The 72,089-nt window shown below is 45.9% G+C and overlaps 3 protein-coding genes across 5 annotated transcripts; 1 reads left to right on the forward strand and 2 right to left on the reverse strand.

Moving 5' to 3' along the window:
- The first annotated feature begins 14,946 nt into the window (after positions 1–14,946).
- Positions 14,947–44,745, forward strand: KATNAL2 (katanin catalytic subunit A1 like 2). Its single transcript, XM_072133045.1, has 16 exons — positions 14,947–15,103; positions 27,257–27,327; positions 28,457–28,623; positions 29,636–29,681; positions 31,562–31,685; positions 31,951–32,049; positions 33,141–33,239; positions 33,767–33,844; positions 35,129–35,227; positions 38,503–38,566; positions 39,057–39,175; positions 39,303–39,394; positions 40,626–40,736; positions 42,892–43,054; positions 43,463–43,565; positions 44,478–44,745. Exons 1-16 carry the CDS (start codon positions 15,053–15,055, stop codon positions 44,615–44,617), a joined length of 1,626 nt encoding a protein of 541 aa, XP_071989146.1. The 5' UTR covers positions 14,947–15,052; the 3' UTR covers positions 44,618–44,745.
- A 1,298-nt stretch (positions 44,746–46,043) lies between these two features.
- On the reverse strand, positions 46,044–59,653 carry HDHD2 (haloacid dehalogenase like hydrolase domain containing 2). Its single transcript, XM_072133049.1, has 7 exons — positions 59,548–59,653; positions 55,013–55,114; positions 54,645–54,853; positions 53,312–53,396; positions 49,233–49,449; positions 47,436–47,499; positions 46,044–46,285 (listed from the first exon to the last, which is right to left on the reverse strand). Exons 2-7 carry the CDS (start codon positions 55,111–55,113, stop codon positions 46,182–46,184), a joined length of 780 nt encoding a protein of 259 aa, XP_071989150.1. The 5' UTR covers position 55,114; positions 59,548–59,653; the 3' UTR covers positions 46,044–46,181.
- Positions 59,654–62,610: 2,957 nt separating this feature from the next.
- Positions 62,611–66,298, reverse strand: IER3IP1 (immediate early response 3 interacting protein 1). 3 transcript variants are annotated; one of them, XR_011852822.1, is made up of 4 exons: positions 66,138–66,298; positions 65,579–65,680; positions 64,318–64,430; positions 62,611–64,257 (listed from the first exon to the last, which is right to left on the reverse strand). XR_011852822.1 is itself a non-coding variant. In XM_072133053.1 (3 exons), exons 1-3 carry the CDS (start codon positions 66,226–66,228, stop codon positions 64,375–64,377), a joined length of 249 nt encoding a protein of 82 aa, XP_071989154.1. In that variant the 5' UTR covers positions 66,229–66,298; the 3' UTR covers positions 62,611–64,374. The 3 variants fall into 3 exon arrangements, 1 of the variants encoding a protein (XP_071989154.1); XR_011852821.1 differs by having other exon boundaries at positions 64,288–64,430; XM_072133053.1 differs by having other exon boundaries at positions 62,611–64,430.
- Positions 66,299–72,089: the final 5,791 nt, after the last annotated feature.

Here is a 72,089-nt window from a genome sequence, read left to right on the forward strand (position 1 = left end):
TGGGGCGGGTCCCCACGAACCTGGGCATCCAGTTAGCATCTCGGGGACTTACAAGTTCTTCCCTTGGAGGTCGTCCCTTAGCTCCAAGGGTTTGTCGTTTAACTGACGACAATCATTCTCTTCATGCCCATATTTATGGCAGTAGCTGCACCGCTGGCGGGGTTTCTTCTGACTCCAGGTGCTTAACGACTTCGCTTCTTTTGGGCGCTGTTTAGTCGGAGATTCACGAGGAGTAGCTGACCGTACCGGGTTCTCTGGAGGTTTCCTCCTCATAGCAGAGACAGTTACTTCCAACTGGGTCAACCGATCAAGGATTTGATGCAGGGTGTCCGCCAGGTTAGGGACCGGTCCTGTTATGCCAGTAACTTCCATAGCCGCAGGATTAGGTGATGCTGCCTGCATAGGATGGCAAGCGAGAGCAGATTCTTCCATTTCCACGGATTCAGGCTCTTTCTGCGGCCCAGTAGGTGGTCGGTCTCCTAATATGTCAATGGCAATTTCCTTAAACTCCAGGAAAGAGGCCTGGGCATGTTGAGAAGAGATGATCTTTAGTTGACTCCTTTGATTTCTATCAACAAGTCCATTAATAAATTGTTCCCTTAAGGTTTGATCAGAGGTTTCAGCGTCTTTGGGCTCAAGGCAGGTGATGGCCTTCCATGTCTCCTGTAGGGAGAGGGCAAAGTCTCGGAGGGACTCTTGGGGCTTCTGTCTTTTCCCGAAGAATTTCTGCTTCAACTCGGAGACAGTACACTTGTCAAAGGTATTGCGTAGCCTATCAAGAATCTGGACCACATTCTGACACTGTTCTCGGGGCCAAGACTTGACTTCCCGGAGAGCGGGTCCTTTCAACTGCCCGATGAGGATGCCCACTTTCTGTTCCTCTGTAAACGGGAGCAAGGCGAAGGTGGCTAACAGCTTGTCCCTGAATTCAGGGAGAGTATGTGATTCTCCCTCGTAGTAGGGTAACCAGGGGGCCCCCAGATAGTAGGGCATAGTCAGAGACATCATGGTGGGAGTCCCAGGGGCACTAGCTGTAGCAGGGCTGAAGGGACTCTCTGGAGGACTTAACATGCTCCGGTACCCTGAGGAGGGACCAGGGGACGGGACTTGCGCCAGTCCCGTATCTTCGTCCTGGGCGGACATGACTGGCCTAGCTGAGGGAAGTCTGTAGGGTTACACAATGTCCGTTGCTATGGGCGATGGCTAGAATGGGACGTGGGCACTTTAAGACACAGTCACTATTCCCTGGGAGGTGAGCCAATAACCTAGCGTCGGAAACAATCTCTACCCCCCTTTAACTTCCCCAGCGGTACTCACTCAGGATCAGCCGCGGTGACAGGACAGCTCCGGTGCACGAAGGTTTCCGTTCCTGATGTCCGGCAGGCAGCAGGGGCTCGGTGATGCTCAGCGGTGTTCTCCTCCAGTCGCAGGACACGTGCGCCGGAACTCCGGATGAGGCGCACACTGCTGGCAGGCTTCAGGCGCGGCCTGCGCCGAAATCCAAGATGGCCGATTAACCCTCTTCGTTGCCGGCCGCACTCGCACCAGCTCCTCCTCCACGGTAGTTCGCGCCACTCGCGCAGGGGGCGAAGCCTAGTGACGCCTCTGGAGTTCCCGCCAGTGAGGATTTGGCGGGCTGGAAATACTTGCTGCGCCACACGCCTCTGAGGTAAATGCTTCAGGCGCAGCAACGCCGGATGTAGCAGAGCTGAAACAGTTCTTGCAGGAATTAACCTCTTGAGTGCTGGAGCGGCGCTCGACAGCACGTGGCAGCAGTATAAAGTTCAATGTAGAAACACACAAATACTTGGGCCTAAACCCGGAGGGCAGCAGGGTTAGGCAGCACAGTCTTTTTCTTAATAAAGTACAGTCTTTAGTGCCAGGATAAGGCACAGAAGTATATATCCTGTGATTCGTGACGCCACTTGCAACATCCCCCACCGGGGCCTAGCCCTTGAGGTGAGGCCTGGAGACAGCCGGGGCCCGCGGTACCGGAGTGGCTGGCGGTTGCGGCCTAAGCACGCTATTGTCACGGTGCTTGGTACGGGGGAACCGGAGGGCTGTCCTACAGCCTGGCAGGTCTCCAGCAGGGTGGTGTTGGCAAGAAATGATGAGGGAGCGGCTGCTATAGCGGATCTCCCTGGGGCAACCCCTTAATGTCCCGAGTGTGAGTCTCTGGGTGATGGACAGGGTGCCGGTGATGAAGGCGGCCGTATTAGCAGGGACCAGACGGAGACAGAAGTTGAAGAAAACAACTTACAGTTCTTTATTTGAACCGCAGGAACCGCAGCAAACGTGCCTTTAACAGGTAGATGGAGTGCTGAGATGTGAGTTGGAGGGAGCCTCAGGAGATAGTTCGCCAGCCTGGATGTAGAGGGCAGGCTGGGAGGCAGCTGTGTCCTGGTAGGAAGCTTCAGCTTGTCCTGTAGGGCTTCAGGTATCACCTTTAAAGGTAAGATGATACCCCTTTTCCTCACTACACTAACTCTAGTCTGATGCTCCACTCTTCAGAGGCAGGGGCTAGGCTCTTCCTGCTCTGGTATGGGCCAGACAGAGATTGCTCACTCACTCACTGATCTCTAGGATTCTCCTACACTGGAATCTCCCTAGAAAGACCTCTAGAACATTCCTGGCCAGAGGTTTTATTACCTTCCTTTGGTCAGGTGGTGGCTGCTCCTCCAATCACATCTCAGCTTACAGAGCACAGGATGTAACACATATCATTGGATAACAGCATCTGGCATTATACAAAATACTTAACTCCTGCCTTGCCAGGCAGGATTCACCACTGCAATATCCCTATGTCCTATCAGAACCATGTTGTGTAATGGGATTACATGCAGGTGGGACGTATTCGCAAACCCTACCTCGCCATTGCATCGGCGAGGGTGTTGCACAAGCACTGTCACTTCCTGTATCCTCCTCCTCATAGATTGTAAGCTCTTGTGACCATTGTACATGCACTGTCACCTCCTGTATCCTCCTCATAGATTGTAAGCTCTTGTGACCATTGTACATGCACTGTCACTTCCTATGTCCTCCTCCTCATAGATTGTAAGCTCCTGTGACCATTGTACAAGCACTGTCACCTCCTGTGTCCTCCTCCTCATAGATTGTAAGCTCCTGTGACCATTGTACAAGCACTGTCACCTCCTGTGTCCTCCTCCTCATAGATTGTAAGCTCCTGTGACCATTGTACAAGCACTGTCACCTCCTGTGTCCTCCTCCTCATAGATTGTAAGCTCTTGTGTCCATAGTACAAGCACTGTCACCTCCTGTATCCTCCTCCTCATAGATTGTAAGCTCTTGTGAACATTGTACAAGCACTGTCACCTCCTCCTCATAGATTGTAAGCTCTTGTGACCATAGTACAAGCACTGTCACCTCCTGTATCCTCCTCCTCATAGATTGTAAGCTCTTGTGACCATTGTACAAGCACTGTCACCTCCTGTGTCCCCCTCCTCATAGATTGTAAGCTCTTGTGACCATAGTACAAGCACTGTGTTAGGATCAGTGGATCCTCTGGACCACCGCGGGAGATGTAACTAGCCAACACCCGGAACCGGAGCCTAGCGGCACCTGGTTTTCACCAGAGCCCGCCGCAAAGCGGGTTGGACTTGCTGCGGCAGGATACCACTAGGTCGTTCCCAGGTGTGACTAGCCCACGGTGGCAGCCGAGGTCGAGGTACCTTAACGGATGACAAACTCGTAGTCGGGTCCAGGCACAGGGTCAGGGCAGGCGGCAGAGATGCAACGTCAGGTTCAAGTCCGGGGTCAGCAACAGGAGGTCCAGGCAGGAGGGAACGGGAACACAGGCACACAGCAACAGGGAGGAACACAGGTAACACGGCAACACAGAACTCAGGAACGGGAACACACAGGAATACACTGGAACGCAGGAATACAGGAATACGCAGGAACACAGCAATACTCGCTAGGAAGCTTTCTCTAAGGCTAAGAGGCACAAAGATCCGGCAGGGAATGATGGGAGACAAAGGGTTATATACAAAACAGGAAATTACCAATACTAATCACCTGTGCGCTGGCCCTTTAAATCTTGAGGCAGTGCCGCGCGCGCGCCCTAGGGAGCGGGGCCGCGCGCGAGACCCAGTCCGGACGGGAGCGGGAGCCAGGAGAGGTGAGTGCACCGGAGCAGCAGTGGGGCAGCGGAGGGAGGCACGGGTGCACCCGCGATCCGCGATATGGATCGCGGGGGTGCCCGCAACGGAGGCACGGGTGCACCCGCGATCCGCGGTATGGATCGCGGGGGTGCCCGTGACAGTACCCCCCCCCTTCGGCCTCCCCCTCTTCTTTTTGGTCCCAAGAAACCTCTGGAGAAGAGTCCGATCAAAAATATTCTCTTCAGGCTCCCAGGATCTCTCCTCAGGCCCGAACCCCTTCCAATCTACAAGGAAGAACCGCTTACCCCTAACGAACTTCATGTCCAGAACCTCCTTGACTTCATATACATCTGGAGAATCAGCCTCAGGAGCCGGAGGAGGGGATTGCTGGGAGAAGCGGTTCAAGACGACTGGCTTCAGGAGGGATACATGAAAGGAGTTCGGGATGCGCATAGATGGAGGAAGGCGGAGCTTGTATGCCACTTGATTAATGCGCTTGATTACCTCAAAGGGGCCAAGGAACCGGGGCCCAAGTTTATAGCTGGGTATCTTAAGCCGGACGTATCTGGAGGATAGCCATACTTTGTCACCAGGAGAGAAGACAGGAGGAGCTCGACGTCTTTTATCAGCCTGGGTCTTGGTACGGTCTGAAGCTTGTAGAAGGGACTGGCGGGTCTGGTCCCAAACAGCCTTGAGATCCTGCACCAGATCCTCCACCGCAGGGACAACAGAGGGAGTAGACAGCGGGAGAGGTGGGCGAGGAATACGTCCATAGACCACGAAGAACGGAGCCGAACCAGTAGATCCCGAGTCCAGAGAATTGTAAGAGAACTCAGCCCAAGGTAGAAGGTCAGTCCAATTGTCTTGACGGGCTGAGACGAAGTGGCGCAAGTAGCAGCCCAAAGTCTGGTTCACCCTCTCTACTTGACCATTCGACTGAGGGTGGTAAGCAGAAGAAAAGTCAAGGATGACCTGCAGTTGGTTACATAAAGAACGCCAGAATTTAGAGACAAACTGGACTCCTCGATCGGACACAATGTGAAGCGGAAGGCCATGCAGACGGAAGATATGTTTGAAGAACAAACTGGCAAGCTGTGGAGAAGACGGAAGACCTGGAAGGGGAACAAAATGGGACATTTTGGAAAACCGGTCCGTCACCACCCAGATGACAGTATTGCCCGAGGAGACAGGCAAATCAGTAACAAAGTCCATTGCCACGTGAGACCACGGGCGACTGGGTATCGGCAACGGGAGTAACAGTCCAGCCGGTTTGAGACGAGAGGCTTTATTGCGGGCACAGGAGGAGCAGGATCCCACAAACTCCCGAACATCTTTGACCAGGTCTGGCCACCAGTAATAGCGGGAGATGAGGGCCAAGGAGCGCTGCACCCCAGGGTGCCCAGCCAGACGAGAAGAATGTCCCCAAGACAGAATCCTCTTCCTGAGAGCAGGTCTAACATACGTCTTGCCAGGAGGCAGCTGCCGAAGGTCCACCGGAGCTGCAACAACAAGTTGATCAGGAGAAATTATGTGCCGAGGAACTGGTTCATCTCCAACAACATCTGACGAACGGGACAGAGCATCAGCCTTGATATTCTTGTCTGCCGGACGAAAATGAATCAGCAAGTCAAAGCGGGAGAAGAACAAAGACCACCGGGCTTGCCTGGGATTCAGGCGCTGGGCTGTCTGGAGGTACAGAAGATTCTTGTGGTCAGTGTACACACAAACAGGATGGAGAGCTCCCTCCAGAAGATATCGCCATTCTTCAAGAGCAAGTTTGATGGCTAATAGTTCTCTGTCTCCAATGGAATAATTTCTCTCAGCAGGAGAAAAAGTCTTGGAAAAGAAACCGCAAGTCAAAGTTCGGCCCTTGGGCCCTTTCTGAGTGAGCACCGCTCCAGCTCCTATGGAGGATGCGTCCACCTCCAGAAGAAAGGGTTTGTCCGTATCTGGCCTAGAGAGTACGGGAGCCGAGGAGAAAGCAGACTTTAACTTGGAGAAGGCCATTTCAGCAGCTGGAGACCAGGCACGTGGATTGGCACCCTTCTTGGTGAGCGCCACGATGGGGGACACCAGAGTGGAGAAATGGGGAATAAACTGACGGTAATAGTTCGCAAACCCCAGGAACCTCTGTATGGCTCGGAGACCCTCTGGACGTGGCCACTGAAGAACTGCAGACAGCTTCGCGGGGTCCATCTGAAGGCCTCTGTTGGAAATTATGTAACCAAGGAAGGGAAGGCAGTGCTGGTGAAACAGGCATTTTTCTAACTTGGCATAGAGGTGATTGGCACGAAGTCGACCTAGAACTTGTCGTACGTGTGCCTGGTGGGACTCAAGGTCTGGAGAGTACACCAAGATGTCGTCGAGGTAGACCACGACACAAGTATAAAGAAGGTCCCGAAAAATGTCGTTCACAAACTCCTGAAAAACAGCAGGGGCATTACACAGTCCAAAGGGCATCACTAGGTACTCAAAGTGCCCGTCACGGGTGTTAAACGCCGTCTTCCACTCATCACCTTTGCGGATCCGGATGAGATTGTAAGCCCCACGGAGGTCCAGCTTGGAGAACACCTTGGAACCACGTAGGCGATCAAAGAGTTCTGTAATCAACGGCAGAGGGTAACGGTTTTTTACCGTGATCTTATTCAGCCCACGATAGTCTATACAGGGACGTAGGGAGCCGTCCTTCTTGGTAACGAAGAAAAACCCTGCGCCAGCCGGAGAGGAGGACTTGCGTATAAAACCCCTCTGCAGATTCTCCTTGATGTAGTCGGACATGGCTAGAGACTCAGGTACTGAAAGAGGGTAGACACGACCTCTGGGAGGAGTGGCGCCAGGAAGAAGATCCACAGGGCAATCATAGGGACGATGTGGTGGTAGAATCTCCGCCTGCTTCTTGGAGAAAACGTCCGAAAAGTCCCGATAACAAGCTGGCAGACCCTCCAGAGACTTGGGAGCCAGAGTCGAAGTCCTCACAGGTAGCGGACGGGGAACCTGCATACAACGTGAAGCACAGTTCGGACCCCAACGGAGGATATGCCCGGAGGACCAGTCCAGTACAGGGGCATGAAGCTGCAACCAGGGGAGACCCAGCAGTAGAGCAGATGTGCTTTGGGGCAGCACAAAAAACGAAAGTCTCTCTTGATGTAGGGCACCAACTTGCAGAAGCAGGGGCTCCGTGCGAAACCAGATGGGTACGGAGAGAATCTGACCATTGACCGAGGCAATAGACAATGGCTTCTCAAGACGAACCACCGGGAAGTGATGCCGAGAGACCAAGGCTGCATCCACGAAGTTCGCTGTAGAGCCCGAGTCCAGGAAGGCAGTAACCTGGATCTGGGTACCGGTGCCAACGCTGAGGAGCACGGGAAGAGTCAGACGTGGAGAAGCTGTATTTACACCTAGGGACGCTTCTCCCAAGAAGCCTAGGTGCTGGCGTTTCCCGGACGTTGAGGACGGACAGGACAGGAACCGATGAAATGCTCAGGGCTGGCACAGTACAGACATAGGTTCTCCTGTCGGCGTCTTGAACGCTCACGTAGAGTGAGCCGGGTTCGGTCAACCTGCATGGGTTCCTCAGCAGAAGATTCAGGCGGACCCTGGAGCGGTCTTTGGAAGACTGGCGCCAGGCGAGGAATGCGTCTAACACGGCCTTGGGGATACTCGGAGCGTAGTTCCTCAGCTCGCTCCTTAAACCGAACATCAATTCGAGTGGCCAAGGTGATGAGGTCACTCAGAGTAGATGGAAGATCCCGAGCTGCCAGTGCGTCCTTGACCTGCGCAGAGAGCCCTTTCTTAAATGTAGCGATGAGGGCTGCATCGTTCCACGCAAGTTCAGAAGCCAGGGTGCGGAATTGAACTGCATACTCTCCCACCGATGAGTTGCCCTGACGCAAGTTCAACAATGCAGACTCCGCAGAGGAGGCTCGTGCTGGTTCCTCGAAGACAGACCGGAACTCTGACAGAAACGCAGTGAGGTTAGACACAACCGGGTCATCTCTGTCCCAAAGCGGAGTAGCCCAGGCCAGGGCTTTCCCGGAAAGAAGGCTGAGGACAAATGCCACCTTGGACCGCTCTGTGGCAAATTGCGACGGCATCAGTTCTATGTGCAAGGAGCACTGGGTTATGAAGCCCCTGCACATCTTTGGATCTCCATCATACTTGCCGGGCAAAGAGAGGCGTAGCCTGGGTTCAGCAGCAGGAAGATAAGCCGGAGCAGCAGGGGTCGCAGCGGCCGCTTCAGGAGACTGTTGCTGATGTTGGGTAGCAAGTAGTTGTTGGAGCATGGCGGTGACTTGCTCTAGCTGATTCCGCTGTGCTGCAATCTGCCGGGACTGGTGGATCACGATGGTGGCGAGATCAGGCTGACTGGGAGAAGGAGCCTCGGCGGGATCCATGGCCGGATCTTACTGTTAGGATCAGTGGATCCTCTGGACCACCGCGGGAGATGTAACTAGCCAACACCCGGAACCGGAGCCTAGCGGCACCTGGTTTTCACCAGAGCCCGCCGCAAAGCGGGTTGGACTTGCTGCGGCAGGATACCACTAGGTCGTTCCCAGGTGTGACTAGCCCACGGTGGCAGCCGAGGTCGAGGTACCTTAACGGATGACAAACTCGTAGTCGGGTCCAGGCACAGGGTCAGGGCAGGCGGCAGAGATGCAACGTCAGGTTCAAGTCCGGGGTCAGCAACAGGAGGTCCAGGCAGGAGGGAACGGGAACACAGGCACACAGCAACAGGGAGGAACACAGGTAACACGGCAACACAGAACTCAGGAACGGGAACACACAGGAATACACTGGAACGCAGGAATACAGGAATACGCAGGAACACAGCAATACTCGCTAGGAAGCTTTCTCTAAGGCTAAGAGGCACAAAGATCCGGCAGGGAATGATGGGAGACAAAGGGTTATATACAAAACAGGAAATTACCAATACTAATCACCTGTGCGCTGGCCCTTTAAATCTTGAGGCAGTGCCGCGCGCGCGCCCTAGGGAGCGGGGCCGCGCGCGAGACCCAGTCCGGACGGGAGCGGGAGCCAGGAGAGGTGAGTGCACCGGAGCAGCAGTGGGGCAGCGGAGGGAGGCACGGGTGCACCCGCGATCCGCGATATGGATCGCGGGGGTGCCCGCAACGGAGGCACGGGTGCACCCGCGATCCGCGGTATGGATCGCGGGGGTGCCCGTGACACACTGTCACCTCCTGTATCCTCGTCCTCATAGATTGTAAGCTCTTGTGACCATAGTACAAGCACTGTCACCTCCTATGTCCTCCTCCTCATAGATTGTAAGCTCTTGTGACCATAGTACAAGCACTGTCACCTCCTGTGTCCCCTCCTCCTCATAGATTGTAAGCTCTTGTGACCATTGTACAAGCACTGTCACCTCCTTTATCCTCCTCCTCATAGATTGTAAGCTCTTGTGACCATTGTACAAGCACTGTCACCTCCTGTGTCCCCTCCTCCTCATATATTGTAAGCTCTTGTGACCATTGTACAAGCACTGTCACCTCCTGTATCCTCCTCCTCATAGATTGTAAGCTCTTGTGACCATTGTACATGCACTGTCACTTCCTATGTCCTCCTCCTCATAGATTGTAAGCTCCTGTGACCATTGTACAAGCACTGTCACCTCCTGTGTCCTCCTCCTCATAGATTGTAAGCTCCTGTGACCATTGTACAAGCACTGTCACCTCCTGTGTCCTCCTCCTCATAGATTGTAAGCTCCTGTGACCATTGTACAAGCACTGTCACCTCCTGTGTCCTCCTCCTCATAGATTGTAAGCTCTAGTGACCATTGTACAAGCACTGTCACCTCCTGTGTCCCCTCCTCCTCATATATTGTAAGCTCTTGTGACCATTGTACAAGCACTGTCACCTCCTGTATCCTCCTCCTCATAGATTGTAAGCTCTTGTGACCATTGTACATGCACTGTCACCTCCTGTATCCTCCTCCTCATAGATTGTAAGCTCTTGTGACCATTGTACATGCACTGTCACTTCCTATGTCCTCCTCCTCATAGATTGTAAGCTCCTGTGACCATTGTACAAGCACTGTCACCTCCTGTGTCCTCCTCCTCATAGATTGTAAGCTCCTGTGACCATTGTACAAGCACTGTCACCTCCTGTGTCCTCCTCCTCATAGATTGTAAGCTCCTGTGACCATTGTACAAGCACTGTCACCTCCTGTGTCCTCCTCCTCATAGATTGTAAGCTCTTGTGTCCATAGTACAAGCACTGTCACCTCCTGTATCCTCCTCCTCATAGATTGTAAGCTCTTGTGACCATTGTACATGCACTGTCACTTCCTATGTCCTCCTCCTCATAGATTGTAAGCTCCTGTGACCATTGTACAAGCACTGTCACCTCCTGTGTCCTCCTCCTCATAGATTGTAAGCTCCTGTGACCATTGTACAAGCACTGTCACCTCCTGTGTCCTCCTCCTCATAGATTGTAAGCTCCTGTGACCATTGTACATGCACTGTCACCTCCTGTGTCCTCCTCCTCATAGATTGTAAGCTCTATTGACCATTGTACAAGCACTGTCCCCTCCTGTGTCCCCTCATCCTCATAGATTGTAAGCTCTTGTGACCATTGTACATGCACTGTCACTTCCTATGTCCTCCTCCTCATAGATTGTAAGCTCCTGTGACCATTGTACAAGCACTGTCACCTCCTGTGTCTTCCTCCTCCTCCTCATAGATTGTAAGCTCTAGTGACCATTGTACAAGCACTGTCACCTCCTGTGTCCCCTCATCCTCATAGATTGTAAGCTCCTGTGACCATTGTACAAGCTCTTGTGACCATTGTACAAGCACTGTCACCTCCTGTGTCTCCTCCTCATAGATTGTAAGCTCTTGTAACCATTGTACAAGCACTGTCACCTCCTGTGTCTCCTCCTCCTCCTCATAGATTGTAAGCTCCTGTGACCATTGAACAAGCACTGTCACCTCCTGTGTCCTCCTCCTCATCGATTGTAAGCTCTTGTGACCATTGTACAAGGACTGTCACCTCCTGTGTCTCCTCCTCCTCCTCATAGATTGTAAGCTCTTGTGACCATTGTACAAGCACTGTCACCTCCTGTGTCCCCTCCTCCTCATAGATTGTAAGCTCTTGTGACCATTGTACAAGCACTGTCACCTCCTGTGTCCCCCTCCTCATAGATTGTAAGCTCCTGTGACCATGGTACAAGCACTGTCATCTCCTGTGTCCCCTCCTCCTCATAGATTGTAAGCTCCTGTGACCATGGTACAAGCACTGTCATCTCCTGTGTCCCCTCCTCCTCATAGATTGTAAGCTCCTGTGACCATGGTACAAGCACTGTCATCTCCTGTGTCCCTCCTCATAGATTGTAAGCTCCTGTGACCATTGTACAAGCACTGTCACCTCCTGTGTCCCCTCCTCCTCATAGATTGTAAGCTCATGTCACCATTGTACAAGCACTGTCACCTCCGGTGTCCCCTCCTCATAGATTGTAAGCTCCTGCGACCATTGTACAAGCACTGTCACCTCCTATGTCCCCTCCTGGTCATAGAGTGTAAGCTCTTGTGACCATTGTACAAGCACTGTCACCTCCTGTGTCTTCCTCCTCCTCATAGATTGTAAGCTCTTGTGACCATTGTACAAGCACTGTCACCTCCTGTGTCTTCCTCCTCCTCATAGATTGTAAGCTCTTGGACCATTGTACAAGCACTGTCACCTCCTGTGTCCCCTCCTCCTCATAGATTGTAAGCTCTTGTGACCATTGTACAAGCATTGTCACCTCCTGTGTCCCTCCTCCTCATAGATTGTAAGCTCTTGTGACCATTGTACAAGCACTGTCACCTCCTGTGTCCCCCTCCTCCTCATAGAGTGCAAGCTCTTGCGACCATTGTACATGCACTGTCACTTCCTATGTCCTCCTCCTCATAGATTGTAAGCTCTAGTGACCATTGTACAAGCACTGTCACCTCCTGTGTCCTCCTCCTCATAGATTGTAAGCTCTTGTGACCATAGTACAAGCACTGTCACCTCCTCCTCATAGATTGTAAGCTCTTTTGACCATTGTACAAGCACTGTCACCTCCTGTGTCCCCCTCCTCACAGATTGTAAGCTCTTTTGACCATAGTACAAGCACTGTCACCTCCTGTATCCTCGTCCTCATAGATTGTAAGCTCTTGTGACCATAGTACAAGCACTGTCACCTCCTATGTCCTCCTCCTCATAGATTGTAAGCTCTTGTGACCATAGTACAAGCACTGTCACCTCCTGTATCCTCCTCCTCATAGATTGTAAGCTCTTGTGACCATTGTACATGCACTGTCACCTCCTGTATCCTCCTCCTCATAGATTGTAAGCTCTTGTGACCATTGTACATGCACTGTCACTTCCTATGTCCTCCTCCTCATAGATTGTAAGCTCCTGTGACCATTGTACAAGCAGTGTCCCCTCCTGTGTACTCCTCCTTATAGATTGTAAGCTCCTGTGACCATTGTACAAGCACTGTCACCTCCTGTGTCCTCCTCCTCATAGATTGTAAGCTCCTGTGACCATTGTACAAACACTGTCACCTCATGTGTCCTCCTCCTCATAGATTGTAAGCTCTAGTGACCATTGTACAAGCACTGTCACCTCCTGTGTCCCCTCATCCTCATAGATTGTAAGCTCTTGTGACCATTGTACATGCACTGTCACTTCCTATGTCCTCCTCCTCATAGATTGTAAGCTCCTGTGACCATTGTACAAGCACTGTCACCTCCTGTGTCTTCCTCCTCCTCCTCATAGATTGTAAGCTCTAGTGACCATTGTACAAGCACTGTCACCTCCTGTGTCCCCTCATCCTCATAGATTGTAAGCTCCTGTGACCATTGTACAAGCTCTTGTGACCATTGTACAAGCACTGTCACCTCCTGTGTCTCCTCCTCATAGATTGTAAGCTCTTGTAACCATTGTACAAGCACTGTCACCTCCTGTGTCTCCTCCTCCTCCTCATAGATTGTAAGCTCCTGTGACCATTGAACAAGCACTGTCACCTCCTGTGTCCTCCTCCTCATCGATTGTAAGCTCTTGTGACCATTGTACAAGGACTGTCACCTCCTGTGTCTCCTCCTTCTCATAGATTGTAAGCTCTTGTGACCATTGTACAAGCACTGTCACCTCCTGTGTCCCCTCCTCCTCATAGATTGTAAGCTCTTGTGACCATTGTACAAGCACTGTCACTTCCTGTGTCCCCCTCCTCATAGATTGTAAGCTCCTGTGACCATGGTACAAGCACTGTCATCTCCTGTGTCCCCTCCTCCTCATAGATTGTAAGCTCCTGTGACCATGGTACAAGCACTGTCATCTCCTGTGTCCCCTCCTCCTCGTAGATTGTAAGCTCCTGTGACCATGGTACAAGCACTGTCATCTCCTGTGTCCCTCCTCATAGATTGTAAGCTCCTGTGACCATTGTACAAGCACTGTCACCTCCTGTGTCCCCTCCTCCTCATAGATTGTAAGCTCATGTCACCATTGTACAAGCACTGTCACCTCCTGTGTCCCCTCCTCCTCATAGATTGTAAGCTCATGTCACCATTGTACAAGCACTGTCACCTCCTGTGTCCCCTCCCCATAGATTGTAAGCTCCTGCGACCATTGTACAAGCACTGTCACCTCCTATGTCCCCTCCTCGTCATAGAGTGTAAGCTCTTGTGACCATTGTACAAGCACTGTCACCTCCTGTGTCTTCCTCCTCCTCATAGATTGTAAGCTCTTGTGACCATTGTACAAGCACTGTCACCTCCTGTGTCTCCTCCTCATATATTGTAAGCTCTTGTGACCATTGTACAAGCACTGTCACCTCCTGTGTCCCCTCCTCCTCATAGATTGGAAGCTCTTGTGACCATTGTACAAGCACTATCAGCTCCAGTGTCTCCTCCTCCTCATAGATTGTAAGCTCTTGTGACCATTGTACAAGCACTGTCACCTCCTGTGTCCCCCTCCTCAGAGTGTAAGCTCCTGTGACCATTGTACAAGCACTGTCACCTCCTGTGTCCCCCTCCTCCTCATAGAGTGTAAGCTCTTGTGACCATTGTACAAGCACTGTCACCTCCTGTGTCCCCCTCCTCAGAGTGTAAGCTCCTGTGACCATTGTACAAGCACTGTCACCTCCTATGTCCGCTCCTCCTCATAGAGTGTAAGCTCTTGCGACCATTGCACAAGCACTGTCACCTCCTGTGTCCCCCTCCTCATAAAGTGTGAGCTCTTGTGAGCAGGGCCCTTAGACCTGCTGTATAATCAGACCTTGTTATTACTGTGTAATGTCATATTTTGTCTGTATATGTCTCTGATGATCTATATAAATGAAAATATATTGTATCCATTGTATACTGTCCATTACACCCCAAAACGGCTCTATTACCAATAAAATCCATCCCACAAAAAACACAACCCATTCACGGTGAGGTGTATTGAAAAAAAGGGGGAAAAGTTCTATCTCCGGGATTACATAAATAAAATATAAAATTATAACCTAATAAAGTGTCCTTCCCGTCCACACGAGGCTGTGTTATAGTGTGTCATCCCCTTAGATGTCCTCGGTCAGTGCCAAACGCAGAACCTCCCATAAAAACCAAGTTTTTCTTGGTTTCCTTTATGTTTGTTAATAGCATGACTTATTTATCTGAAATTAAGGTAAAAATGAAGTGTTTGGCAGCCATAATTTATTATATCCCTATTATTATCATTAATAACAGGCTGCAGCACATTATTATCACAGAACACAAGTGTCACACAGCCACGAAGAGGTTAATCCCCGCCCATCTGGTGTCAGGCATCGGATTGGTTGGTTAGTCGCAGCAGCGCTTTGTATTCCCCGCTGCTATTGGTCGGTTGTTCTGTCACTCTCCGCGCTCGGCCCCTCCCTCTGTGTTAGCGTTATGGATGATTCTCCTGACAGACCTCGCTGAGGACGGGACATGGAGCTCTCGTATCAGGCGGTAAAGACGGCGGCTCAGACCCGGGAGGCGGTAAGACGCCATCTTCTTATCCAGGCTACTGACAGGCCGGGTGCTGAGCACGTCCGCTGCTAGTATATAACCCTACGCGCTATCGGGGTGGGCATGCTGGGACTTGTGGTACTTCAACAGTGTGAAGTTAGTTTTTCTGCTATTCACATTGATTATGTGCGTTAGCGCTAAAAGTTTCATCTGGTTGTCAAGGTGACGCGTTCCCGGCGCTTCCGCTCGGTGGCCGTGCGCATGCGCGTCGCGCGGCATCACGTGACTCTGCCTGGGTGGTCACCGCGCACGTGGCTTCAGCTTTGGGAGTACAGCGAGAGTTTTTATTTTTTTTTTTAGGGGATTTTTTTTTTTCTCCTGCATTGTCAGAATATCCCACACATAATATCTATAGACACAGGAATGTGATTTTATTGTGTGAAAAGAAATCTACCATCATTATCACACATGACAAACCAGGGACATTACTCATAGATTCAGTGGTATCTTTATGTTTGTTATCCATGGCCTTCTCTCTTCTGAAAGCAAATGTCATTATTATGCTAATGAGCGACAAGGTCTCTTTAGGGGGGTGTTTCAAGAGCCCTTCCGAACTGTAGCTTCACTGGCTGTTACACTGTTCCTCCTCTGCTCCCTTAGCGCTTTCCTCCCTATGCCTGCTATAAGCTCACATAGTGAGTGAGGAAAGTGCTCCTACACAGTGTAAAAGCCTGTGAAGCACAGAGCGGCTCTAGTAACACCCTAAACATCATTAACATAATTATAAAAGTTGATTTTAGAAGGAAGCCATGATCTATGAGTAAGGCTACATTCACACTAACGTGTGGAGGACGTATATACGGCCGATACCACGTGTGCCACCACAATTAGTTGAGTCCCTGTGACAGACTACAAGTGGCCACTGTGATGGCTACTGACTACAATTCAGCCTTTATATCTATGAATTCTTCTTGTTTCTTAAAATCCATTGGGCGATAATTTGCCAGGTATATTTGGACCCAGTAAAACGGTGACTTTCCTTCCAAGGGTCTCAACAGTAATGATGGCACGTGCAAGGTATAGCTCAGCAATACACTGGCCTCAGCGGTCATGTCCGATTCATGTACATGCTGCCTTTGAGGCTGCTGTTTGTCTGAGTAGTCACATAAACCACAAATGGTCCGACTGGACTGCATTTTTAAAAATTCTTTTTAGGGGTCCTGTGTTCTCTCTGCATTGTTTTAAGCCTTTGTTCTCCCCCACTGTATTATATGTGGAACCCCCTTAAATTATAACCACACCTGACCATGGCTGATACCAATAATCAAAGGAACCCAATAAGAAACCTTTATAGCTTTATCAGGTGATGCTGAGGCTATGAATGCGGGTCAGTCTGCAAGTGCTTTGGGGGAGGGGCTTACTTGCCGGATTCACTTATAGACCGCTACAAGTGCTCCCGATCTCCTCTAGAGGCTCCACTAAACTCCTTTTATTGAAATTAGATGGACAATTTCATTCTCAACCGTTGTCATAGCTGGGTGTAGGCAAATGTGATGAATGAGTCCCGCCCCCGGTGCACTTGCAGGCTGATGTCACACATCTACCTACACTCATGTCTCTGCATTGCTTCATCAGTTTGTGATTAGACACAGCAGTATTATTGGTAGGGGGAGACATTTTGGACCTAATGGAATCACTGGAACTATACAGTCTAAGCAAACAGCGCCCTCCTCCGTCTAGTGGCTGTGTCTGGGAACTTCAGCTCAGCTCCCGTCCAAGTCAATGGGTGCACATTAATTTTATTTCTAATGGAGTTTTAAGGACCAACATCCAGTATTGCACACAGCGTTCTCCGCTAACCAATCAGGACGGCTCTCATCGCTGCAGGTAGTTACATTGTATCATCGCCTAGTGCATGAGATAGTCTGACACATTGTAACGAGCCCTCAGCTGTGTCAGTGAGGAGAGCTGGACAGGTTAGGAGGTTGTTACATGATGATTATTCAGTCTCTGTGCCTCGGGTAGAGTTACAGGGTTTGTCGCCTCCTCACGTGGGGTATTTGTATCCTGGCTACAGGACCGCGGCCTCCATTGTCTGCTGACAGTCACCTCGGGCGTCTGATAATCCCCGACATTTGTAAGTGTTGTGGTTTTTTATTTCTTCGGTGAACTATAATAACTATATACAGTCCCCCTATAATAACTATATACAGTCCCCCTATAATAACTATATACAGTCCCCCTATAATAACTATATACAGTGCCCCTATAATAACTATATACACCTCCCCCTATAATAACAATATACACCTCCCCCTATAATAACTATATACACCTCCCCCTATAATAACTATATACACCTCCCCCTATAATAACTATATACACCTCCCCCCTATAATAACTATATACACCTCCCCCCTATAATAACTATATACACCTCCCCCCTATAATAACTATATACACCTCCCCCCTATAATAAGTATATACACCTCTCCCTATAATAACTATATACACCTCCCCCCTATAATAACTATATACACCTCCCCCCTATAATAACTATATACACCTCCCCCCTATAATAACTATATACACCTCCCCCCTATAATAACTATATACACCTCCCCCTATAATAACTATATACACAGTCCCCCTGTAGTATATACAGTCCCCCTATAATAACTATATACACCTCCCCCTATAAGTATATACAGTCCCCCTATAATAAGTATATACACCTCCCCCTATAATAACTATATACACCTCCCCCTATAATAACTATATACACCTCTCCCTATAATAACTATATACACCTCCCCCTATAATAACTATATACACCTCCCCCTATAATAACTATATACACCTCCCCCTATAATAACTATATACAGTGCCCCTATAATAACTATATACACCTCCCCCTATAATAACTATATAGAGTGCCCCTATAATAACTATATACACCTCCCCCTATAATAACTATATACACCTCCCCCTATAATAACTATATACAGTGCCCCTATAATAACTATATACACCTCCCCCTATAATAACTATATAGAGTGCCCCTATAATAACTATATACACCTCCCCCTATAATAACTATATACACCTCCCCCTATAATAACTATATACACCTCCCCCTATAATAACTATATACACCTCCCCCTATAATAACTATATACACCTCCCCCTATAATAACTATATACACCTCCCCCTATAATAACTATCTACACCTCCCCCTATAATAACTATATACACCTCTCCCTATAACTATATACACCTCCCCCCTATTATAACTATATACACCTCCCCCCTATAATAACTATATACAGTCCCCCTATAATAACTATATACACCTCCCCCCTATAATAAGTATATACACCTCCCCCTATAATAACTATATACACCTCCCCCTATAATAACTATATACACCTCCCCCTATAATAACTATATACAGTCCCCCTATAATAACTATATACACCTCCCCCTATAATAACTATATACACCTCTCCCTATAACTATATACACCTCCCCCCTATTATAACTATATACACCTCCCCCCTATAATAACTATATACAGTCCCCCTATAATAACTATATACACCTCCCCCCTATAATAAGTATATACACCTCCCCCTATAATAACTATATACACCTCCCCCCTATAATAACTATATACACCTCCCCCTATAATAACTATATACAGTCCCCCTATAATAACTATATACACCTCCCCCTATAATAACTATATACACAGTCCCCCTGTAGTATATACAGTCCCCCTATAATAACTATATACACCTCCCCCCTATAATAAGTATATACACCTCCCCCCTATAATAACTATATACACCTCCCCCTATAATAACTATATACACCTCCCCCCTATATTAAGTATATACACCTCTCCCTATAATAACTATATACACCTCCCCCCTATTATAACTATATACACCTCCCCCCTATAATAACTATATACAGTCCCCCTATATTAACTATATACACCTCCCCCCTATAATAAGTATATACACCTCCCCCTATAATAACTATATACAGTCCCCCTATATTAACTATATACACCTCCCCCCTATAATAAGTATATACACCTCCCCCTATAATAACTATATACACCTCCCCCCTATAATAAGTATATACACCTCCCCCTATAATAACTATATACAGTCCCCCTATATTAACTATATACACCTCCCCCTATAATAACTATATACACCTCCCCCTATAATAACTATATACACCTCCCCCCTATTATAACTATATACACCTCCCCCCTATAATAAGTATATACACCTCTCCCTATAATAACTATATACACCTCCCCCCTATTATAACTATATACACCTCCCCCCTATAATAAGTATATACACCTCCCCCCTATAATAAGTATATACACCTCTCCCTATAATAAGTATATACACCTCCCCCCTATTATAACTATATACACCTCCCCCCTATAATAACTATATACAGTCCCCCTATATTAACTATATACACCTCCCCCCTATAATAACTATATACACCTCCCCCCTATAATAAGTATATACAGTCCCCCTATAATAACTATATACACCTCCCCCTATAATAACTATATACACCTCCCCCTATAATAACTATATACACCTCCCCCTATAATAACTATATACACCTCCCCCCTATAATAAGTATATACACCTCCCCCTATAATAACTATATACAGTCCCCCTATAATAACTATATACACCTCCCCCTATAATAACTATATACACCTCCCCCTATAATAACTATATACACCTCCCCCCTATAATAACTATATACACAGTCCCCCTGTAGTATATACAGTCCCCCTATAATAACTATATACACCTCCCCCTATAATAACTATATACAGTGCCCCTATAATAACTATATACACCTCCCCCTATAATAACTATATACACCTCCCCCTATAATAACTATATACACCTCCCCCTATAATAACTATATACACCTCCCCCTATAATAACTATATACACCTCCCCCCTATAATAACTATATACACCTCCCCCTATAATAACTATATACACCTCCCCCTATAATAACTATATACACCTCCCCCCTATAATAACTATATACACAGTCCCCCTATAATAACTATATACACCTCCCCCTATAATAACTATATAGAGTGCCCCTATAATAACTATATACACCTCCCCCTATAATAACTATATACACCTCCCCCTATAATAACTATATACAGTGCCCCTATAATAACAATATACACCTCCCCCTATAATAACTATATACACCTCCCCCCTATAATAACTATATACAGTGCCCCTATAATAACTATATACACCTCCCCCCTATAATAACTATATACAGTCCCCCTATAATAACTATATACAGTGCCCCTATAATAACTATATACACCTCCCCCCTATAATAACTATATACAGTCCCCCTATAATAACTATATACAGTGCCCCTATAATAACAATATACACCTCCCCCTATAATAACTATATACACCTCCCCCTATAATAACTATATACACCTCCCCCTATAATAACTATATACACCTCCCCCCTATAATAACTATATACACAGTCCCCCTGTAGTATATACAGTCCCCCTATAATAACTATATACAGTCCCCCTATAATAACTATATACACCTCCCCCTATAATAACTATATACACCTCCCCCCTATAATAACTATATACACAGTCCCCCTGTAGTATATACAGTCCCCCTATAATAACTATATACAGTCCCCCTATAATAACTATATACAGTGCCCCTATAATAACTATATACAGTGCCCCTATAATAACTATATACAGTCCCCCTATAATAACTATATACACCTCCCCCTATAATAACTATATACAGTGCCCCTATAATAACTATATACACCTCCCCCTATAATAACTATATACAGTGCCCCTATAATAACTATATACACCTCCCCCTATAATAACTATATACACCTCCCCCCTATAATAACTATATACACCTCCCCCTATAATAACTATATACACCTCCCCCCTATAATAACTATATACACAGTCCCCCTATAATAACTATATACACCTCCCCCCTATAATAACTATATACACCTCCCCCCTATAATAACTATATACACCTCCCCCCTATAATAACTATATACACCTCCCCCTATAATAACTATATACACAGTCCCCCTGTAGTATATACAGTCCCCCTATAATAACTATATACACCTCCCCCTATAAGTATATACAGTCCCCCTATAATAAGTATATACACCTCCCCCTATAATAACTATATACACCTCCCCCTATAATAACTATATACACCTCTCCCTATAATAACTATATACACCTCCCCCTATAATAACTATATACACCTCCCCCTATAATAACTATATACACCTCCCCCTATAATAACTATATACAGTGCCCCTATAATAACTATATACACCTCCCCCTATAATAACTATATAGAGTGCCCCTATAATAACTATATACACCTCCCCCTATAATAACTATATACACCTCCCCCTATAATAACTATATACAGTGCCCCTATAATAACTATATACACCTCCCCCTATAATAACTATATAGAGTGCCCCTATAATAACTATATACACCTCCCCCTATAATAACTATATACACCTCCCCCTATAATAACTATATACACCTCCCCCTATAATAACTATATACACCTCCCCCTATAATAACTATATACACCTCCCCCTATAATAACTATATACACCTCCCCCTATAATAACTATATACACCTCCCCCCTATAATAACTATATACACCTCTCCCTATAATAACTATATACACCTCCCCCTATAATAACTATATACACCTCCCCCTATAATAACTATATACACCTCCCCCTATAATAACTATCTACACCTCCCCCTATAATAACTATATACACCTCTCCCTATAACTATATACACCTCCCCCCTATAATAACTATATACAGTCCCCCTATAATAACTATATACACCTCCCCCCTATAATAAGTATATACACCTCCCCCTATAATAACTATATACACCTCCCCCCTATAATAACTATATACACCTCCCCCTATAATAACTATATACAGTCCCCCTATAATAACTATATACACCTCCCCCTATAATAACTATATACACCTCTCCCTATAACTATATACACCTCCCCCCTATTATAACTATATACACCTCCCCCCTATAATAACTATATACAGTCCCCCTATAATAACTATATACACCTCCCCCCTATAATAACTATATACACCTCCCCCTATAATAACTATATACACCTCCCCCCTATAATAACTATATACACCTCCCCCTATAATAACTATATACACCTCCCCCCTATAATAACTATATACACCTCCCCCTATAATAACTATATACAGTCCCCCTATAATAACTATATACACCTCCCCCTATAATAACTATATACACAGTCCCCCTGTAGTATATACAGTCCCCCTATAATAACTATATACACCTCCCCCCTATAATAAGTATATACACCTCCCCCCTATAATAACTATATACACCTCCCCCTATAATAACTATATACACCTCCCCCCTATATTAAGTATATACACCTCTCCCTATAATAACTATATACACCTCCCCCCTATTATAACTATATACACCTCCCCCCTATAATAACTATATACAGTCCCCCTATATTAACTATATACACCTCCCCCCTATAATAAGTATATACACCTCCCCCTATAATAACTATATACAGTCCCCCTATATTAACTATATACACCTCCCCCCTATAATAAGTATATACACCTCCCCCTATAATAACTATATACACCTCCCCCCTATAATAAGTATATACACCTCCCCCTATAATAAGTATATACACCTCCCCCTATAATAACTATATACACCTCCCCCCTATAATAAGTATATACACCTCCCCCTATAATAACTATATACAGTCCCCCTATATTAACTATATACACCTCCCCCTATAATAACTATATACACCTCCCCCTATAATAACTATATACACCTCCCCCCTATTATAACTATATACACCTCCCCCCTATAATAAGTATATACACCTCTCCCTATAATAACTATATACACCTCCCCCCTATTATAACTATATACACCTCCCCCCTATAATAAGTATATACACCTCCCCCCTATAATAAGTATATACACCTCTCCCTATAATAAGTATATACACCTCCCCCCTATAATAACTATATACACCTCCCCCTATAATAACTATATACACCTCCCCCCTATAATAAGTATATACAGTCCCCCTATAATAACTATATACACCTCCCCCTATAATAACTATATACACCTCCCCCTATAATAACTATATACACCTCCCCCTATAATAACTATATACACCTCCCCCCTATAATAAGTATATACACCTCCCCCTATAATAACTATATACAGTCCCCCTATAATAACTATATACACCTCCCCCTATAATAACTATATACACCTCCCCCTATAATAACTATATACACCTCCCCCCTATAATAACTATATACACAGTCCCCCTGTAGTATATACAGTCCCCCTATAATAACTATATACACCTCCCCCTATAATAACTATATACAGTGCCCCTATAATAACTATATACACCTCCCCCTATAATAACTATATACACCTCCCCCTATAATAACTATATACACCTCCCCCTATAATAACTATATACACCTCCCCCTATAATAACTATATACACCTCCCCCCTATAATAACTATATACACAGTCCCCCTGTAGTATATACAGTCCCCCTATAATAACTATATACAGTCCCCCTATAATAACTATATACACCTCCCCCTATAATAACTATATACACCTCCCCCCTATAATAACTATATACACAGTCCCCCTGTAGTATATACAGTCCCCCTATAATAACTATATACAGTCCCCCTATAATAACTATATACAGTGCCCCTATAATAACTATATACAGTGCCCCTATAATAACTATATACAGTCCCCCTATAATAACTATATACACCTCCCCCTATAATAACTATATACAGTGCCCCTATAATAACTATATACACCTCCCCCTATAATAACTATATACAGTGCCCCTATAATAACTATATACACCTCCCCCTATAATAACTATATACACCTCCCCCTATTATAACTATATACACCTCCCCCCTATAATAACTATATACACCTCCCCCTATAATAACTATATACACCTCCCCCCTATAATAACTATATACACAGTCCCCCTATAATAACTATATACACCTCCCCCCTATAATAACTATATACACCTCCCCCCTATAATAACTATATACACCTCCCCCCTATAATAACTATATACACAGTCCCCCTATAATAACTATATACACCTCCCCCCTATAATAACTATATACACAGTCCCCCTATAATAACTATATACACAGTCCCCCTGTAGTATATACAGTCCCCCTATAATAACTATATACACCTCCCCCTATAAGTATATACAGTCCCCCTATAATAAGTATATACACCTCCCCCTATAATAACTATATACACCTCCCCCTATAATAGCTATATACACCTCCCCCTATAATAACTATATACACCTCTCCCTATAATAACTATATAGAGTGCCCCTATAATAACTATATACACCTCCCCCTATAATAACTATATACACCTCTCCCTATAATAACTATATAGAGTGCCCCTATAATAACTATATACACCTCCCCCTATAATGACTATATACACCTCCCCCTATAATGACTATATACACCTCCCCCTATAATAACTATATACACCTCCCCCCTATAATAACTATATACAGTCCCCCTATAATAACTATATACACCTCCCCCTATAATAACTATATACAGTGCCCCTATAATAACTATATACACCTCCCCCTATAATGACTATATACACCTCCCCCTATAATAACTATATACACCTCCCCCCCTATAATAACTATATACACCTCCCCCCCTATAATAACTATATACAGTCCCCCTATAATAACTATATACACCTCCCCCTATAATAACTATATACACCTCCCCCTATAAGTATATACAGTCCCCCTATAATAACTATATACACCTCCCCCCTATAATAACTATATACACCTCCCCCCTATAATAACTATATACACCTCCCCCTATAATAACTATATACACAGTCCCCCTGTAGTATACAGTCCCCCTATAATAACTATATACAGTTGCACTATAATAAGTATATAACCCCCCCCCATAATAAATATATACAGTCCCCCTATAATACCTAACCCCCCCCCCCCATAATAACTATATACAGTCCTAGGTAAAATAATAAAATCGTACTCGCCTTCCATCGTTCCCCCGATGCGCGCCGCCCTCATCTTCTCGTGGAGTCAGGGTGGATATCGGAGGTGCACCAAGATGGCAGCGCCCTGCAGGTGGCGCTGTGGTGTCCCTTGAACCTCCGATAGTCTATGGCAGAGAAGGGAACTTATTGTTCCCTCGCTCTGCCATAGACTGTATTCGGGCAGGTCTAGCGGGTATGGCCCGGGGAATCCGGACCCAAATATACGGTCATGCCACCACCCAAATCACCCACATTTGGTGGGGGCCCCTTTTAAGGGCAAAGTGGTGGGGGCTCCAGCCCTGCTGGGCCTTCACAGGTTGTTACACTCCTTAACACCCCCCCCCCCTTCCCCCACTGTGTGAGATTACAGCAGGCAGAGGGAGTGGGGAAGTGCTGATGGAGCAGGTGGCATACAGAGTAAAAGTCTACGAAACTACAGCACAGAGGGACACCGGTAACACCACCATTGGCATAGTTTCTTAAAAGTTTTAGATGGAAGAAGGTCATGGATAAGAAATATAAGCAGATACCACAGTCCCGGTGCCTGGATCTATGGGTAATGTCCCTGGTTTATCAGGATGGATTGTGATGGGAGATTTCCTATAACCTTATCTACATGATGGGGAATAAGTGTCTGATCTCTTGTAATCATAAGAACTAAGGTCTCGAGCAACCCCTGTAAATGTAAAGGCGGTGACTTCTCCAATCACTTTTATAGGTCTCCTAAATTGCCAGTGATGATCATGGACGTCCTGAAGTGCGATAACTTCCTCCATCCCATTTCACCTGCTTAACCCCTTCATGTTGCAGTGTTTTTTTTTTTTTTCCATTCATTCTTTGCTCCCCATGTTCAAAAATCTATAACTTTTTAGATTTTTTTTTTTCGTGTGCGCTTTACAAAAAGACCTTTCACCATATTTTATCCCATTAAACCAACACCCCATCAGGTAGGATATGAAATGTCTCTTTGATGTGAAGTTTTGTCTCCTTTTACCTATTTAAAATCTCCTCTAAAGTCGACAATGAGCAGAGACGAGGCATGTTTCATGGTTGCAGGGGAAGAGTCATTTCAGATGCCCCTATCTTTGGTTCTATAAGACCTAGAAACATGCTGCTGGTGTCATATTAAAGATAAGAATCTCATCTTTCAGATTCCAGGCTCTGTGATCTCTGTATCTCCAGTTAAAAAGCCATAAGCCTGGGGTGACATACTTATCGTTAATATGACACCAGCAGCATGTTTCTAGGTGCTATAGAACCAAAGATATTATGCCTTTAAATTTCACTCCTCTTAACTAAAACATGACTCTTCTCTGCTCATTGTTACATGATAGTTTATAGGAAAGTAGATGTGAAGTGGATAGTATAGAAGATAGAGGCTTCTGAAGTGACACTATCCCTGCAGCCTCTAAACTTGACTTATCTCATAGGACAATGCGGTAATACGTCACATTTGTCTGATTTTGGGGGAGATTTTATTTTTTATAGGTAACCGGGTGGGATTTCACATAAGAGAGAATTCTAGAGAGGACATTTCATACCCGACCTGAGGGGACTGGGCGTTTAGTGGATCTGATGACGGGTTCCTTTATAGGGGATCTCCAAGAGTGACATGTAATGGAGAGTGACTCTTGTTCCTAGTTAGAGCTTGTCCAAGATGGACAATTAAATTGGAGATTGGTAAATGGTACAACACCTGGGCCCTACAGTGTTCAGCTGCAGACAGCGCCGTACACTGTATAGTGGCCCAGTTCATGTATTGCAGCTCGGCTCCATTAACCCCTTTAACCGGGATCGGTAATTATGGTTGGGGTGATCTTTGATGTCGTCTTTTTTCACCACTGTTCTGCCATGTTATTTTAGGATGAACAGCGGACGGAGGCTCGGAGGAAGAACCTGCTGCTACTCATCATGCATTACCTGCTGCAGGAGGGGTAAGTACTAGGGGGTGCCCAAACATCACCGGATCTGTGGCACAACCTGTTGCATTTCAGTGTTATTTTTTTTTAAGTCCTCATACACACCAATGCTGTTTTTGTTCTTTTTGTCCCGGTCCCATCTACTGAATCGAGGAATTTACAATTATTGTTTCCTTTACGTGTTGGGGGTTTCCGCTGTCTGAGCCTCATATTATAGAGCAGGTCCTATTGTCCGGGTGCTATCCATTGAATTAACAAATGTAGTTGGGGGGGGTTCCGCTGTCCGGGCCACATGTTATAGAGCAGGTCCTGTCCATCCCCCGTGTTTACCTCTTAGATAATCTGTACAGACAGTCCCCAGGTTACATACAAGATAGGGTCCATATGTTTGTTCTTAAAATGAATTTGTGTGTAAGTCGAAACTGTATATTTTATAATTGAAGATCCAGACAAAAATTCTTTTGGCCTCAGTGACAATTGGAGTTTAAACATTTTTTTGCTGTAATTGGACCAAGGATTATCAATAACGCTTCATTACAGACACCTTACAGCTGATCATTGCAGCCCGGGACTATAGTAACATCCAGAGGGGGCAGAGGGGTCCGTCTGTAACTACAGCACAGATGGACTCCGGTAACACCACCAGAGCCCTACTGGCTCATTGGCATAGTTTTTAAAAGAGGCCATGGATAACACATATAAGAAGATTCCCACAGTCCCGGTGCCAGGATCTATGAGTAATGTCCCTGGTTTATCAGGATGGATTGTGATGGAGATTTCCTTTAAATTATATTTGACACAAAGTTCATATTGGAATGAATAAATGGGGTAATGATTATACCCCGGTGATGCTGGATTTTGTATCCATTGCCGTCACCATGGCTCTCTGCGATTGGCTGTTGTTGTCACATGGTGGGTTTTAAGTGTGACCCCCTGCAGGCCGAGTGATTCCCAATATGGCCGCCATTAGAGGTCTGGCAGGTAGGATCCACGTCACCTCATACCTCAGTTCTCGAGGGAAGCCGGTGGTACAACTCCTTCCATATCCTGACCCCTGACACTACATCTTGGGTCCTACAACATATAATGTGGGATCATAGGGCATAACGTCTCGTTCTCCTATAACGGATTTCATGTCTTCCAGTTACGTGGATTCGGCAAATGCTCTGGAACAAGAAACCAAATTAAACCTGAGAAAACTTGAAGTCTGTGACAACATCGACCTGGAAACCATCCTCATGGAGTACGAAAGCTACTATTATATAAAGTTTCAGAAATACCCGAAAATCACTAAGAAAGCGGGTGAAAACGGTGAGTCTCTTACAGACAGGGGGCTATTGCTGGACACTTCACTGCTTAAAGGGAACCTCTCACCTGGTTTTACCCCTTTAAACTCCAAACCCCCTCAGGGGATGACATGTCCTTTCTAGAATTCCCTCTTTTATGTAAAATCTCACTTGTTTACCTATGAAAAAATTGGCATCAAAGTCATATGACATATGAAAATGAGCAGAGAAGTGTCATATTTTACATGAGATGAGTCAAGTTTAGAAGCCGGTAAAAGGGGGGGGGGTGAGTCACTTCAGATGGTTCTCTGGTGCTGGTGTCATTGTAAAGAAGGAAGTTTCCTCTTTAAAATCGCATCAGGCTTGTGTTTCTGTTAGCTACAGAACTAGAAATCCAGGCAGGTAAAAACATAGTCAAGAATTGGATCTTGATCTGCAGCTCACAGGAATACAGTACAGTAGGTAGCGGAAACAATATGTACCAAACAATAGACGGATTAATCGGTTCACAAAGTACCATGTAATGTTTCGCTCATTAACAAAAAAAAAAAAACTCTTAAGGGGGTTGTCCCACGAAGCAAGTCAGGCCCTATCCACAGGGAATAAAATAAGGAAGATAAACCAAAAGTCCTTAACATTGTACATTCAAACCACATTTATACAGAACTCGAGAAGAGACCAGGACAGACTGGACAGTAGGACAGTAAGGATCGCGGGGTATAGCAGAACTGCAGTACAGTATGCAGATCATATTCTTAAGTCTTCAAATTCCTGAAGCCTCTAAAAGTGACTCATCTCAGGTAAAATTTGACTCTTCTGTGCTCATTGTTACATGACTGTGGCAGAGTTTTTTTTTTTTTTTTTTTTTTTTTTTTTTTTATAGGTAAACATTTGAGATTTCACAGAAGAGGGAATTGTAGAAAGAAGATTTTATCCCCGATTAGTAGTTTTTTATGTTTGGGAGTGATAGGTGACCCTATACACCTTTTGCCTAGTAAAATATTTAGTTTTAATGACTATATCTCCTTCTATTACAGATGGTAAAGTGTACGTGAAGCCTCGGAGTGGGGGAAGACTGAGGAGGTAAAGTCTTCTTACTGGAGCCTCGGCTGCAGAGCAACACAGGATAGATACATAATGGAAACCTGAGGGACCCCAATATTAGTCGCAGGGACCATTGGTGCTCTACGTTATGTATCCCACATTGCCATCATTTTCCAGTTCCTAAAATGAGACGGAATATAAAGGACTCATTACAGTTCAGTACTCCTAACAGATACAGTATGTGTGTATGGACATTAAAGCAGCACAGAGGGTTTCAGATTTTATAAAAAGTAGTGACCTGTCCATTCATGTAGAGGCAGGAACAGCACAGAGTATTTCAGGAGATACTGGTCCAAGTTCCCTCGCACCACAGCCTCCTGTCAGTGCAAGGAAGGGATCTATAAATAGACAGAATTTCATAAAATAATTGATATGGTTTGTGTAATGAAAAGTAACATTTTCCAATATTATTTCTATATCAATTCCTCACATGACCAGGGAAATACAGTTTCCTCCCACACTCCAAAACATACTGGTAGGATGATTAGATTGTGAGTCCCATTAGGGCTGCGTGATCCGTGTGCGCCATATAAATAAAGGACTTATTATTATATAACGTTATAACGAGACGTGCACCTGTGTGACATCACATGACCAGGGATATAACGAGCCGTGCACCTGTGTGACATCACATGAGCAGAGATATAATGAGCTGTGCACCTGTGTGACATCGCATGACCAGGGATATAACGAGCCGTGCACCTGTGTGACATCGCATGACCAGGGATATGACGAGCTGTGCACCTGTGTGACATCACATGACCAGGGATATAACGAGCCGTGCACCTGTGTGACATCACATGACCAGGGATATAACGAGCCGTGCACCTGTGTGACATCACATGACCAGGGATATAACGAGCCGTGCACCTGTGTGATGTCCAATGACTAGGGATATAATGAGCCATGCACCTGTGTGACATCACATGACCAGGGATATAATGAGCCATGCACCTGTGTGACATCACATGACCAGGGATATGACGAGCCGTGCACCTGTGTGACATCACATGAACAGGCATATAACAAACCGCGCACCTGTGTGACATCACATGACCAGGGATATAACGAGCCGTGCACCTGTGTGACATCACATGACCAGGGATATAACGAGCCGTGCACCTGTGTGACATCACATGACCAGGGATATGACGAGCTGTGCACCTGTGTGACATCACATGACCAGGGATATGACGAGCTGTGCACCTGTGTGACATCACATGACCAGGGATATACCGAGCTGTGCACCTGTGTGACATCACATGAACAGGCATATAACAAACCGCGCACCTGTGTGACATCACATGACCAGGGATATAACGAGCCGTGCACCTGTGTGACATCACATGACCAGGGATATAACGAGCCGTGCACCTGTGTGACATCACATGACCAGGGATATAACGAGCCGTGCACCTGTGTGACATCACATGACCAGGGATATAACGAGCCGTGCACCTGTGTGACATAACATGACCAGGGATATAACGAGCCGTGCACCTGTGTGACATCACATGACCAGGGATATAACGAGCCGTGCACCTGTGTGACATCACATGACCAGGGATATAATGAGAGGCGCACCTGTGTGACATCACATGATCAGGGATATAACGAGCTGTGCATCTGTGTGACATCACATGACCAGGGATATAACGAGCCGTGCACCTGTGTGACATCACATGACTACATCCAGAGATCTGGAAAAGGAATTGATACAGAAAGTATACTGGCACATTGTATAACTTTTTATTACACAAACAATATCAATTATTTGATATCAGTTGACGACCCCTTTATGGTAATACGGACCAATGGACTGTACAGATATGTTACATTTGTCTCCCATCTTTCCTCAGAACTCCCAGTAATTCTTCCCAGGGTCTTCCAAGAATCACCAACCATAATATTGTCCAGCGCCCGGTGTCCAGAACGTACCCCAGGATGGCGGAGAGGGCGGCGAACAGAGAGAACTCCAGACAGGTGAAGTAATGACAGAAGTGCCAGCCCTATGGATGCCATTGTCTATACTAGGGTCTGCCAGGCCTCTGTTACACAGCACGGGACTGTACTGGACAGAGAAGGGCACGGTGCCACCATCAGACGTGTGCCACCCTGCCTGCGTCTGTCTCTTTGTGCCGCCTGTTTTGCATGACCTACTAGCCGGATTAGATGAGCGGATGAGGTCGAAATATCTCAGATTTTTATGAATTGTTAACGCTGATTTCTTAATTCTTGCCTCTTGCAGGAGAACGGTGGCAGCAGTCCCCAGGAGGTCGCAGAATTCGGGTTGAATGTTTCCTCTATGAATAAAAATTCATCAGGGGAAGGCGTTTCACAGAGGAGGGTCAGTATGTTGAACTTTATAATATTATACTGTCCAAAATGTCAGGATGAGGAGTCCCCATGTCACATGGTGATAACTTGTCTTTAGGATATGCTATAACTATAATCTATAGAGAGGGACTATAGAGTGTAAGGTCGCGTGCAAAGGCCACTTTCACACGGTCAGTATTTGATCAGTATTTGATCAGTATTCTGCATCAGTATTGGGAAGCCAAACTAAAAAGTAGTATCTACACAGAAAAAGTAAGATGGAAAGATGTGCGTCTTGTCCATGTTTTGGCTTACAAATACTGGTGTAAAATACTGAACAGATACTGAGCATGTGAAAGTTGCCCCAACCTGGCCCTTGTTATAAAACAAACCATAAAATAGGCGGCACTCCAACTTTAGAAAAATCAAAACTTGTAGGTTTATTCCCCCCACATGGTGACGTTTTAGTTGAGCGATACAACCTGGTCCTTGGCCATTCACAGCTCCATTCAAAGGGAAAATACCCAGTGGCTGACTGTTACAGAGATGAGGGTTTGCTACAGTTGCTTCCAGCATAGTCTACCCTCATGCACAGCACCTACACTGACTGTGACAGCCTCTGGGTGCTTTGTATTATTTCCATTCATTCACAGCAAACTGAGATAATGACAATTACGGTATAAGAAAATTAAACGCATATTAGAGCCCTGAATAGATGCACCAATGATTGATCATTCATCACTGCAATAAGGTACACCCTACACTTGTGGTGCCGGACCTATGTCACGGGTGCCAGAGGTGGCACTCAGACCCCTCTCTGTGGGCACCCAGGCCAGAAGTTTGCCGGACAGGACCCAAGGCCTCCTAATGCAGCCCAAGGCAATGCCGGATGTGCTGCATTCAGCGCTGGATATCCCAGCCATATGGGGGGGTTAAAGGGTGGAAACCTCACTTTAGATGTCATATACATTCACTGCTGCGATACAGGTTGGAGGGCAGTCAGTGTTGTCATAGGGGCACCTAGAAGCCACTTTTATATGTTGAGATGCAGACTAAGGACCATGAACTGAATCTCTTACTTCTATTACATAGAAACATTTTCTGTTTGCTTTTATTACACAGGGACAGATCATTGATTTTCGGGGAATGATCCAAGACGCCATCAAGGGGGCATCCAATGAAATCGCCATGAATACCCTGAATTACAATCCTGACCCTTCAGTAAGTTGGACTGTCTAAAGCAGAATTGACCAAGGTGGTGATGTATTTGAAGAAGGAGTGGTAAAATATGTTAGAACGTATAGCACCTATGGGACAGGGTCTTGTTCAGAGGTATTTCCGTGTACAAGTGGAGAAACTTTCTCACTACAGACTCCCTCCCATTAATCACGATTGGAGCTTTGATCTTGATGTCTTTGCAGGTACCAGAGGCTGAACCCACCACTATCAGACTTTTATGGTATATGCCTTGAATATAGTCATAAATGCTGAAATTTGATTACCCCTTTACTGATACACCCTATTACAACTACAAGGAAGTCCAATAAAAAAAGCCTCCTAGAAGTAGTGTTCATGGGGCTAGGGGGACCAATCTGAGCTCGGCATGTGTGACCATCACACAACCAAGTCGTATACTAATGAATAAAGGTATTCAGTGGAAGCAAGCAGAGATTTTGGAAGTTATTTGAAATTGATACATAAGTGAGAACATTGTATTATTTGATTCATTATTATTCTGATTTCTCCAGGAAAGATTACTCAAGCCGGTCAGCGCTTTCCTCGGTGCCAATAGCGAGATGAGAGAACTGGCTGCGGTGATAAGTCGGGTGAGATTACTTTGTGCCCTTGTAGTGGGATTTGCATCCAATAGACATTTATGGCATATTTGGTGGATGTACCAGAAATGTTTATGGTGGTAATGCCCCTTTAAGGAAATATCCACATCACATTTTTTTATGGATCCATTCAGCATATGCACCAGAAAAGTTCCTGACGTACGTGATAAGTTCACATCATGTTTTGTGCCATGCATAGTAGTACACGTTAGGCGGATTCCCAACAACATATGGCACTGACATATCCCCCTATATGCTTATACAGTGGGGTACATCTCCCAGGTACCCCTCTCCGCCCGGATATTTGGGGGAGGTGTGAACAACCACAGCAGCCAGCAATATCACTGTCCTGAAATATGTACCCGCTCAGCGAGGGTGGGTGGAGGATGCAATAATATGCCTCCGTCTGCCAGTATATGTTCATGGGTACACTTGGCGTATACAAAAAAACGTGACGTGAACCCAGTCTTGGACATTCACTGGCAGGTGACATTGCATTCTGCAGGAAACACAGGATGCAACTAGCTACATCTTTCCATCTTGAATCGGATTATCATTCCCCGTGACCTCGTCAGAGTCAGCAACGTTCTTTCTCCATGATAGCTGAAGTCTATGTAAGACTCCAGGGCTTATCGTTTCTGGAGATCTGTTACAATGTGAATTTTTTTTCCTGCCTTCCCAGTACTTGGCATGGAAGTATAATACCATGGCTAGACTAAACTACAATTTGTTACGCAGAAAACAAGCCCTCATAAAGCTCTATACAGGTGGTCCCCTACTTAAGAACACTTGAATTACATACGACCCCTAGTTACAAACGGACCTCTGGATATTGGTAATTTCCTGTACTTTAGCCCTGGGCTACAATAAACAGCTATAACAGTTATCACAGGTCTCTGTAATGAAGCTTTAGTGTTAATCCTGGTTCTTATGACAACCCAACATTTTTTAAATCCAGTTGTCACAGAGACCAAAAACGTTCTGGCTGGGATTAGAATGATAAAATATTAGGATCCGACTTGCATACAAATTCAACTTAAGAACAAACCTACAGACCCTATCTTGTATGTAACCCGGGGACTGCCTGTATATGGAAGAATAAAAAAGTGTTATAGATATTTAAAGCAGCAGAGCTAAAAATTAAAACTCAAAACAGAAAAAGGGCATCAGCAGGAAGGAGTTAAATACATTGATCATTGGATACATTGTATTTGTATACTGTAGTTAATCTTTTATGGTTTCATGGATAATCTGAAATCTGTTTTTACTTTCCAGGACATTTACCTGCAGAACCCAAATGTCAGGTGGGACGATATCATCGGACTTGATGCAGCCAAGCGATTAGTGAAGGAGGCGGTGGTGTATCCAATCAGGGTGAGACACCCGCACAATCCATGTTCTTAATTCCTGTAATTAGGCCTCCTGTAGTTTGTGGACGTGTGTGAGCCATTGCCTCAGTGTCTTGCTCGTGTCCCCATGTATTTCTATGGTCTCATACACACAGCTGTGAAAAGCTTGTGTTAGCCGACTACCCTTAGGTCCTCCCATTGGAATGTGAAAAAAAAACTAATGGTGCACAGGCATCATCCAAGTGCCCTCCATATTTTTGGATCCGTTTATAGGTAAGAGTTTGGAGAAAATTGGTGACTTCCCAGCCTTACATCTTCTTTAATGTAAGTCTGCAAAAACAGATGACGCATGGATCGTTTTTGCTGACTGCAGAGACAGACAAGATAAAATAACATTAGTGTTCAGGTAGTGTTACAGTTATAATTGGAGAAACAGTGCCATCCTTTTCCCACAGGCTGTGTATGGTATTGCAGCTCACATGTTGTCACGTCACTGATGCTTTTTTTTTTTTTTTTTTGAAAGACAGGTGACATATTTTTGCCTAATACTGGGGTTCTCCAGCCAAAAAAAAAAAATACAAATCATACCTTACTGAAATACTTTTCTCAAATAATGTAATTTAAAAATGCAAGAATCTTTCTGTAGTTTTTCAGCCTCTGGGTGAAGACACACGTGGCGTTTTTTGGGCCGTTTTTAGTTAGTGTGTTTTCACATCGTTAAAAACGCATGCGTTAAACGCATCCGTTTTTTAAAAACACGTCCGTTTTTTTAAACCGCATGCGTTTTTGTCCGGTTTTCCGAAATTGCGCAATAAAAAGGGACAAAAACGCATGCGTTTTCAAAAAACGGAACTAAAAACGCCACGTATGTCTTCACCCTTTGCATTGTGAGGGGACTGTCTTTCCTCCTGGTACTGCTCCTGAGATGCTTTAAGTCTAAGATATTACAGAACGTTTCCTTAAATTTGACCCAAAACCCTTGGTATCCAAGGCAACAGTAATGTGAGCCACAAGCCGGCCTGTATTTAAAATGAGAATTTATGGCATATGCAATAAGAAGTGGGAATACCCCTTTACTGATACCCCCTAATACAACTACCGTATATACAGGCAGTCCCCGGGTTACATACAAGATAGGGTCTGGAGGTTTGTTCTTAAGTTGAATTTGTATGTAAGTCGAAACTGTATATTTTATAATGGAAGTTCTAGACAATTTTTTTTCTTTTGCCCCAGTGACAATTGGAGTTTCAAAATTTTTGGTGTAATTGGACCAAGAATTATCAATAAAGCTTCATTACAGACACCTTACAGCTGATCATTGCAGTCTGGGACTATAGTAAAGCATCCAGAGAGCTTCACCAGAGGTCACAGTGGGCAGAGGGGTCCGTCTGTAACTATGGGTTGTCTGTAAGTCGGGTGTCCTTAAGTAGGGGACCGCCTGTACTCGAGTATAAGCCGACCCGAGTATAGGCCGAGACCCCTAATTTTACCACAAAAACCTGGTAAAACCTATTGACTCGAGTATAAGCCGAGGGTGGGAAATGCATTGGTCACAGCCCCTTCCCCAGCAAGCCCCCAGAAGTATATAGCCAGCAGCCCCCAGTAGTATATAGCCAGCAGTCCCCCAGTATATAGCCAGCCAGCCCCTGCCCCCCAGTATATAGCCAGCCAGCCCCTGCCCCCCAGTACATAGCCAGCCAGCCCCTGTGCCCCAGTATATAGCGTGCTAGCCCCTGTGCCCCAGTATACAGCCTGCCAGCCCTTGTGCCCCAGTATACAGGCTGCCAGCCCCTGTGCCCCAGTATACAGGCTGCCAGCCCCTGTGCCCCAGTATACAGGCTGCCAGCCCCTGTGCCCCAGTATACAGGCTGCCAGCCCCTGTGCCCCAGTATACAGCCTGCCAGCCCCTGTGCCCCAGTATACAGCCTGCCAGCCCCTGTGCCCCAGTATACAGCCTGCCAGCCCCTGTGCCCCAGTATACCGCCTGCCAGCCCCTGTGCCCCGGTCAAAAGCCTGCCAGCCCCTGTGCCCCGGTCAAAAGCCTGCCAGCCCCTGTGCCCCGGTCAAAAGCCTGCCAGCCCCTGTGCCCCGGTCAAAAGCCTGCCAGCCCCTGTGCCCCGGTCAAAAGCCTGCCAGCCCCTGTGCCCCGGTCAAAAGCCTGCCAGCCCCTGTGCCCCGGTCAATAGCCTGCCAGCCCCTGTGCCCCGTTACCGAGCCGGACCCCCGCCCCATTGATGTAAAAGAAAAAATAATCAAAACTCACCTTTCCGGCGGCCCCCTCGGGTCTTCTGTGTGATCCCGCAGTCAGCGACAGGTCCGTGCCGCGCACATTGCTGACGTCAGCTGCAGCCGCTGACATCACAGTGTGTGCCGACTGCCTGCACACACAGTACTATTGCAGCGGCGGCGGCGGCTGATGTCAGTGTCTGTGACATCACACAGACCTGCCGCTGACTGCGGGATCACACAGAAGACCCGAGGGGGCCGCCGGAAAGGTGAGTTTTGATTATTATTATTATTTTTTTTCAGCGGCAGGTCCGCACAGCACTGACATCATCCGCAGCCACTGCCGGCACACACAATACTATTGCAGCGGCGGCTGATGTCGGTGCTAGTGACATCGCACGGACCGGCCGCTGACCGACGGATCGCACAGAAGACCCAAAGGGGCCGCCGGAAAGGTGAGTTTTGATTTTTTTTTTTTTTTTTCCTGCTGTCTTGTTTGACTCGAGTATAAGCCGAGTTTGTGGTTTTCAGCACATTTTTTGTGCTGAAAAACTCGGCTTATACTCGAGTATATACGGTAATCCAATCAGAAAAGCCACCCCAAAAGTTGAGTGCTTGGGGCTTAGACACACAAGCATATATGGCAGCAGACTGGACAAACTTCAATAGCAATATTTCATGTTATATACCAGGCGTATGATACAGCTATATATAAATCCATATAACTATTGCATTGCTTTTAATGAATATTGGTATTAAGGCTTTTAGAAAATCCTCATTTTAATAACCGGTGAGCTTGTGTGGGCGACCACACTAGGGGTTGCCTCTGATACCAGGGGTCCTGAGTTCAAATTCCATTTAATACAATTGATACAATACAAAATGTATACAATACGTATAGCCCTCTCAGTAGTGTGAGAGACCCGTGCTGACAGGAGACTGTCCCTGGGAACACAAGGGAGGGGGAGCATTTCCTGTCCACAATGAAAAGGCCAGCATTTATTTGTTTATGTGGCAGTAAAATATCATTTGCAATATTTTTTCCTTTAATTTTATTTTTGTTCTTCTCTGTAGTACCCACAGCTCTTCACTGGCATCCTGTCTCCTTGGAAGGGGCTGCTGCTGTACGGACCACCAGGTAATATATAAGTTGTCTCTTAGCACAATATCATTGAATATCTTGCAGCACCCCCACAGGAGAAAACTGAGAACTATTTCCAGATACATACATACAGCATAGAGCCATGCAGGTGAAATATAGACATTTAAAGGCACGGGTTGTCAGGACGGTCATGGTGGCTTAGTGGTAAACATTACGGCCTTCCAGCGCTGGGGACCTGGGTTCAAGTCCCAGGGTCAACATCTGCAGAGAGTTTGTATGTTCTCTCCTTATTTGTGTGGGTTTCCTCCGGTTTCCTCCCACACTTCAATACATACTGGTAGGTTGATTAGATTGTGAGCCCAATGGGGACAGGGACTGATGTGACAAGTTCTGTGCGTAATCTGTGTGCACTATATAAATGAAGGAATTGTTATAGGACGGTGGAAAGATCCTTTTTAAAGTTTTGAGTCTAATATTGTAGTTACAATTACATTTTTTAGGGTAATATTTTATGTGATGTTTTTAGGCACTGGGAAGACCTTGCTGGCTAAAGCGGTGGCCACAGAATGTAACACCACCTTCTTCAACATTTCTGCCTCTACAATTGTCAGCAAATGGAGAGGGGATTCTGAGAAACTTGTGCGGGTAGGAACGATGCAGAACCTGTTATAATAAGAGATTTCTCTTTAAACATGTACGACTTAGACAGTCACCAGTTAGACTGGTCTGGACATCTACTTTTACATAACCTCATTATTCCGTGTATTTTCAGGTTTTATTTGAGCTTGCCCGGTACCACGCGCCGTCCACCATCTTCCTTGATGAACTTGAGTCTGTAATGAGTCAGAGAGGAGCAGGACCCGGGTATGTACTGCTCTTCCATTGCAGAGGGTCTGTTTTTTGTTTTTTTTTTTGAGCTCTGTTTTTTGGCATTATTTCAGAGTAAATAGAAAGTATTGTGTATGTCTTATTAAGGGGTATTCTCATAAATACTGGATAGGTGCGAGTCCCCAGTTCTCCATGAATCATTGACAACTAAAATAGAGAGGTGGCCTGATTTTATACAAGTGTACGAGGACATGCCTGGCCACCTCTCCATTTTAGTACAATCTCCTACAAGGGTAACGGGGACCTCCATTCCTGATTTAGGTGCGAGTCTCACCTCTGGCGATAACCCTATAAACAGCGAGTCCTATCTAGACAATACTCTGTAATCTACACTGATACATTGTAGCAAACTAGCAGCCAGATTTGTACAATTGCATCCCATCTAGACAATGCTCTTTAAGCTGAACAAGCTGCACTCCAGACTGATACATTGTAGCCAACTAGTAGATAGTTGAATAACAGTATCCATACAGGACAATGCTCGGTGAGCCTAACACATTAGGATCAGATGCATAAATCTCACTTTTCCACAATGTAGGAGTTTTGAGTCCACACCTAGATACAATTATACGCCTCTTTAGAAATTTGTGCCAATATATCAGTCTGTAGGTTGGTGAACTCACAGACCATTGTCTAGACTGGATACAGCTGTGCAAATGTTGCTGGTAGTTTGATACAATGTAGCTGTACATTGAAGGTTGTTTAGCTCACAGAGCATTGTCTAGGCTGGACACAATTGTACAATTTGCTTAAACCTATCGTGTGCAGTCCAGGCAATTTAGCTCACAGAGCATTGGGTACAATCCTATCCACTTCAGATATTCACAACACATTTTTAGTGTACAGGGGTGTTGAATCTGTTGTACTTCATATTGTAGCATGTATGGTACGAAATCTCCAGGGTCAACATCTGCAAAAAGAGTTTGTATGTTTGCGTTGGTTTTTTCCGGGTCCTCCGTTTTCCTCCCACACTCCAAAATATTCTGGTAGGTTGTTTAGATTGTGAGACCCATTGGGGACAGGGGCTGATTTGGAAAGCTCTGTGCAGCGCTGCGTAATCTGTGTGCGCTACATAAATAAATCTGAAGGCCACAGTATAAATCGGTGGAAGCTTTACAATATCACACAATAATTATTTCATGAATTGTTTCTATCGTATTGTAGCTTCGCCTCATTTTACATCTCACTCCTCATTTATTCCCTGCAGGGGAGAACACGAGGGAAGCCGCAGGATGAAGACAGAATTGCTGGTTCAGATGGACGGCTTGTCCCGATCAGATGACCTGGTGTTTGTACTCGCCGCCTCCAATCTCCCGTGGTAAGAGATGAGGGCGCTGGAGCCTGTGAGCGCAGACCCGCAGCCGCACGTCAGCAGGAAGGGCCTTAGTTTTGCTTAAAACATTTAAAGATTAATTGTGATCTCTTCCCTCTAATGTTTATTCCTCAGAGTAAAATATAATCTTTAATAACCTGCCGGGCGGCCATATGCCAGTATTTACCGAGGCTCCTCTAACTTTATACCCAAGTTATTTACTCCGGTTTAGCTGAGAAGGGTTTTAACTTCCAAAGTGTAAAGTACTTAAAGCTGCAGAAGTACAGGCTAAATGTGGCCGCAGATATAATCTGATTTATAGCCATGTACAGATGTGAGATCTGATCTTCTGCTGCCAGCGGGGGAGGGGGCCGCCCTACAACCCCCATCATCTCTTAGTAATCTTATGTGGCAAATGGAGTTTCCTAAGGCACAGTCCGCTCTGAAAAATTCTAATATTTATGTGTAGAAACCTAGATAAGTAAGATTTTTGGGGAATTTTTATTGTTGCGGCCCATTCTGGGTTGAAAATTCAAAATACTAATAAAAGTGCATTCCCTGCCCATAGGATAGTGGGTAAATATCTGATCACAGGGGTCTGACAGCTAAGATACAGCATAATTGGCACATCAGGGAACTGCCCTTAAGGCTATTTACACACGTTGCAGATTGTCATGCGGAAAGTCCACATTAAAATCTACATCCAACACACTGGGGCAGATTTGTTTACCCGGTCCGGTCGCGTTCCCGCGGCGCGTTGTCCGCCGTGGATTCGGGTCCAGTGCGATTCACTAAGATCGTGCGCCGGAGTTCCTGCAGGTGTCACTTCTTCCCCGAGGTCCTCCAGGGTTCACCTGCTTTTTCATGGTGCTTGATCTTGCGACACAAATCTTTTTTATAAATTCCGTGTTTTATCCGAATCCGTCGGGTTGTCCCGACACAATCCGATGGATGCAACACAATCCGATCGCGTGCGCCAAAATCCTCTGGCAATTCGGCACAAAATGGAAATTTTCGGGAAACCAGACAAAAGTGCGGCGTTCGGACCCTTAGTAAATGAGCCCCACTCAGTTTTATGTGCGTTTTTAATGTGGATTACATGAGCATTTGCCTTTAGGGTTGATCTTTTTGTGCGTTTTTTTATTTTATGTGGATTGTTTTACCAGCCTTTCAGTCTGAAAAAGCACTTTGATGCAGATTTTCACTCTGCACATGAAAAATAACTTGCATCAAAAACACATTGGGGCACATTTACTTACATTTCCCCCTGTAGTTCACAGAAAGTGCATCGTCCATGTATAATGCCCTGTGCCGCGATTCACTAAGATCGTGCACCTGATATCCTGCATGTGTCGCTTCCCCGCTCAGGTCCCCGGAGTTCACCATCTTTTTAGTTGTGCATGTACGTGTTTGGGCATACGACACAATTTGAAAGTTAAATCCCGCGGTCAGTCTGAATCAGTCGGATCGTCCGACGGCCCGCCCCCTGATTTCTGTCGTATGGCTGCGCCACAAAAGAATTACGTGCGACACAATCCCAGTGCAGACACCTGTTAATTACCTGTGCAGGCCGTGTAATCCCCAAAAAGGTGAACAGTCCGACAAAAGTAAGCAGCGCGACCCTTAGTAAATGAGCCCCATTATCTACATTACTTTTGCCAAATCACATTCACTTTAATGCCTCCGTATCATGCTGCAGATTTTCTTCACCTAAATCTACGCTTAAAATGCACATGGAATCTGCAGCGTGCGCAGTTAGCTTAAAAGAAATCTCCCATCATGATAAACCAGGGACACTTACTCATAGATCCAGGCACCTCAATCTTTCTAAAATCAATTTGCAAAATTATGCTTATAAACCAGAAGGGCTGTAAGAGTGTTACCAGAGCCTCTTTGTGCCCTAGCTTCACAGGAAACCGGAGGACCCGGAGGAAACCCATGCAAACTCTTTGCAGATGTTGACCTGGGTGGGACACATCCACTGTGAGACTTGCTATGGTATATGAGTGGCAAATCTAGTGGGAGAATCTGCAGCATCTCTGCTGTTTGTGAACCTACCCCTGACTAGGGCAATGCATCGGTCTGGCTCATGCACATCAGTACAAAATTGTAGACGTTGCTCTGTTACAAGCACCCAGTAATAACATCATCTTTACACTAGGGAGCTGGATTATGCCATGTTAAGGCGCCTGGAGAAGAGGATTCTGGTGGATTTACCCAGTAAAGAGGCACGAGAGTCCATGATCCAGCACTGGCTGCCACCAGTGAGCAATAGCGGAGGGGTGGAGCTGAGAACGGAGTTTGACTACAGCCTGCTGGGAGAGGTGAGTACATCGTTCACTCCTGTAGAAATGGACATGCTCTGTCCCTCTATACTAGGAGTCAGTACTATGTGCAGTATATATAGAGCAGGACAGGTGTTACTTCTCTCCTCTGTCCCTCTATACTAGGAGTCAGTACTATGTGCAGTATATAGAGATCAGGACACATGTTACTTCTCTCCTCTGCCCCTCTATACTAGGAGTCAGTGCTATGTGCAGTATATAGAGAGCAGGACACATGTTACTTCTCTCCTCTGTCCCTCTATACTAGGAGTCAGTACTATGTGCAGTATATAGGGTGCAGGACACATGTTACTTCTCTCCTCTGTCCCTCTATACTAGGAGTCAGTACTATGTGCAGTATATAGGGTGCAGGACACATTTTACTTCTCTCCTCTGTCCTGTGTGCAGGAGACTGACGGTTACTCAGGATCAGATATCAGGTTGGTTTGTAAAGAAGCCGCCATGAGGCCGGTGAGGAAAATCTTCCACGCACTAGAAAATCATCAACAAGGTAAGGAAAGGGTGTGTGGGGCTTTATCCGAAATATCTAAAGGAACAGTGCAGTGAAAAAGTGCAAAAAACCCCCCAAACAAAACCCTCCTTCACAGGTAGATAGTGATGTCTGGCTGCTGCACAAGTCAGCGAGCAGTTATGTCTCGGGCAGAAGGATATGATATATATATATATATATATATATGGTCTTGCCACAAGGGGGCGTTAACGTCCTTCTACATTCAGATCATTGACTGCTGGACATGATACATGTGAAGATGCCTTACCCCGGGGATCCCAGTATTTTCGTCTTTGACCTCCTTTCCTAGTTTGCTTCATGTTACAATTAAAATTAAGAAATATTTATATAAATTAACTCTGTGTGTACCAGGAGATCCCCCATTTCTTTCCTCCTCCCCATCCTGAGTCTTCCTTTAAGATGAATGACTGCAGCAGGAGCCTCACCCTCCGCACGGCTTGCAGTATAACATAAGGATGGTAGGAGCTGCCCAGCTGGTTAAAGGACTTTTCCCCAAGTATTTATTATCTCATATCCACAGGGACCCCCCTAGGGATCAGTCCAACAGGACCACAGCTTTCTAGGGAACAAGCATTCACCCTGCTGGGAGATACCAGAGCGCTGTGCTCGACTATGTCCATTGTGGCCATACAATTGAATGGAGCGGCAGGACACATGCCCATCCTGCTGCTGCTGCACCCATCAGGATCCCTGTAATCTGGAGAGCTGGTGGTCCCGTTCCTGTGATTGTGGGAGTCCCACTCTATGGACCTTTACTGACCAGCTGGTTGTCCTCCATCCTGTGGATTGGGGGGATACCATAAATACTTGAGACAACCCCTTGGAGCTCCCCTATTACTACACAGCGGATCCAGAATCAATACGTCTAAGCCTGACAATGACTTCTTCCAGGGAGCAGAGACTTACCCGTCATCCGGCTGGACACAGTCACCACATCAGATTTCCTGGAAGTCTTAGCCCATACGAAGCCATCGGCGAAGAGCCTGGCCGAAAAATACAGCGCCTGGCAGAGAGAATTTGAGTCTGTGTGAGGATAAGGAGCTGCCAAGGGGACACCACCGGGACCTACCTGCCCTCCGTGACATGGACATGAGAGACCAGGCCCTGCCGCCATCTGTTGCTCTGTACGAACTATTAAAACAATAATTTAATACCTAAAGTATATTTTTATTACCATCCTACAGTATCGGGCTTGGATTTGCATTCAGGACATTCGCTGGTCTTGGATTTTCGGGGACAGGTAAGTTATACAGTGTATGATGAGAACATGGGGGCACCGGAGAAATCGGATATCAGCGTCTGCTCTATTCCTTTGGTGTTATCCAGACCCCGTCCTTATGATCCATGGGGGTCTCACTACTGTGACCCCTTTAAGTCAAACTCGGATACTTCTGAGCTCCATAGATATTGTATGTCACACCAGAGGTTCCATTAATTTAGGGTAAAATAGACACCCATCCTTGTGATCCATGGGGGTCTCACCACTATGACTCAGTGTATATGGGGATGTGACATCACTGGAAAACCTATTTAAATAAAGCTCCGGGCATCCAATTATTTATCATTGAAGAACTACAGTAGAGGCAATCGCTATACTGTGTCACACCTAGTCCCGAGGAGGAGGCATCGCGCTCCTTCCCTCAGGTCCAGCACTAGACAGAACACGAAGGGCCACATTTAAGAAAAGTGCAGTATCCTGTGTATAGTGCAGGGGGCGCCAGATTCATGATTTGTGGTGCACGTTCTTCACGAATCTGGCGCCCCCTGTACTGCTCTGGCAGACTGCATCATTTTTATACATTTTTTTGGTGCACCTTTAACATTGGGCCCGAGACACATTTCTATTGGACTTTGCATGATAAAAGTGGCGCACGTTCCGACAGAGCCCCGGAACGGCCCTTTCGGTGCAGAAATTTGTGTTGCACGATGACTAGTGCACCCGCGCCACACGAAAGGGACACGTGTGACACAAATGTGGTGCAGACACTTTTTACATACACGTGCAAGCAGTTTTCACTAAAAAGAACGTGCAAAAAGTCTGACAGAAAACAGGCGCAAGGACCTTAGTAAACGTGGGCCTAAATGTTTAGGGGGTAAAAGGGTCTCCTTTAACACCAATCTAACAGCAGTCTCTCCATGCGTCTCTGGGTTGGTCGTAATAACCAAACGGAACAGCGTTGTAGAATGCGGCCATCTTTTCCTAATCCTGGACAATCCCTTTAAGCTTTCCTCTACTGATCCACTTGTAAACCTTTTAGGATTTGCATCTCCTCTGTAATCTAGATGTAGAACGTGAGCGCTCCGTCCTGTCTTCTGTCATTAAGAAGAGACATGGACGATTATTGGAGTCCTGTGATCACAGCAGCATCAGCGCCGACCTCTAGAATACAGGAGAGCGAAGCGTAACGAGAACATGTGACAGGGAACATCAGACGATAAGAGGCCGATAACCCAATAGACATGGCAGGCGCCTTCTCCCAAGAGCACCGGGAGGTTTTTATTTAGCAGTGGAGGATCCCTTTAAGACCCTGCAATCAGTCCCAGTCTATTTTACAATTTTTTTTTTCCTCGATTTTAAAAGCTCTCATCAGATTCTCACAGCAGATTCTTCAGTATATGATCCACGGCCTCGGGAAAACTATGGCAGGTCAGATGAGGCGCGGGGCGGATTTTGGCCTCATCGCCTGCTCTGTACTTCCCTGTTTAGGACAGAAGACAAACAGTATGCAGGTTACTCTACAGAACTGGTGATCTTCACAAGCTAATACAACATCTCTCCATGTGATCTGACGTAGACTTTGTGGAGGCCCCCAGTAGCCTCTAGATGATCAGACATATCGCTCTATGAAGCCCCGATCAAATTCTATAGTATAAGCAGGTAGGGGGGAACATAGGGAACATACAATGCCCGGCCCCCTGGAGGGTGTACATGCCAGGGGGGCCACTAGAGGGCAGTGCTACATATGGAATACATAAAACATACAAATGTAGCAGAGCTGGAAGAACCGCAACATCATTATGGGTTACTACTGGTTTTACATAGGACTGCAGCTTATCACAGAGGTAGATGACAGCTCAGGCCAGGTCACTTACATCTCCTAGACACAAGATTATTTTTTGAAACTCATAATTTACTTAATCTCGCCATGTTATCATTGTCTCTGTGTTGCACCCTTGTTTTGATGCCGCCAGGGCTTGCAGTGGGCAGGACTGACCAGTCAAGGACTAGATTTCCCATGATGATTCTGTACAACAGGGGGCGGTTTAGCTTGTTGTTTACACACTGCACCCACAGCAAGTCTTATTACATATGGCCCATTAGCTGATCAAGGAAATGTATAATCAAGATCCACCATGATAAACCAGGGATCATTACTGTGGGAATCTTCTTATATTGGTTATCCATGGCTGCCTTCCTTCTAAAATCAATTTTATATGTGTGCTAATGAGCCAGAAGTGCTCTGGGGAGTGTAACCAGAGCCCCTCCGTGATATAGCTTCACATGCCGTTACACTGTACGTTTCCCTTTCCAACTGTTTCAAAATTGCAGAGGAGACAGCGTAACAGCCTGTGAAGCTACAGCACAGAGGGGCTCTGTAACACCCTTCTGATTTATTAGCACAATTTTAAAAGTTTAAAATTTAAAAAGTTCTTCTAAGCTCTAGTCACAATATATAAAATTGAAGTAAGGGAAATCAGATTTTGTCCCAGGCTTGATCTGATGCAGCGCTGCAGTGTAAAGCATAAAGGATGCCTAGAGGATCATACTGAGCCCCTGATGGACTATCTCGGACTAGACATCACTGTGTGATATAAAGATGACCTAAAATGCAACCCAGAGATACTCACCAGTCTTTACTAGTATCCCCAACATGCCGGTGTCCTGTGCGCCCCCAATGTCATCCCTGCAGTCCTGTAAGAAAGGAAGACGGATCCAATATCTAAATACAAATTTCAGATCTCTGTTCTATTGATCTAGAAGGAGAATTGTAATGTCATCCCTCAGGTCCAGACAGTGCAGGGTGTACATACCAGGGGAGGCCACTAGAGGGCAGTGCTACACGTGAAATACATAAAACATATACACTCACCGGCCACTTTATTAGGTACACCATGCTAGTAACGGGTTGGACCCCCTTTTGCCTTCAGAACTGCCTCAATTCTTCGTGGCATAGATTCAACAAGGTGCTGGAAGCTCCTCAGAGATTTTGGTCCATAGTGACATGATGGCATCACACAGTTGCCGCAGATTTGTCGGCTGCACATCCATGATGCGAATCTCCCGTTCCACCACATCCCAAAGATGCTCTATTGGATTGAGATCTGGTGACTGTGGAGGCCATTTGTGTCCAGTGACCTCATTGTCATGTTCAAGAAACCAGTCTGAGATGTTCCAGCTTTATGACCTGGCGCATTATCCTGCTGAAAGTAGCCATCAGATGTTACAGGGTACATTGTGCTCATAAAGGGATGGACATGGGCAGCAACAATACTCAGGTAGGCTGTGGCGTTGTGCCAAGGGGCCCAAAGACACCATGACACCACCACCACCAGCCTGAGCCGCTGATACAAGGCAGGATGGATCCATGCTTTCATGTTGTTGACGCCAAATTCTGACCCTACCATCCGAATGTCGCAGCAGAAATCAAGACTCATCAGACCAGGCAACGTTTTTCCAATCTTCTACTGTCCAATTTCGATGAGCTTGTGCAAATTGTAGCCTCAGTTTCCTGTTCTTAGCTGAAAGGAGTGGCACCCGGTGTGGTCTTCTGCTGCTGTAGCCCATCTGCCTCAAAGTTGGACGGGTGGCGATTTGAGTCACTGTTGCCTTTCTATCAGCTCGAACCAGTCTGCCCATTCTCCTCTGACCTCTGGCATCAACAAGGCATTTCCGCCCACAGCACTGCCGCTCACTGGATGTTTTTTCTTTTTCGGACCATTCTCTGTAAACCCTAGAGATGGTTGTGTGTGAAAATCCCAGTAGATCAGCAGTTTCTGAAATACTCAGACCAGCCCTTCTGGCACCAACAACCATGCCACGTTCAAAGGCCACAAATCACCTTTCTTCCCCATACTGATGCTCGGGAGAACTGCAGGAGATTGTCTTGACCATGTCTACATGCCTAAATGCACTGAGTTGCCACGATGTGATTGGCCGATTAGAAATTAAGTGTTAATGAGCAGTTGGACAGGTGTACCTAATAAAGTGGCCGGTGAGCTGGAAGAACTGCTACATTATTATGGGTTACTATGGGTTTTACATAGGACTGCGGGTCATCACAGAGATATAACTTGTCCACAATGTGATCTTTACAAGCTAATACAACATCTATCCGTGTGATCGGAACTAGTCTGTGTGGAGGACCCAAGTAGCCTCTAGATGATCAGACATATCGCTCTATGAAGGCCCCCGATCATCTATAATATAAGCAGTTAGGGGGGAACTTACACTGCCTGACCCCCTGGAGGGTGTACATACCAAGTGCGGCCACTAGAGGGCAATATGGAATACATATAACATGTACAAATGTAGCAGAGCTGGAAGAACTGCTACATTATTATGGGTTACTACTGGTTTTACATAGGACTGCAGCTTATCACAGAGGTAGATGACAGCTCTGCTACATCTCAGGCCAGGTCACTTACATCTCCTATCATGACGGCTTCCTCCGGGCCGCAGCCTGTGCTCCTCAGGGCTTCAAGGAAGAACGTCTTGGCGGGTTTCCCCACTACGGTGGCCTGTGTGTCTGTCGCATACTCCAGGGCCGTTACAAAGGGGCCCGGACCCAGGGCTAAGCCGTCTTTCCTTTTGTAATAGCGAGCCTTGTGTATGGCTATGATGGGGGCGCCGTCCAGCACCAGTCTGTATACACATAACAGAGAGGGAGTGTTAAAGGGGTTGTCCAGGGTTCTCTATACTCTCCCATCACCTGGTCATTGCCTTTGTGCTTGGTCTTTACATTTGCAGCAATGATATCTGTGCAAAATTTTTTATTATTTTTCATTGACAAAAACTTTCTAAAAGGGTAAAGTTTTTTTTTTTTTTTTTTAAATTCACAAAATATTTTAAAAATGTTTTGAAAGTTTTCAGTCTTTGACATGATGATTTGATGGCTTGTAGTACTTCTATAGTGCAGTGTATTATGCTATAGGTAAAAAACTACAAACTACTATTGGGCCGAACCTCCGGTCCATATACACTGATGGCAGAACCGAGGGCATCACTGGGCCTCATCTTCCATGTAAAGGCACCACTACCCTGCTATTATGTGGTGCCCTCTCCCTCTCCAACCACATAGATGACACGGCTTCTATTGACCGCAGCATCTAAGGGGTTAAGCACCTGATTTTTTTTTTTCAGGTCATGAGCACAAAGAGCCCATAGATGTCATAAAAAGCAGTATGTACAGAAATCCACCATCAGAATCCATCATTGATTTGTAAAGCGCTACAGGGTTTGATGGTTCTATGTAAAGATTATTAGTATGATAAACCAGGGACATTGCTCATAGATCCAGGCACCACCGGGACTGTGATAATCTTCTTACATTTCTTATCCATGGTCTCCTTCCATCTAAGATCACCTTTATAATTATGCTAATGAGCCTGTACGACTCTGGGGGGGCATTACCAGAGCCCCTCCATGTTGTAGCTTCACAGGCTATTACACTGTGCAGTAGCACTTCCTCCTTCCCATAGCGAAGGTGAGACAGTAACAGTCTGAAAAGCCCGATCACAGAGGGGTTAGGGTAGCCCCTCAGCTAGGCTCATTAGCATAATTATAAAAGTTGATTTTAGAAGGAAGGAGGCCATGGATAACAGATATAAGAAGATACCACAGTCCCGGTGCCTGGATCTATGAGTAATGTCCCTGGTTTATCAGGATGGATTGTGATGGTGGATTTTAAAGGGATTGTCAGAGTGATTGCAGTAATGTGAGTGAAGAAACAAGCATTAGAGTAGTAACGATTGGACAACTCCTTTAGGGAAGTGACACAGGCCGGCGGTATTATGGAATATCCTCTGGTGAGGGATGTGCCTATGACACGCAGACCAGTGACCCCGGGATTGTGGGGTCCTCCCGCTCCTCCGTGTGCTCGCTCTTACATAGAAGTGATGCCATATACAAGTCATAGAACGCGGCTTTATATCCCCTATAGATCCTGGGGGTGATAAGATAAGAGCCGCACAGAGATTAGATGCATGTGACCTCCGCACATACTGCAGAAAGTGTCAGCACCGTAAAAAATGTCACTACTTTTTTTTTTTTTAGATTTCAACCTAAAATGAAGATAAAATCTTAATAACAAAGGAAAAACAGTGTGGGGGGGGGGGGGGGTATAAAATGTCCTTTCTAGTATTCCCGCTATTATTGTATGTCCCGATGTCTCTCCCGATTTACCTATAAAAAAAATAAAAATCGCCTCCAAAGCCATGTGAAAAAGAGAGAATATTTAGAGACGAGTCAAGTTTAGAGGCTACAGATGCCACTATCTTCTGGCAGCTAAAGACACAGCTGGAAATGTGAGCTGCAGATAAAGATCCAACTCCTGCCTATTTTTAACTGCTTGCGTATCTGGTTCTGTAGCTCATAGAACCTCAAGCCTGATGGGTCACACCCGCGATTGGTGTCAGCACCGAACATGGGTGCTCCTGGGAGGTGAGCCTTCAGGGTTCTGTATTCCAACCCAAACAAAACTTTGAGGTTCGCTTTGGTTGAACTTGGCCGAACCCAAAACTTGAACGTATCTGGTCATCCCTCCTCCTAACATAACCGTCTAATGTGACTACACAGTGTGATCCGAGCCTAAACACAATCCCGAGGAAAAAAAAGCCGAGATTTTAGAGATCTTAGAGGAAACAAAATTTTTCTGGAATTTTAGATCTAGCAGTTCAGTTTGTCATTGAGAATGACAGGCCACAATAAATAGCCGATCTTTATATAGATGGGCCCTATATGAAGGTAAAAAAAACCTCTATACTCTCCTCCAGCTTCTTCCGGGCCTTGCGCATACACTATGACGCCTCGGGGTCATGTGACATCATAGTGTATGCGCGGGCTCCAAGAGGAGAAGCCAGAGGTGAGTATAATGTTATGTTGTTGTATTTTTCAAGGGGCTCAATGTGGAAATTTCTGTAAAGGGAGGGGCCCTGCTGTGATAACTTCTTTAAAGGGGGGCAACTGCAGTGGCCATTTAATGTATGGGGGGAGGACTATGCAGTGGGCATTTCTATAAAGGGAGGAGAAGCTCTGCTGTGAACATTTCATTAAAGGGGGGGGGGGCCATCTGCTGTGGACATTTCATTAATGGGGGGGGGGCATCTGCTGTGGACATTTCATTAAAGGGGGGGGGGCATCTGCTGTGGACATTTCATTAAAGGGGGGGGGGGCATCTGCTGTGGACATTTCATTAAAGGGGGGGGCATCTGCTGTGGACATTTCATTAAAGGGGGGGGGCCATCTGCTGTGGACATTTCATTAAAGGGGGGCATCTGCTGTGGACATTTCATTAAAGGGGGGGCATCTGCTGTGAACATTTCATTAAAGGGGGGGGGCATCTGCTGTGGACATTTCATTAATTGGGGGGGGCATCTGCTGTGGACATTTCATTAAAGGGGGGGGCATTGCTGTGGACATTTCATTAAAGGGGGGGGCATCTGCTGTGGACATTTCATTAAAGGGGGGGCATCTGCTGTGGACATTTCATTAAAGGGGGGGCATCTGCTGTGGACATTTCATTAAAGGGGGGGGGGCATCTGCTGTGGACATTTCATTAAAGGGGGGGGAGGGCATCTGCTGTGGACATTTCATTGAAGGACAGTACAGGCTGCAGTGGTGTCGTCAGGCGGAGAAAATTAGGCCTTAGGACACGAGGTTGGTTTGTCCGCTGTGGGGCCCAAGTCGTGTGAACAGCCCAAGGTCCATGAGACAATTAAACTGCCACTGGCCACAATATCTCCATATCCATCATGATAAACCAGGGACACTTTCTCCTAGATCCCAGGCTGCTACACTGTGCACTTCCCTCCCACTGTGTTACTTTGTATCCGACAGAGGAAAAGGGGAAGTGCTCAGGCGGTAGGGGCGGAGACGGAAAGAGATGAGCGAACTTGATGTTCCTGTTCGACCCAGACATAATGCCGGATTATACCCCCTGGCCAATCATAGCCATGGCTAATTGAATTTCGGCTGCCAATCCGGCAATATGTCCAGGTCCCGCGGGTAAACCTGAACCCGAATGCGGACATCAAGTCTTTGTAACAGCCTTTGAAGCTACAGCACGGAGGAGCTCTAGTAACGCCCCAGCACCGTTCTAACTCATTAGCATAATTATAAAAGTTGATTTTAGAAGGAAGGAGACCACGGATATGAAATATAAGCAGATACCACAGTCCCGGTGCCTGGATCTATGAGTAATGTCCCTGATTTATCAGGATGGATTCTGATGGTCCCAACCAACAAGGGGGAACAGCTGGAAGACAAACCCGGCTCTGCTACATCACTTCCCCTTTAAGAGGAGAAATGAAGAGACCAAGCAGGTGACAGATAATTGGGGCACGGCCGCGCACGTCTTTATGTGTGCTCCTTATTATAGTCGCAGCGCGGATGGAGCCGCTTTCCCCCGCGTTAGCGAGTCCCTCCGGAGCAGGGAGGATTAATCCGTGTGTTAAGAAGTAACCAGCCAATTACACGAGCCATAAAACGCAATCAGGCCAGGACTCACCTGAAGGCCTGATTCATGCTTTGGTAGCTGAAGTGTTCTGGAGCTAATCCTATCAGCACCGCGTTGGGACTGTCGGTGGCGATTCCTGCGAGCGGAGAAGAGAGAGGTCACAGCCGCCAGTCTCTGACATAATTGAATTGTACGCGGCGTCTATAATTTAGTCACGCTTCAGTACCCAGCCCAAGGAGGTAATTCTCATCAATGCAAAAACCTTTAATTCTCGCACCGGTATTAAAATACCTGCTCCGTTATATATCTATACGTCCGCCATCACCTCACATGCCGCCATGAAAACTTTCTGTAACCCCTTCCTCTCCAGAATTCTAATCTCCCCCATATTTGTTACTAGACACATTGTAGCAGAAGATTCTACAGCTATACAGGTCCTCCGAGTGGTGGCACACGTGGCGTTTTGAAGCCGTTTTTAGTCATGCGTTTTAAGTCCGTTAGAAAATGCATCCGTTTTTATCCATTTTCAATTAAGATAATTGGAAAAAAAAAAAAAAAAAAAAATCGGACAAAAACTGATGCGTTTTCAAAAAAGGACTAAAAACTGATTCAAATACCACGTGTGCCACCACCCTAAAGCTGCGGTCACACGTGGCGTTTGAACCCGGTTTTGGCCCGTTTTTAGGAAGTCTTAAAAAAACGCATCCGTTTTTGACAGGTTTTACCAATGATCTTAATTAAAACTGGTCAAAAACAGATGCGATTTTAAAAAAGCGCATGAGTTTTTCAAGAACGCATGCGGTTTTTGATGGACTGCTTAAAAACGGGCCAAAAAACGGGTTCAAAACACAACGTGTGACCGCAGCCTTAGATGGTAAACTGTACACAAGGTGTAGAAGGATCCGGCAGACAGGGGCGTAGCTACAGGGGTAGCAGCCATAGCAGCTGCTATGGGGCCTACAGTGTCAGGGGCCCCCAGCATCTGGGGTATTGGGTGTGAATTTGCTGTATGACTGTGTATATGATGCATGTATGGTGTGTATATATTGTATGTATATTTTTAAGGGGTAAGTGGGGCCCCATTCAGACGTCTGCTATGGGGCCCTCCTAGTTATGCCCCTGGCGTCAGACATAAATTGTTTGAAAAAAGTCTCACTGTTTGGACTCAAAACATTGCTCTTGAAACATGGAATAAAGTGTAGGTATTTTCAGATAAACTGACAAGTGGGTGTTACCAGGTAGGAGGCGTGTCTTTACACATTCTGGTATGGTCGGCACTGATTGGACAGTATGACACAGTGTAAGAACACGCCCCCTTCTGGTAACACCCTGTTGTCAGTTTATGCCTGGGGTGTCACTAATCACCGTAGGACTCGTCTATTACCTTGAAAATCGGGCAGGGCGCTGTCGTCCACCAGCAGCATGGGGCGCACGTTCCTCTGCTCCAGCAGGTTTCTCGCTGCTGTCAGGGAAGTGAAGATCTCGTCCTCGCTGATATCAAACTGCAGCCTCCTCAGCCTCTCCAGCAGCGTCCTCTTACACTCCTTGGTCGTGTTGGTGACAAACCGTATGGTGACGGGAGCGCTGCGTAGCCTAGACCGGGGAACACAAAGGGAGGACCACTGTATCACAGCTGCAATGGAGGAGCTGCAATACCACACACAACCTGCAGACAGGGGTGGCGCTGTTTTGGGAGAAAAGAAGAATATTCACAAAATAACTTAGTTTAACATAGTAATATTACTCTCTTACCTCTTCAGAGCCTCCTGAGCCCCTGGTATAGCGGTGTCCTCAATATGCAGGGTGCCGCTCAAATCCACCAGCACCGCCTTAAGAGCTCGGCGTGCGGCCATTCTAGAAAGATAAAGCAGCACATTTATATTTTACTCTCATATCTATATAATATAATATTCCCATATAGTGCACACATCATACCCCAATAACACTGTGCTACAATGTATTCAATGTACCGTATATACCACAAAGCGCTCAGATATAGTAACAATCCAAAAAATCCTGTAATTCAGAGATAGTAACAAACACTAGAGCCAATTTTAGTGTCTAGACAATAGCATCATCAACCCCAGAGCAAAAACATGCATAATACGCTATGTGTTCATTTGGGTAAAGGGTATCTGCACATGTAGCGTAATGCCGCAATTCTGCATGCATCAGAAACCAGCTGAAGCAACTGATATCCAATGCGTTTTATGTGATGATTTTGTTGCTGCAGGGGGTAGTATTATGCTGTGGATTTCCACGGGTAGTACTGTATGTGTAGAAGCCGCAGTAACCTATTAACCTACAACGCCACCAACAGAGCCTATATAATAGGAGGGGCTCCATTAACATCCCCCTGAACCCTTCGGAAACATTATGGTGGGAAGGTCCTGAGGGAGCATGGGGTAAACAGTGTAACAGCCTGCGAGACTGCAGCACAGAGGTAGCTCTGGTAACACCCCCCCCAAAGTCCTTCAGGCTCATTAGCATAATTATATAAGTTGATTTTAGAAGGAAGGAGGCCATGGATAACAAATATGAGTAGATACCACAGTCCAGGGGCCTGGATCTATGAGTAATGTCCCTGGTTTATCAGCATGGATTGTGATGGAAGATTTCCTTTAAATTTGGCTGTGATTTGCGCAGTTAGATCCCTGCGATTATCTTATCAGCGCAGATTACGGAGGGCGTGTTATCTGTCTGTGTCATGAGTATGACCCTGAGAGGCTGCACTGGATTACATGGAGGAGCGCAGGGATAAGTTATGAGCCATCAGCCGTTATGACAAGTGCACATAACACTGCGCCTTATCACGGAGATATCGGCTACAATCTCAAGGTGAAAGCTGCGTTACTGTCCTTGAGAACATGCGATGTGAAGATAAGATCACAGCAGCCACAGCCTACAGACAGCCGTACAGCTAGTAGATAGGGTATCGTGTGCTCCTGCATTGTATACTGCTTGCGGCGTTACCCTAGGGGTCACATGACTTTGAATCCGCCCCTTTTTATTGCGATGCTCCCAGATATCATATACCAACACATATCTCATATACCACAGGTTGTGTTATTATTTTGCGGAGGCCATATATTTACTTTTCAGATTTTAGAGTTGTACGAGGGCTTGTTTTCTGTGGGACAGATTCCATGCAATGTACCAGGAAGGTGGGAAGATACTGCAAATTACAAATAAAAAAGCCAAAGTTGCATAATTTTTTTTTTCTTTTACACGTTTCATATTTACAAATGTTTCATCCTTTATTTTTTTGGGTCAGTACGATCACTAATACACCACAGTTATAGAAGTTTTATTATGCTTAAAGGGAACCTGTCACCAGGGACCTCATTTTTACCAAAGACAGATTGTAAAAGCCCATGACACCTGCAATGCAAAAATGTCTCTCTGCCTTTTCTAAGTAGTTGCATTACAATATAATTGTGAGTTATAACTTACTCTTGCATCCTGACAAAATCCTGGGGTAATCACAGGGGTTTGGGCTTTGGTTTGGATGCATTTCAAAAAACAACATGTGACTTGTCTGTGCTGCAGGCTGCCTCCATCTTTGTGCTCCTGTACAGCTCCTCCTTCCCCTACTGATGTCAGCTCACCAGGTTGTGACCTCTGAGAAGGAGCAGTAGGAGGAGCTGTACAGGAGCACAAAGGTGGGGGCTGAGAGCTGAGGAGGGAGTAACACAGACAAGTCACATGTTTTTTTTTTAAAATGCATCCAAACCAAAGCACAACCCCTGTAACTATCCCAGGATTGTGTCAGGGTGCAAGGTAAGTTGCACATATTTACACTCACCGGCCACTTTATTAGGTACACCTGTCCAACTGCTCGTTAACACTTAATTTCTAATCAGCCAATCACATGGCGGCCACTCAGTGCATTTAGGCATGTAGACATGGTCAAGACAATCTCCTGCAGTTCACACCGAGCATCAGTATGGGGAAGAAAGGTGATTTGTGGCCTTTGAACGTGGCATGGTTGTTGGTGCCAGAAGGGCTGGTCTGAGTATTTCAGAAACTGCTGATCTACTGGGATTTTCACGCACAACCATCTCTAGGGTTTACAGAGAATGGGCCGAAAAAGAAAAATCATCCAGTGAGCGGCAGTTCTGTGGGCGGAAATGCCTTGTTGATGCTAGAGGTCAGAGGAGAATGGGCAGACTGGTTCGAGCTGATACAAAGGCAACAGTGACTCAAATCGCCACCCGTTACAACCAAGGTAGGCAGAAGAGCATCTCTGAACGCACAGTACATCCAACTTTGAGGCAGATGGGCTACAGCAGCAGAAGACCACACCGGGTGCCACTCCTTTCAGCTAAGAACAGGAAACTGAGGCTACAATTTGCACAAGCTCATCGAAATTGGACAGTAGAAGATTGGAAAAACGTTGCCTGGTCTGATGAGTCTCGATTTCTGCTGCGACATTCGGATGGTAGGGTCAGAATTTGGCGTCAACAGCATGAAAGCATGGATCCATCCTGCCTTGTATCACCGGGTCAGGCTGGTGGTGGTGGTGTCATGGTGTGGGGAATATTTTCTTGGCACTCTTTGGGCCCCTTGGTACAACGCCACAGCCTACCTGAGTATTCTTGCTGACCATGTCCATCCCTTTATGAGCACAATGTACCCTGTAACATCTGATGGCTACTTTCAGCAGGATAATGCGCCATGTCATAAAGCTGGCGTCATTTGGCGTCAACAACATGAAAGCATGGATCCATCCTGCCTTGTATCAGCGGCTCAGGCTGGTGGTGCTGGTGTCATGGATCCATCCTGCCTTGTATCAGCGGCTCAGGCTGGTGGTGGTGGTGTCATGGATCCATCCTGCCTTGTATCAATTTCTATTGGCTGATTAGAAATTAAGTGTTAACGAGCAGTTGGACAGGTGTACCTAATAAAGTGGCCGGTGAGTGTATATTGTAATGCAAAGAAATGCTTAGAGAAAGCAGGAATGCAGAAAGGCGGATGTGCACTGCAGGTGTGATGGGCTTCTACAACCGGTCTTTAGTGGAAATGAGGTTCGGGTGACAGGTTCCCTTTAATACTTTTAAAATTTAATTATATTCATCTAAATCTTTAGAGAAAAATAAAATTTTGTCGCCATATTCTGCTACCGATTTATATTTTGTTTTGTTTTTTGTGGGACCAGCTGTAGTTTTCATTGATACCATTTAGATACATCCTATTGATCATTTCTGAATCAAATTCTTGGCCAGTTTAATGGTTGCAGTTTCCATCATATTGGATATTTATCTTTAATTTTGTTATCCCTTAAATGTTTATTTTTATAGAAAGGGAAATAAAGTTTTATTTTTTTATTGTGCCATCATATTCCACAGCGCTGTACAGATCAATTGTGGTCAATTTAAAGGGGTTTTCCAAGTATGTTAGATATAAAGGTGGACTGGCTGCAGGAAAAAAACTTAACTTATACTTTCTCCAACGACGTTATCAGTTTCCGTGCCCCTGTGTGTTTTCAGGGACAGGCAATCTCTACTGTGCACCAAAAACAAAACCTGGTACGGTTTTAATGCATATCTATCCGCACCCCCGGTAAGTGTGACCGCACCCCGAGACAATTGCAGTTTGCGTCTCTATAAAGCCGCGGTCATACTTTCCGCTAGTGTTGTGTTCATAACAATAAATCTGTCACAGTGTGTTTTCTGACCGGCTGCAGATCGGCAGGTGTCTGACCAGCCACATAGCATTTACCACCTCCATATCACAGGCCCGTGATGTCACATACATTCACTGCAAGGCCTGTGCATTGCTCAGTCTCATCCAGGCTGCAATACCAAGCATAGCCACTATACAATGCATGGCGCTGTGCTTGATAGAATGTGAAGTAGCTGCCACTCCTGGCGCTGTAGACAGCTGATCGTTGTTAGATCCGATCTTTTCTAAGGACACGCTTCTGGAAAAAGATCAAGTTCAGGGTGTATGGTGCACCTACAAAATACAGAAGTTGACCATCTTCCTAATTCCTGGTTACAAAAACTGCATGACATGACCTGAACCTTTGCCTAATGATGACACATTGTATCATGGGGTCCTGCAGCATAGGGGTCCTGCAGCATAGGCTCCTCTTCTACCCTTTTAACCACTTAATGCCTGGGTCCAAAACTCCCCTTGAGGTAGTGGAAGCTTTTTGCACCAGGATGATAGCTCTGTCACTCATTCACCATTTACAGTCAATGCAAACAAATGCAAGTGTCTACTACATACTAGCAGTGCAGACTGGCAATGAATGGAACGCATAGCAGCCACCTCTGCCTTACCTGCTGACCCGCAGCGCTGTAATCCTTGCGCTGACAGCACATAGGCGACCACAAAAAGCCGGTTCTGTTGTAAAGGCAGTTTGCAGCTTACTGCATTCAGGCAGCACAAAGGGCAGCCTAATTTGAAGAGGCCCCCCCCTGGCCGTTTATACAGGAAGTAAAGCTTGTGCGTGTCACGCCTCGATGCTGCGGTTATGACTGTATATGAATATGCGTGGAACGCATAGACTCTACCATAGCAAATAGTGACTACCCAGCAATTGGAGAACTACAATTACCAGCATTTTCTGCAAGAAAATATCAGTATTGTAGTCTCACATCATAGAAAGACATAGAACTTGCAGCATTAGTGTATTTCTATGAACAGGATTAATATAACCAATGCTTTGAAGTATAATGTAACTAAAACACATTAATATAATATAACACTGAATCCACATACATGAGACAGAAATTAGTCCCATCTATTAGTATCATACAGGTTATGCGGCTTGTTAACTGCGGTTATTAACTCTCTACCCCACAGGTGCTTATTTTTTACCATTTCATCCCTAAGTCAGTGTTCACACCGCTGTATTTCATCTGTTTAGAGTCTGCATCCCATTAATAGATAAATTCCCAAAAACATATATATTTGTTAAAAAGAAATAAGTGTGGAACCAGTTAATTTGTGTGGAAAACCTAAGGATGGCTCCGTGTCCAATGTGCTTGATAATTGAACAGTGAATTTTAAGCCAACCACATTAATGTTAAAGGAGTATTCCTCCCACAAAGACAAGGAAAACCTACCATTTGATTTGATGCATTATGAAGCAAACACACCCTGAGACTGCTGTAGCTACACTGATGCAGGATCAGATCTTGGATAATCCCTGAGTTGAGTGGTTTTACTGAAAAAACTATTAGAACATTCAGGACCTTGGGAAAGCTGGGTCAGGCTGGCTGCCTACATAAACACATTACACATAGGAACTTGTAATTACAAATGGAGGTGAGTCAAGACATGACTAATCAACCTGAGCTGGATCACTCATACACAGCAGCTGGGGGATGGTGCAGCAATTGATTATTCTGCCTTTGGCACAACCCAGGGATTACATCATCCTCCCCTGCAGAGAATAACTCAACTGCAAGGAGAAGCGCTGGAGCAGCCATAGAAGCCACAGAGCTTCATTATCATAATGTTATGTCTGTTTTATCAGCAAAACCACTCAGCTCAGGGATTAACCAAGATATGATCCTGCATCAGTGTAGCTACAGCTGTCTCAAGGTATGTTTGCTTCATAATGCATCAAATCAAATGGTAGGTTTCCTTTAAATATACTCAGGATAACAAAATAACAAATTCTCTAATTCACTGTTATTAACAAAAATACAACATTGCACAGATATAATTCCAACCTGTCTCTATCTCCTGATTATACAATTTCGGCTGCCCCAGGATCCAACCATAAATCTTCTGACTTTAGGGTCGGGAAGACATATTGTTCACCTCTCTGACACTTCACTAAGCTGCTCTCTGTACTCCAGCCCCTACTCTTGCATTCCAGGACGAGCTCACACACACACTGACTTCCTGCTGGCAAATGGTCTTTTTTCAGGGGAGGGAGGTAAATATCAGAGCTATGTGTATGTTATGGCTGTCATAGTAGAGCTGAGAATGTCACGTGTAATATGCATCTCATATGGATCTCATCTCTGATCTGTCTCATTTCTCTGTCTATATGTCAGTGTGTTAGTACAATGTTCAGAAGCCAGATGAAAGTTTTTATACACCTTGTACCCTGATAATGTCAACACATTGTCACCCCACAGAACTAGAGGAATATAATGTGTCTGCTTAGAGAGGCCCCGCCCACAGCCTGGGATTTTACACTGACCATCACTGAGTGATAGCAGCTAAAATAGCAATAACACTGAGTAACATTGTAAAGTAAGGGGGTAAAAATTATCTTTATTGTGTAAACATCACTAGGGGGTTCATATTTGAGAATTTTGAGAACGCACCGCGTGACAGCAGCCTCAGTACACAAAACATGGCCATCATACAAGTAAAACAGACACAGTGAACCTCCTGTCCTCCATCCTCCTCATACTGTGTCCTCCTGTCCTCCATCCTTCTCATACTGTGGCCTCCTGTCCTCCATCCTCCTCATACTGTGTCCTCCTGTCCAACATCCTCCTCATACTGTGACCTCCTGTCCTCCATCCTCCTCATACTGTGTCCTCCTGTCCTCCATCCTTCTCATACTGTGGCCTCCTGTCCTCCATCCTCCTCATACTGTGGCCTCCTGTCCTCCATCCTCCTCATACTGTGTCCTCCTGTCCTCCATCCTCCTCATACTGTGACCTCCTGTCCTCCATCCTCCTCATACTGTGGCCTCCTGTCCTCCATCCTCCTCATACTGTGACCTCCTGTCCTCCATCCTCCTCATACTGTGACCTCCTGTCCTCCATCCTCCTCATACTGTGGCCTCCTGTCCTCCATCCTCCTCATACTGTGTCCTCCTGTCCTCCATCCTCCTCATACTGTGTCCTCCTGTCCTCCATCCTCCTCATACTGTGACCTCCTGTCCTCCATCCTCCTCATACTGTGTCCTCCTGTCCTCCATCCTCCTCATACTGTGGCCTCCTGCGCTCCATCCTCCTCATTCTGTGGCACATAATGCATAAATACTTCCAAAAAGTTGCAGAATTTTTTTTTTTTAAATGTGCAAAAATTAAGTCAAGTAACAATACATGTCCCCCAATGAATCCCTTTATCTTCTGTTTTGTGGGGAAGAAGAGACTTTTTGTATCAGATATCACAATGGAGCGGTCATGTCCGTGTACTTTAGCCCTATTATACTTGCTGGAGCAATTCTCAGCTACAATGCACACAGTGTGGGGCACGATGCTGCTTAATGATGTGCACTTTGTATCAGTGTATAAGGGCATCAATATTACAGTCTCCACAAAATCTTACATCTCCGTCCTCCTCCGGGCACCACACATCGTAGTCACTTACTACCTATGGACTTTTGCAGCAGCTAATTCTTTTCATTAAACCAAATAGTAAATGAGTCTTTGTAAGACATTTTTATTATTCTTCCCAAGATCTACATATAAAACAGGATTGAATACAAAAAGCTGGCGTCGGCTGCTGCGGAGGAGAGAGCGACTCTGGATCCAGTGGCCTGATGTACTATGGCAGCTTCTTACACCTCAGACACAGGGCTACACGTCACATCACACATGGACAGACATTGGTCAAATTCAGCAAGTTAATTTCATCCCCCCCCCCCACCCCCAAGATGACAATAGATCATTCTCATGATAGATCCACCAACATTAGCTTAGAGATTTGTACATCTCCACCAAGCGCTGTGCCCCTTCTGCTTATGGCCCAGGTAAGACCTCGTTCAGACTAACGCGCGAGCTCCCCCCTCCCCTCTTCATAGAGAAGTGCAGGATCGGCGCCGTAACACAGGTACTATAATTCTCTGGGACATGTTACAGTGCGGCGAGACAACGTGCGCTCACACCGCCCCGTGACTGGGCACCATAGGCGTCAATGGGATATCGGTCCCCATTACGTTAGTGTGAATGCCACCCGAGATGCATCAAAATATGTCTAATACTGGATACACTGTTAGGTATTGGGCCTGCAGAGAGGCAAGAGCACAGCAGTGTGAGGTCAATCCCCCAGTGCGCTTTGAAATGCTAAAATCCTTACTGTAAATCCATCTATGACAGTCCTGCTGCTACTAACAACATACACAAAGGTCTGATTACAGACCTTTCCATGGACAATACCCGACACCTGCTGCAGAAGGAAATCTACCATCAAATTGCATCCATTATTCATAGATCCAGTCCCCGGGACTGTGGTATCTTCTTATATTTATTGTCCATGGCCTCCTTCGTTCTAAATCAGCTTTTAAAATTATACCAAGAAAGGGTGTTTTATCAGAACCCTTCTGTGTACTAGCTTCACTGGCTGTTACACTGTGCAGGAACACTCCCCCCCCCCCCCACTCTGTGCTCACTGCTGCTGAGATTACAGGAAGTGCAGGACGCAGGGTGGGACCAAGATGTACTGCTGCAGTGTAACAGCCTGTGAAGTCAGAGCAGAGAGGGCTTCGGTAACACCCCCAGGAGCCCTTCGGGCTCATTTGCATAATTTTCCAAGTTGATTGCAGAAGGAAGGAGGCCATGGATAACAAATATAAGAAGATTCTAAGAGTCCTGGTGCTTGGATCTATGGGTAATGTCCCTGCTTTATCAGGATGGATTTTAATGGTTGACAATGAGCACATTGTGTTGGTTGGCTTACAGAATAGATGGTGACTTGAAACAATCCCAAGAGACTATGGAATAGCCATTCTGTAGGTCACTATAAAGGCTGCATGTAGAGACTTGCACGTCCAGAGCTGGAGAGCAACCGGGTGCACACATAGATGATGGGACTCGCTGATGGGATTTGGTCAGAGTAATGAGAAGATATTATTTATTAGGAGTCAGGATATCGGGACCAAGTCTCATAAGACCCTACAGACAGGAGTGTGGTATGTGCCCACCATTCTGTCCACGTGTGGCTGCTGGGCTGAACGTAGTACATTATGTAGATCCAGTAACATTCAGTCTTCAGGTTGGGTGCAGACTGAAGAGAGAATTCACAAAAACGTGTGACACCAATCCCTGTGCGGAGGCGGGGGATACAGAGTCCAGGTTGGTGGAGTCGGGGGATACAGAGTCCAGGTTGGTGGAGTCGGGGGATACAGAGTCCAGGTTGGTGGAGTCATCAGTCCAGTTGGTTCTTCTCAAGAGAGGACAAAAAAAATGTCTTTAACCAAATAAGATAAGCAGCACAATCGTCACCGAATTCACGATTATCAAGGGAACTGCAAAAAAAAAAAAAAAAAAAAAACGTTTTAAATAATTTTATTTTCATTTTCCATGGTACCAGGTCCAAGAGAAGTAGATAAGTCTTCTCCGACTCCAGGATCCTGCGCTCCATGTGGTGGCTGAATGTAATATCAGGAAATGCTGCAGATGTTGTACAGAGGTTGAGAAACGCGGACGATTTCTTTAAAAAACAGCTCCACCCCTCAGCGGGAGTAGTGCGCGGGGTTGAAGTTAAGCTTCATCCATATCTATATAGGTGAGATAAAATACCAAAACTGACCACCAGTCAAATGTGGCGCTGTTTTTGGAAGATGGGGGACATGTTTTTCAACCTCCAGACACCTCATTAAAAACAAATCAACAACTCCTTAACCCAATTTTAAATGAATTAATTACACGTTTTATTAAATCTAAATACAATCTGCTCAGCTCCCCCTGCTCTATAACATGCTGCCTGCATATAGGACACTATGTACAATCTTCACAGCTCCCCTGCTCGATAACATGCTGCCTGCAGATAGGACACTATGTACAATCTGCTCAGCTCCTCCTGCACTATAACATGCTGCCTGCAGATAGGACACTGTGTACAATCTTCACAGCTCCTCCTGCTCTATAACATGCTGCCTGCAGATAGGACACTATGTACAATCTGCTCAGCTCCTCTGGCTCTATAAAATGCTGCCTGCAGATAGGACACTATGCACAATGTGCTCTGCTCCTCCTGCTCTATAACATGCTGCCTGCAGATAGGACACTATGTACAATCTGCTCTGCTCCCCCTGCTCTATAACATGCTGCCTGCAGATAGGACACTATGTACAATCTGCTCAGCTCCTCCTGCTCTATAACATGCTGCCTGCAGATAGGACACTATGTACAATCTGCTCAGCTCCTCCTGTTCTATACCATGCTGCCTGCCGTGTCCTATCTACTCAGTTCCTCCTGTTCTATAACATGCGCCATTCATCATAATGGATTCCCTCCCTCCTATTACCCGTTCTAATATACAGCACAGTATAGCGGTTCCTCTTATAGCGCAGATTTCCTGTAAGAATACAGTCACTGAAGCGCCTGCAGGTCCATTACTCGGGGCAATAATCAGTCTCACGGGTCAGCGGCACCTCATCTCGTGATCACTTACCTCTCATCACCGTCCGTACTGAGCGCACAAGGTTCATCATCTGAGACTTGACTCCCGGCTCTTCTCCAAAACCTCCGATCCCCTGATCAGCCCCCCAGCCGACTGCGGATTATAGAAACATAAAGGCTACATTATACAGAGATAACATCTCACTGGGTGGGGGCGGGGCCTGACTACGACTACAGCTCAGTTAGATGGAATAATAGCAGCGTTGTCCCTGAACTCTCAGTGGTGACAATTGTATCTCCATAATGAATGATTTACAACCTGTAGTGATACTATAACTCCCAGCATGGCATGAGAGTCCATAACTGCCAGAGAATGCTGGGGGTTGTAGTCTCACAGCATCTTCAAAACCACTGCTCTGAGTTTGGGGATCCTAAGTGGAAGTGAAACTACAACTCCCAGCATTCCCGGACAGAATCGGATCCCTGCTATATGGTAATTGGTCTGGCAGGGCATGCTGGGAGCTGTAGTCCATACAGTGCACATGTGGCAGTGTCCGTGCACTATTGCCGACCACCACTCCCATCATCTCCCCGGTGCCCGGAGCTCTCACTCTTGCTCAGGAAACGCTCCTCATGCAGCACGGCCACCGCGTTCACACACAGCAGAGCGGCCTGCAGCAGCGAGTACAGAGTGAACGCCATCTTGTTGGTGGACTCCCCGTGTGACGTGGCGGCGACTAGTGGGAGGCATCAGCTGGGACGGATCGGAGAGTGGGACAAAAAGGACAAAAACGCGGAAGCAGTGTAAAACAGAGTAAAGTCCAACTAGATGAAGTTTACTAAATGTATTTTTCACCTCTATAAAATATTTTAAAATGGAGCCTTATGTAATTGTTGGTGACAAATGGTGACATTTATAGTGGCGCACAATTCAATTTTAACGTGCAAGGAAATGGGTAACCAATGACTGTTTTTACAGTATTTTGTTGACTAAATATTTATCAATAAATGTATCCATGTGTGGGCGTGGACCAGTATGGGTCCTATGCATCAGCAGTGAGGGGCCCATTTTTGTTACCCTATTTACAAATTAGAAGAAAAGGAGGGACAATAGTTGTGGCCTGCCTAGAGGAAGTTGATTTCAGACCATAATTCCACTTAGAGGGGCAACACTACGGCACCCAAAATCCAGAACTGTGCTGCTGAATACGAGAATGTTAGGGGAACTCCGATGCCTGGTGGTCTAGGTCTGTTCAGGGATTAATAGTAGGGTCCCAGGTGGTCTAGGTCAACAGGGTCGGCTCCAGGTATCAGTATGCCCCTGGGCGACAGAGCCTCAGTGGCCCCTTTGCAGTGAATTCAAGTGGAGGAATCAAAAATTCAGAAACTAAAACAGTTTATCATCCCAAACAGCCCCCTCATGGGTATTTTATATAAGTCCCCTTCACCCCCTATGCATTCATTAGATACAGCCCCCCTCACCTCCATGGATTCTTTATGTACAGCCTTAGGGTGATGCCACAATGGCGTTTTCAGTCCTTAAAAAAACCCATGCATTTTTAAAACGCATCTGTTTTTTTAATAGATAAACAGATTTTATAGCAGCCAAACACACGGTAAACAGTAAAAAAAACCAGACCAAAAACGCCAGGTGTGGCACCACCCTTATGTGGGACCCCCCAGCAGCTCTGGGCCCCGGCACTTGCCCGGTTATGCCCAGTGTTGGCGCCGGCCCTGTACGTGAGTAAGGGGATGATAACACGATAACCAGATTAAGATGAGGCCGTCTATTGGATTGTGAAGAGAACAACTGTTCTTATTTTTAAAAAACCTATGGAAAAAGGGGATCTCCATGCTCAGTGGTTTATTTGCATGTAAAAAAAATTAGGATGCGTTTTTTATAATCAGGGCAAGTTTCTGAAACCAGTGTCCTGGCCAGAGTCCTTCTACACTAAGGGTGATGCCACACATGGCGTTTTTGGTCCGTTTTTGGTCAGTTTTTCCAAATTATCTTAATAGATAAACAGGTTGTAAGCAGCCAAATGCATGGTAAACTGCCAAAAACGGATGTTTAAAAACGGACCAAAAACGCCATGTGTGACATCACCCTAATCTACCAGCATGTAAAACATGGCAGAAACTCCACAGTGGTCAAAATCAGAGAACTCCCCCACTGATAACCATACACAGTACATAGGGACGGGTGTTGTCCTCACTGGCTCTTTGAGGGTACGGTCACACGTCCTGCTAGCGCTACTTTTACAAGTACAGCACTAGCGCAGGGGGCTGTGTCTCCACCCAATCTCATTAGCATTTCCAGGGAAACACATGCGGTTGCTTACCGATCACATGTGTTTCACTGCAAACGCAAATGCGTTCTGGCACAGGCACGCTCCTATTGCGCTAGCGACGCACTTGTAGACACCGCACTAACAGTACCCTCATATCCATAATGTGCCATATCCATAATGGGGGTTCCCTAAACTCTTTGTTCCTGCAGGAGCATTGAGGTTTAGATTGAATGGAGAGACGGCCGCCAGGAGTCATGGTATCTGTTTGTAGCCACTTCTACATTAACTGAGGTTTTGATAGGTAATAATGTATAATAATTGGCTGCGGACCCCTCACCCCTTGGTTGACCTCTCTGAACTTGGGGGTTTAGGTTGTCCTTTTAGCCAATCCATTGAGTTCTATGCAACTTCAGGATCAGTTAACAGTACGGATGAAAGCCAGAAGTCCCCTTGTAAGGGGGTCTTGTGATTCCCCATTCTGCTAATCGCATGGAGTCCAAAAGCCAAGACCTTCCCCCTTGTCATAGATTATCATGTATCCTGTGGATATCGCTAACTTCCACCTTCGTCTTTCGAATCATACAAGAAATCTCTTAGGACATTAGTGCTGTTCTCTATTGGACTTCCAACATAGCTCCTGGGCCATGCAGAGTATGCAGCATAGGGCAGCTATAGAACTTAAAGGGCTCGTCCACTTTCAGCAAATAATTAATGTGTTTGTGTAATGAAAACTTCTACAATTTTCCAATATACTTTCTGCATCAATTCCTCAGAGTTTCCTAGATCTCTGCTTGCTGTTCTACTAGTGGATAGAAATCTGACCATGGTCATGTTATGTCACACAGGTGCACAAGCCTTTAGTATCACATGGCTCTTATTACCCTCTGTGATCATAACGGCTCATGCACCTGTGCGTCCATCACATGACCACGGACAGGTTTCTATCCACTGGAAGTAGACTGAAGACGCTTCTACAGAATGGCAGCAAGCAGAGATCTCGTAAACAGTGAGGAATTGATACAGAAAGTGTATAAGATAAAGTGTATAACTTTTCATTACACAAACAGTATCAACTATTTGCTGAAAGTGGACAACCCCTTTAAGGTTCCTCATTCAACAAATCATGTGGAGGGTGGTAGTCAGACTCTACACGATGAGACATTGATCCCCGATCCTGTGGCTAAGGGATAAATATTGTATATAAGAAAACCCCTTTAAAGGAAATGTTGTTATCTCCGGGGTCACATACACTTTACAATAACCCTAATGTACACAACATAACATCCGGCACGCGCCATCCACATCCCATCCTCCATGTCCAGCCGCATTATTTCCCCATGTCCACCGGGAGACAAAGCAATCACATCATAATTTTTGGGAATCGGGACATCTTTCCAGACTTTTCATTCAATGTTCTAATAATAAGTGTAAAACCTGTATATAAGAGACACTATATATATATTCCTATGTAGAATGTGTGCAGTGGAGCAGGCAGGATGAATTACCCAGCATTCCCTCACACCGGCATCCCAGCCCTTCCCGGGGGAAATATGTCCCTTTCATCACAATGACATTGTATCCATTCAGATTGTTTTGCAGATTTTTTTTTTCTGATGGTGAAATAAGTGATTTCCATTTATTATTTTGTTACAATGTTCCCCCGGGGGAGTCAGGGAAGACCTTCTGTGTCAGGGCTCAAATTGTGGTCATTGACAAACTATAGGATATGCAGAATTATGCAAGTGATGTCCTCCTGCTCCAATGTGTCTATCAAAATGAAGCTACTTTGTTCATAAAGTTGATTAGAAATGTAATTTGTTGTGTTGTTAGCAGCTCCTATGCAGAGCTATGTGTCATCGTGGTAACAGACTACAAACAAACGCCGTGTAGTCTGATCCTGCAATCACGTGTTACCCGGTTCCCTCTGACCCAGAGCCAGATTAGGGTCAGGAATAGGCCATTAGTATTCATCAAGGTGAATTTTTATTGCAATTTACATTCAGTTTTCATAGGATATGCAAGCCCAGCCGTTCCCATGTCGCTAGCCCGGGGACCTGGATACATAATGTCTTATTATTTTGACATATAAGATAACATAATAGCATATTTTTGTAAATGGTTACATTATACATTCACAACAAAGACAATACATTGTTATCCCTGAGGCTTCGTTCACATTGCAGTTCAGCGTCCGTGGGTCTTGTAGGAGAAGAACAATGCAAGACATTTTTAAAGGGGTTGTCTGCTGGCCCCTTTTTTCTGATGACCCCCCCATAGGGACGCCACATTTTAACTCCTTGCCGACCTAGGACGTAAATACTCGTCCATGTCTGCGGGTACTTCACACCCCTGGACGAGTTTTAACGTCTTGTACTGATGTCACAGATTTTGTGCATCCAACCAAACAAAGACAGCAATAAAAAGTGATCAAAAAGTCACATTTATGCCACAAAGATTACAAAAAAAAGTACAACTCATGATGCAAAAATAAGCCCTAATAGCGCTCAATCAACAAAAAATCTAAATGTTACACTAATTAGGAAATGGTGATGCAATAGGAAGTGATTTTTCTCTCCAAATGTGTTTTTATTCTGCAAAATTGTTTAAACAAAGAACCTACATACATGGGATATCACCGTAATATACTGACCCATAGACCAGAACAAGACTCCCTGCAACTCTTCCCTCTACTTTCACGCTTTCAACATGTTACCCAACTAACTGCCCCCTCACTCTGTACCTCCATACTACAACCCCCACACCCATCTGCCCCCTCACTCTGCACCTCCATACTACCACCCCCACACCCATCTGTCCCCTCACTCTGCACCTCCATACTACCACACCCATCTGCCCCCTCACTCTGCACCTCCATACTACCACACCCATCTGCCCCCTCACTCTGCACCTCCATACTTCCATCCCCACACCTAACTGCCCCCTCACTCTGCACCTCCATACTACCATCCCCACACCCATCTGCCCCCGCACTCTTCACCTCCATACTACCACCCCCACACCCATCTACCCCCTCACTCTGCACCTCCATACTACCACCTCCACACCCATCTGCCCCCTCGCTCTGTACCTCCATACTACCATCCCCACACCCATCTGCCCCCTCACTCTGCACCTCCATACTACCACCCCCACACCCATCTGTCCCCTTACTCTGCGCCTCCATACTACCACCCCCACACCCATCTGTCCCCTCACTCTGCACCTCCATACTACCACCCCCACACCCATCTGTCCCCTCACTCTGCACCTCCATACTACCACACCCATCTGCCCCCTCACTCTGCACCTCCATACTACCACACCCATCTGCCCCCTCACTCTGCACCTCCATACTTCCATCCCCACACCTAACTGCCCCCTCACTCTGCACCTCCATACTACCACCCCCACACCCATCTGCCCCCTCACTCTGCACCTCCATACTACCATCCCCACACCCATCTGCCCCCGCACTCTTCACCTCCATACTACCACCCCCACACCCATCTGCCCCCTCACTCTGCACCTCCATACTACCACCTCCACACCCATCTGCCCCCTCGCTCTGTACCTCCATACTACCATCCCCACACCCATCTGCCCCCTCACTCTGCACCTCCATACTACCACCCCCACACCCATCTGTCCCCTTACTCTGCGCCTCCATACTACCACCCCCACACCCATCTGTCCCCTCACTCTGCACCTCCATACTACCACGCCCACACCCATCTGTCCCCTTACTCTGCGCCTCCATACTACCACCCCCACACCCATCTGTCCCCTCACTCTGCACCTCCATACTACCACCCCAACACCCATCTGCCCCCTCACTCTGTACCTCCATACTACCACCCCCACACCCATCTGCCCCCTCACTCTGCACCTCCATACTACCACCCCCACACCCATCTGCCCCCTCACTCTGCACCTCCATACTACCACCCCCACACCCATCTGCCCCCTCACTCTGCACCTCCATACTACCACCCCCACCCATCTGCCCCATCACTCTGCACCTCCATACTACCACCCCCACAACCATCTGCCTTCTCACTCTGCACATCCATAATACCACACCCATCTGTCCCCTCACTCTGCACCTCCATACTACCACCCCCACACCCATCTGCCCCCTCACTCTGTACCTCCATACTACCACCCCAACACCCATCTGCCCCCTCACTCTGTACCTCCATACTACCACCCCAACACCCATCTGCCCCCTCAGTCTGCACCTCCATACTACCACCCCCACACCCATCTGCCCCC

Source organism: Engystomops pustulosus, chromosome 1 (assembly GCF_040894005.1).
Source record: "Engystomops pustulosus chromosome 1, aEngPut4.maternal, whole genome shotgun sequence".
NCBI lineage: Eukaryota > Metazoa > Chordata > Amphibia > Anura > Leptodactylidae > Engystomops > Engystomops pustulosus.

Excerpts from the sequence above, each read along its gene's own strand:
- KATNAL2 (XM_072133045.1), top strand. The coding sequence starts at position 15,053 with ATGGAGCTCTCGTATCAGGCGGTAAAGACGGCGGCTCAGACCCGGGAG. Across the intron at positions 32,050-33,140 it reads AAGGCGTTTCACAGAGGAGG|GGACAGATCATTGATTTTCG; the intron begins GTCAGTATGTTG and ends TTTATTACACAG. Across the intron at positions 39,395-40,625 it reads CAGAGAGGAGCAGGACCCGG|GGGAGAACACGAGGGAAGCC; the intron begins GTATGTACTGCT and ends TATTCCCTGCAG.
- HDHD2 (XM_072133049.1), bottom strand. The coding sequence starts at position 55,113 with ATGGCCGCACGCCGAGCTCTTAAGGCGGTGCTGGTGGATTTGAGCGGC. Across the intron at positions 53,397-54,644 it reads CGCCCTGCCCGATTTTCAAG|GAATCGCCACCGACAGTCCC; the intron begins GTAATAGACGAG and ends CTCCGCTCGCAG. Across the intron at positions 49,450-53,311 it reads AGCATGAATCAGGCCTTCAG|ACTGGTGCTGGACGGCGCCC; the intron begins GTGAGTCCTGGC and ends ATGTGTATACAG.
- IER3IP1 (XM_072133053.1), bottom strand. The coding sequence starts at position 66,228 with ATGGCGTTCACTCTGTACTCGCTGCTGCAGGCCGCTCTGCTGTGTGTG. Across the intron at positions 65,681-66,137 it reads GGAGCGTTTCCTGAGCAAGA|TCGGCTGGGGGGCTGATCAG; the intron begins GTGAGAGCTCCG and ends TATAATCCGCAG. Across the intron at positions 64,431-65,578 it reads AGTACGGACGGTGATGAGAG|TTCCCTTGATAATCGTGAAT; the intron begins GTAAGTGATCAC and ends TTTTTTTTGCAG.